The sequence below is a fragment of the Pelecanus crispus genome, chromosome 28 (genome assembly GCF_030463565.1).
Source record: "Pelecanus crispus isolate bPelCri1 chromosome 28, bPelCri1.pri, whole genome shotgun sequence".
Classification (NCBI taxonomy): Eukaryota; Metazoa; Chordata; class Aves; order Pelecaniformes; family Pelecanidae; genus Pelecanus; species Pelecanus crispus.
The window spans coordinates 90,137-160,709 of record NC_134670.1 but is presented as its reverse complement, the minus strand read 5'-3'; positions in this window follow the sequence as shown (position 1 = coordinate 160,709).

Below are 70,573 nucleotides of genomic sequence, written 5' to 3'. Positions count from 1 at the left end.
CTGCGATCTCGCCTATGCCCCGATGTATGAGGCATGCTCGGCGGCGTGTTTTGCCCGAAGCCGGCATGGGGCTTGCCAATGTCGGGGGATTTCTCCCACGCCAAAGGGGCCAGCCCCCAAAGCTGTGCCCAGCACTCTGCCTCCACTGCCGCCGCTTCCACGGCACCACACAGACTGGGGCTGCGAGCTCACCTGTGCTGCCTATGCCTCGACGTATGAGGCACGCTTGACGGCGTTTTTTGCCCGAAGCTGGCACGGGGCTTGCGAACATCCGGGGATTTCTCCAACGCCAAAGGGGACAGCCCCCAAAGCTGCGGCCAGCCCTCGGCCTCCACTGCTGCCGCTTCCACGGCACCACACAGACTGGGGCTGCGAGCTCACCTGTGCTGCATATGCCCCGACGTATGAGGCACGCTCAGCGGCGTTTTTTCCCCGAAGCCGGCATGGGGCTTGCGAACGTCCGGGGATTTCTCCCACGCGAAAGGGGCCAGCCCCCAAAGCTGTGGCCAGCCCTCGGCCTCCACTGCCGCCGCTTCCACGGCACCACAGAGACTGGGGCTGCGAGCTCACCTGTGCTGCCTATGCCTCGACGTATGAGGCACGCTCGACGGTGATTTTTGCCCGAAGCCAGCACGGGGCTTGCGAACGTCCGGGGATTTCTCCCACGCCAAAGGGGCCAGCCCCCAAAGCTGTGGCCAGCCCTCGGCCTCCACTGCCGCCGCTTCCATAGCATCACAGAGACTGGGGCTGCGAGCTCACCTGTGCTGCCTATGCCCCGATGTATGAGGCACGCTCTGCGGCGTTTTTTGCCTGAAGCCGGCACGGGGCTTGCGAACGTCCGGGGATTTCTCCAAGGCCAAAGGGGACAGCCCCCAAAGCTGTGGCCAGCCCTCGGCCTCCACTGCCGCCGCTTCCACAGCACCACAGAGACTGGGGCTGCGAGCTCACCTGTGCTGCCTATGCCTCGACGTATGAGGCACGCTCGACGGTGATTTTTGCCCGAAGCTTGCACGGGGCTTGCGAACGTCCGGGGATTTCTCCCACGCCAAAGGGGCCAGCCCCCAAAGCTGTGGCCAGCCCTCGGCCCCCACTGCCGCTGCTTCCACGGCACCACAGAGACTGGGGCTGCGAGCTCACCTGTGCTGCCTATGGCCCTATGTATGAGGCACGCTCAGCGGCGTTTTTTGCCCGAAGCCGGCATGGGGCTTGCGAACGTCCGGGGATTTGTCCCATGCCAAAGGGGCCAGCCCCCAAAGCTGTGGCCAGCCCTCGGCCTCCACTGCCGTCGCTTTCACGGCACCACACAGACTGGGGCTGCGAGCTCACCTGTGCTGCCTATGCCCGAATATATCAGGCACGCTCAGCGGCGTTTTTTGCCTGAAGCCGGCACGGGGCTTGCGAACGTCCGGGGATTTCTCCAACGCCAAAGGGGCCAGCCCCCAAAGCTGTGGCCAGCCCTCGGCCTCCACTGCCGCCGCTTCCACGGCACCACAGAGACTGGGGCTGCGATATCGCCTATGGCCCGACGTATGACGCATGCTCGGCGGCGTGTTTTGCCCGAAGCCGGCACGGGGCTTGCGAACGTCTGGGGATTTCTCCCACCCCAAATGGACCAGCCCCCAAAGCTGTGGCCAGTCCTCGGCCTCCACTGCCGCCGCTTCCACGGCACCACAGAGACGGAGGCTGCGAGCTCCCCTGTACTGCCTATGCCCCGACGTATGAGGCATGCTCGGCGGCGTTTTTTGCCCGAAGCCGGCACGGGGCTTGCGAACGTCCGGGGATTTCTCCAACGCCAAAGGGGCCAGCCCCCAAAGCTGTGGCCAGCCCTCGGCCTCCTCTGCCGCCGCTTCCACGGCACCACACAGACTGGGGCTGCGAGCTCACCTGTGCTGCCTATGCCTCGACGTATGAGGCACGCTCGACGGTGATTTTTGCCCGAAGCTTGCACGGGGCTTCCGAACGTCCGGGCATTTCTCCCACGCCAAAGGGGCCAGCCCTCAAAGCTGTGGCCAGCACTCGGCCTCCACTGCCGCCGCTTCCACGGCACCACAGAGACTGGGGCTGCGAGCTCACCTGTGCTGCCTATGCCCAAACATATCAGGCACGCTCAGCGGCGTTTTTTGCCCGAAGCCGGCACGGAGCTTGCGAACGTCCGGGGATTTCTCCCACGCCAAAGGGGCCAGCCCCCAAAGCTGTGGCCAGCCCTCGGCCTCCACTGCCGCCGCTTCCACGGCACCACAGAGACTGGGGCTGCGAGCTCACCTGTGCTGCCTATGCCTCGACGTATGAGGCACGCTCGACGGTGATTTTTGCCCGAAGCCAGCACGGGGCTTGCGAACGTCCGGGGATTTCTCCCACGCCAAAGGGGCCAGCCCCCAAATCTTTGGCCAGCCCTCGGGCTCCACTGCCGCCGCTTCCACGGCATCACAGAGACTGGGGCTGCGAGCTCACCTGTGCTGCCTATGCCCCTATGTATGAGCCACGCTCTGCGGCGTTTTTTGCGCGAAGCCGGCACGGGGCTTGCGAACGTCCGGGGATTTCTCCCATGCCAAAGGGGCCAGCCCCCAAAGCTGTGGCCAGCCCTCGGCCTCCACTGCCGTCGCTTTCACGGCACCACACAGACTGGGGCTGCGAGCTCACCTGTGCTGCCTATGCCCGCACATATCAGGCACGCTCGGCGGCGATTTTGCCCGAAGCTTGCACGGGGCTTGCGAACGTCCGGGGATTTCTCCCACGCCAAAGGGGCCAGCCCCCAAAGCTGTGCCCAGCACTCTGCCTCCACTGCCGCCGCTTCCACGGCACCACACAGACTGGGGCTGTGAGCTCACCTGTGCTGCCTATGCCTCGACGTATGAGGCACGCTCGACGGTGATTTTTGCCCGAAGCTTGCACGGGGCTTGCGAACGTCCGGGGATTTCTCCCATGCCAAAGGGGACAGCCCCCAAAGCTGTGGCCAGCCCTCGGCCTCCACTGCCGACGCTTCCACAGCACCACAGAGACTGGGGCTGCGAGCTCACCTGTGCTGCCTATGCCCTGACGTATGAGGCACGCTCAGCGGCGTTTTTTGCCCGAAGCCGGCTGGGGCTTGCGAACATCCGGGGATTTCTCCAACGCCAAAGGGGCCAGCGCCCAAAGCTGTGGCCAGCCCTCGGCCTCCACTGCCGCCGCTTCCACGGCACCACACAGACTGGGGCTGCGATCTCCCCTATGCCCCGACGTATGAAGCATGCTCGGCGGCGTTTTTTGCCCGAAGTCGGCACGGGGCTTGCGAACGTCCGGGGATTTCGCCAACGCCAAATGGACCAGCCCCGAAAGCTGTGGCCAGTCCTCGGCCTCCACTGCCGCCGCTTCCACGGCACCACAGAGACTGGGGCTGCAAGCTCCCCTGTGCTGCCTATGCCTCGACGTATGAGGCACGCTCGGCGGCGTTTTTTGCCCGAAGCCGGCATGGGGCTTGCGAACGTCCGGGGATTTGTCCCATGCCAAAGGGGCCAGCCCCCAAAGCTGTGGCCAGCCCTCGGCCTCCACTGCCGCCGCTTCCACAGCACCACAGAGACTGGGGCTGCGAGCTCACCTGTGCTGCCTATGCCCCGATGTATGAGGCACGCTCGGCAGCGTTTTTTGCGCGAAGCCGGCACGGGGCTTGCGAACGTCTGGGGATTTCTCCCACGCCAAAGGGGCCAGCGCCCAAAGCTGTGGCCAGCACTCGGCCTCCACTGCCGCCGCTTCCACAGCACCACACAGACTGGGGCTGCGATCTCGCCTATGGCCCGACGTATGCGGCATGCTAGGCAGCGTTTTTTGCCCGAAGCCGGCACGGGGCTTGCGAACGTCTCGGGATTTCGCCAACGCCAAATGGACCAGCCCCCAAAGCTGTGGCCAGCCCTCGGCCTCCAGTGCTGACGCTTCCATAGCAACACAGAGACTGGGGCTGCGAGCTCACCTGTGCTGCCTATGCCCTGACGTATGAGGCACGCTCAGCGGCGTTTTTTGCCCGAAGCCGGCATGGGGCTTGCGAACATCCGGGGATTTCTCCAACGCCAAAGGGGCCAGCGCCCAAAGCTGTGGCCAGCCCTCGGCCTCCACTGCCGCCGCTTCCACGGCACCACACAGACTGGGGCTGCGATCTCGCCTATGCCCCGACGTATGAGGCATGCTCGGCGGCGTTTTTTGCCCGAAGCCGGCACGGGGCTTGCGAACGTCCGGGGATTTCTCCAACGCCAAAGGGGCCAGCCCCCAAAGCTGTGGCCAGCCCTCGGCCTCCTCTGCCGCCGCTTCCACGGCACCACAGAGACTGGGGCTGCGAGCTCACCTGTGCTGCCTATGCCTCGACGTATGAGGCACCCTCGGCGGTGATTTTTGCCCGAAGCCGGCACGGGGCTTGTGAACATCCGGGGATTTCTCCCACGCCAAAGGGGCCAGCCCCCAAAGCTGTGGCCAGCCCTCGGCCTCCACTGCCGTCGCTTTCACGGCACCACGCAGACTGGGGCTGCGAGCTCACCTGTGCTGCCTATGCCCGAACATATCAGGCACGCTCGGCGGCAATTTTGCCCGAAGCTTGCACGGGGCTTGCGAACGTCCGGGGATTTCTCCCACGCCAAAGGGGCCAGCCCCCAAAGCTGTGCCCAGCACTCTGCCTCCACTGCCGCCACTTCCACGCCACCACAGAGACTGGGGCTGCGAGCTCACCTGTGCTGCCTATGCCTCGACGTATGAGGCACGCTCAACGGTGATTTTTGCCCGAAGCTTGCACGGGGCTTGCGAACGTCCGGGGATTTCTCCCACTGCAAAGGGGCCAGCCCCCAAAGCAGTGGCCAGCCCTCGGCCTCCACTGCCGACGCTTCCACAGCACCACAGAGACTGGGGCTGCAAGCTCACCTGTGCTGCCTATGCCCTGACGTATGAGGCACGCTCGACGGTGATTTTTGCCCCAAGCTTGCACGGGGCTTGCGAACGTCCGGGGATTTCTCCCACGCCAAAGGGGCCAGCCCCCAAAGCTGTGGCCAGCCCTCGGCCCCCACTGCCGCTGCTTCCACGGCACCACAGAGACTGGGGCTGCGAGCTCACCTGTGCTGCCTATGCCCCGATGTATGAGGCACACTCGGCGGCGTTTTTTGCCCGAAGCCGGCACGGGGCTTGCGAACCTCCACGGATTACTCCCACGCCAAAGGGGCCAGCCCCCAAAGCTGTGGCCAGCACTCTGCCTCCACTGCCGCCGCTTCCACAGCACCACACAGACTGGGGCTGCGAGCTCACCTGTGCTGCCTATGCCCGAACACATCAGGCACGCTCAGCGGCGTTTTTTGCCTGAAGCCGGCACGGGGCTTGCGAACGTCTGGGGATTTCTCCAACGCCAAAAGGGCCAGCCCCCAAAGCTGTGGCCAGCCCTCGGCCTCCAGTGCTGACGCTTCCATAGCAACACAGAGACTGGGGCTGCGAGCTCACCTGTGCTGCCTATGCCCCTATGTATGAGGCACGCTCGGCGGCATTTTTTGCGCGAAGCCGGCATGGGGCTTGCGAACGTCCGGGGATTTCTCCAACACCAAAGGGGACCAGCCCCCAAAGCTGTGGCCAGCCCTCGGCCTCCACTGCCGCCGCTTCCACGGCACCACAGAGACTGGGGCTGCGAGCTCACCTCTGCTGCCTATGCCTCGACGTATGAGGCACGCTCCTCGGTGATTTTTGCCCGAAGCCGGCACGGGGCTTGCGAACGTCTGGGGATTTCTCCCACGCCAAAGGGGCCAGCCCCCAAAGCTGTGGCCAGCACTCGGCCTCCACTGCCGCCGCTTCCACGGCACCACAGAGACTGGGGCTGCGAGCTCACCTGTGCTGCCTATGCCTTGACGTATGAGGCACGCTCGACGGTGATTTTTGCCCGAAGCTTGCACGGGGCTTGCGAACGTCCGGGGATTTCTCCAACGCCAAAGGGGCCAGCCCCCAAAGCTGTGCCCAGCACTCTGCCTCCACTGCCGCCGCTTCCACGGCACCACACAGACTGGGGCTGCGAGCTCACCTGTGCTGCCTATGCCTCGACGTATGAGGCACGCTCGACGGTGATTTTTGCCCCAAGCTTGCACGGGGCTTGCGAACGTCCGGGGATTTCTCCCACGCCAAAGGGGCCAGCCCCCAAAGCTGTGGCCAGCCCTCGGCCTCCACTGCCGACGCTTCCACAGCAACACAGAGACTGGGGCTGCAAGCTCACCTGTGCTGCCTATGCCCTGACGTATGAGGCACGCTCAGCGGCGATTTTTGCCCGAAGCCGGCATGGGGCTTGCGAACATCCGGGGATTTCTCCAACGCCAAAGGGGCCAGCGCCCAAAGCTGTGGCCAGCCCTCGGCCTCCACTGCCGCCGCTTCCACGGCACCACAGGGACTGGGGCTGCGATCTCGCCTATGCCCCGACGTATGAGGCATGCTCGGCGGCGTATTTTGCCCGAAGCCGGCACGGGGCTTGCGAACGTCCGGGGATTTCGCCAACGCCAAATGGACCAGCCCCGAAAGCTGTGGCCAGCCCTCGGCCTCCACTGCCGCCGCTTCCACGGCACCACAGAGACTGGGGCTGCAAGCTCCCCTGTGCTGCCTATGCCCCGACGTATGAGGCACGCTCGGCAGCGTTTTTTGCGCGAAGCCGGCACGGGGCTTGCGAACGTCCGGGGATTTCTCCCACGCCAAAGGGGCCAGCCCCCAAAGCTGTGGCCAGCACTCGGCCTCCACTGCCGCCGCTTCCACAGCACCACACAGACTGGGGCTGCGATCTCGCCTACGGCCCGACGTATGCGGCATGCTAGGCAGCGTTTTTTGCCCGAAGCCGGCACGGGGCTTGCGAATGTCTCGGGATTTCGCCAACGCCAAATGGACCAGCCCCCAAAGCTGTGGCCAGCACTCTGCCTCCACAGCCGCCGCTTCCACGGCACCACACAGACTGAGGCTGCGAGCTCACCTGTGCTGCCTATGCCTCGACGTATGAGGCACGCTCGACGGTGATTTTTGCCCGAAGCTTGCACGGGGCTTGCGAACGTCCGGGGATTTCTCCCACGCCAAAGGGGCCAGCCCTCAAAGCTGTGGCCAGCACTCGGCCTCCACTGCCGCCGCTTCCACGGAACCACACAGACTGGGGCTGCGAGCTCACCTGTGCTGCCTATGCCCGAATATATCAGGAACGCTAAGCGGCGTTTTTTGCCCGAAGCCGGCACGGAGCTTGCGAACGTCTGGGGATTTCTCCCACGCCAAAGGGGCCAGCCCCCAAAGCTGTGGCCAGCCCTCGGCCTCCACTGCCGCCGCTTCCACGGCACCACACAGACTGGGGCTGCGAGCTCACCTGTGCTGCCTATGCCCCTATGTATGAGCCACGCTCTGCGGCGTTTTTTGCGCGAAGCCGGCATGGGGCTTGCGAACGTCCGGGGATTTCTCCCATGCCAAAGGGGACAGCCCCCAAAGCTGTGGCCAGCCCTCGGCCTCCACTGCCGCCGCTTCCACGGCACCACAGAGACTGGGGCTGCGAGCTCACCTGTGCTGCCTATGCCTCGACGTATGAGGCACGCTCGGCGGTGATTTTTGCCCGAAGCCGGCATGGGGCTTGCGAACGTCCGGGGATTTCTCCAACGCCAAAGGGGACAGCCCCCAAAGCTGTGGCCAGCCCTCGGCCTCCACTGCCGCCGCTTCCACGGCACCACACAGACTGGGGCTGCGATCTCGCCCATGCCCTGATGTATGAGGCACGCTCGGCGGCGTTTTTTGCCCGAAGCCGGCACGGGGCTTGCGAACGTCCGGGGATTTCTCCCACGCCAAAGGGGCCAGCCCCCAAAGCTGTGGCCAGCCCTCGGCCTCCACTGCCGACGCTTCCACAGCACCACAGAGACTGAGGCTGTGAGCTCACTTGTGCTGCCTATGCCCCGATGTATGAGGCACGCTCGGAGGCGTTTTTTGCCCGAAGCCGGCACGGGGCTTGCGAACGTCTGGGGATTTCTCCCACGCCAAAGGGGCCAGCCCCCAAAGCTGTGGCCAGCACTCTGCCTCCAGTGCCGCTGCTTCCACGGCACGACACAGACTGGGGCTGCGAGCTCACCTGTGCTGCCTATGCCCGAACATATCAGGCACGCTCAGCGGCGTTTTTTGCCTGAAGCTTGCACGGGGCTTGCGAACGTCCGGGGATTTCTCCCACGCCAAAGGGGCCAGCCCCCAAAGCTGTGGCCAGCCCTCGGCCTCCACTGCCGCCGCTTCCACGGCACCACAGAGACTGGGGCTGCGATCTCGCCTATGGCCCGACGTATGAGGCATGCTCGGCGGCGTTTTTTGCCCGAAGCCGGCACGGGGCTGGCGAACGTCTGGGGATTTCGCCAACGCCAAATGTACCAGCCCCCAAAGCTGTGGCCAGCACTCTGCCTCCACTGCCGCCACTTCCACGGCACCACACAGACTGGAGCTGCGAGCTCCCCTGTGCTGCCTATGCCTCGACGTATGAGGCATGCTCCTCGGTGATTTTTGCCCGAAGCCGGCATGGGGCTTGCGAACGTCCGGGGATTTCTCCCACGCCAAAGGGCACAGCCCCCAAAGCTGTGGCCAGCCCTCGGCCTCCACTGCCGCTGTTTCCACGGCACCACAGAGACTGGGGCTGCGAGCTCACCTGTGCTGCCTATGCCTCGACGTATGAGGCACGCTCAGCGGCGTTTTTTGCCCGAAGCCGGCACGGGGCTTGCGAACGTCTGGGGATTTCTCCCACGCCAAAGGGGCCAGCCCCCAAAGCTGTGGCCAGCCCTCGGCTTCCACTGCCGTCGCTTCCACAGCACCACACAGACTGGGGCTGCGAGCTCACCTGTGCTGCCTATGCTCGAACATATCAGGCACGCTCGGCGGTGATTTTTGCCCGAAGCTTGCACGGGGCTTGCGAACGTCCGGTGATTTCTCCCACGCCAAAGGGGCCAGCCCCCAAAGCTTTGGCCAGCCCTCGGCCTCCACTGCCGACGCTTCCACAGCACCACACAGACTGGGGCTGCGAGCTCACCTGTGCTGCCTATGCCCGAACATATCAGGCACGCTCAGTGGCGTTTTTTGCCCGAAGCCGGCACGGGGCTTGCGAACGTCTGGGGATTTCTCCCACGCCAAAGGGGACAGCCCCCAAAGCTGGGGCCAGCCCTCGGCCTCCACTGCCGTCGCTTTCACGGCACCACAGAGACTGGGGCTGCGAGCTCACCTGTGCTGCCTATGCCCGAACATATCAGGCACGCTCGGCGGTGATTTTGCCCGAAGCTTGCACAGGGCTTGCGAACGTCCGGGGATTTCTCCCACGCCAAAGGGGCCAGCCCCCAAAGCTGTGCCCAGCACTCTGCCTCCACTGCCGCCGCTTCCACGGCACCACAGAGACTGGGGCTGCGAGCTCACCTGTGCTGCCTATGCCTCGACGTATGAGGCACGCTCGACGGTGATTTTTGCCCGAAGCTTGCACGGGGCTTGCAAACGTCTGGGGATTTCTCCCACGCCAAAGGGGCCAGCCCCCAAAGCTGTGGCCAGCCCTCGGCCCCCACTGCCGCCGCTTCCACGGCACCACAGAGACTGGGGCTGCGATCTCGCCTATGCCCCGACGTATGAGGCATGCTCGGGGGCGTTTTTTGCCCGAAGCCGGCACGGGGCTTGCGAACGTCCAGGGATTTCGCCAACGCCAAATGGACCAGCCCCCAAAGCTGTGGCCAGTCCTCGGCCTCCACTGCCGCCGCTTCCACGGCACCACACAGACTGGGGCTGCGAGCTCACCTGTGCTGCCTATGCCCCAATGTATGAGGCACGCTCGGCGGCGTTTTTTGCCCGAAGCCGGCACGGGGCTTGCGAACCTCCACGGATTACTCCCACGCCAAAGGGGCCAGCCCCCAAAGCTGTGGCCAGCACTCTGCCTCCACTGCCGACGCTTCCACGGCACCACACAGACTGGGGCTGCGAGCTCACCTCTGCTGCCTATGCCCGAACATATCGGGCACGCTCAGCCGCGTTTTTTTTGCCCGAAGCCGGCACGGGGCTTGCGAACGTCTGGGGATTTCGCCAACGCCAAATGGACCAGCCCCCAAAGCTGTGGCCAGCACTCTGCCTCCACAGCCGCCGCTTCCACGGCACCACAGAGACTGGGGCTGCGAGCTCACCTGTGCTGCCTATGCCTCGACGTATGAGGCACGCTCCTCGGTGATTTTTGCCCGAAGCTTGCACGAGGCTTGCGAACGTCCGGGGATTTCTCCCACGCCAAAGGGGCCAGCCCTCAAAGCTGTGGCCAGCACTCTGCCTCCACTGCCGCCGCTTCCACAGCACCACACAGACTGGGGCTGCGAGCTCACCTGTGCTGCCTATGCCCAAACATATCAGGCACGCTCAGCCGCGTTTTTTGCCCGAAGCCGGCATGGGGCTTGCGAACGTCTGGGGATTTCTCCCACGCCAAAGGGGGCAGCGCTCAAAGCTGTGGCCAGACCTCGGCCTCCACTGCCGCCGCTTCCACAGCACCACACAGACTGGGGCTGCGATCTCGCCTATGCCCTGACGTATGAGGCACGCTCGGCGGCGTTTTTTGCCCGAAGCCGGCACGGGGCTTGCGAACGTCTGGGGATTTCTCCAGCGCCAAAGGGGCCAGCCCCCAAAGCTGTGGGCAGCACTCTGCCTCCACTGCCGCCGCTTCCACGGCACCACAGAGACTGGGGCTGCGAGCTCACCTGTGCTGCCTATGCCTCGACGCATGAGGCACGCTCGATGGTGATTTTTGCCCCAAGCTTGCACGGGGCTTGCGAACATCCGGGGATTTCTCCCACGCCAAAGGGGCCAGCCCCCAAAGCTGTGCCCAGCCCTCGGCCTCCACTGCCGCCGCTTCCACAGCACCACACAGACTGGGGCTGCGAGCTCACCTGTGCTGCCTATGCCCAAACATATCATGCACGCTCAGCCGCGTTTTTTGCGCGAAGCCGGCAAGGAGCTTGCGAACGTCCAGGGATTTCTCCAACGCCAAAGGGGCCAGCCCCCAAAGTTGTGGCCAGCACTCTGCCTCCACTGCCGTCGCTTTCACGGCACCACACAGACTGGGGCTGCGAGCTCACCTGTGCTGCCTATGCCTCGACGTATGAGGCACGCTCGACGGTGATTTTTGCCCGAAGCTTGCACGGAGCTTGCGAACGTCCGGGGATTTCTCCCGTGCCAAAGGGGCCAGCCCCCAAAGCTGTGGCCAGCCCTCGGCCTCCACTGCCGCTGCTTCCACGGCACCACAGAGACTGGGGCTGCGAGCTCACCTGTGCTGCCTATGCCTCGACATATGAGGCACGCTCGACGGTGATTTTTGCCCGAAGCCGGCATGGGGCTTGCGAACGTCCGGGGATTTCTCCCGTGCCAAAGGGGCCAGCCCCCAAAGCTGTGGCCAGCCCTCGGCCCCCACTGCCGCCGCTTCCACGGCACCACAGAGACTGGGGCTGCGAGCTCACCTGTGCTGCCTATGCCTCTATGTATGAGGCACGCTCAGCGGCGTTTTTTGCCCGAAGCCGGCATGGGGCTTGCGAACGTCCGGGGATTTCTACCATGCCAAAGGGGCCAGCCCCCAAAGCTGTGGCCAGCCCTCGGCCTCCACTGCCGTCGCTTTCACGGCACCACACAGACTGGGGCTGCGAGCTCACCTGTGCTGCCTATGCCCGAACATATCAGGCACGCTCAGCGGCGTTTTTTGCCTGAAGCCGGCACGGGGCTTGCGAACGTCCGGGGATTTCTCCCACGCCAAAGGGGCCAGCCCCCAAAGCTGTGGCCAGCCCTCGGCCCCCACTGCCGCTGCTTCCACGGCACCACAGAGACTGGGGCTGCGAGCTCACCTGTGCTGCCTATGCCCCAATGTATGAGGCACGCTAGGCGGCGTTTTTTGCCCGAAGCCGGCATGGGGCTTGCGAACGTCCGGGGATTTCTCCCACGCCAAAGGGGCCAGCCCCCAAAGCTGTGGCCAGCCCTCGGCCTCCACTGCCGCCGCTTCCACGGCACCACAGAGACTGGGGCTGCGATCTCGCCTATGGCCCGACGTATGACGCATGCTCGGCGGCGTGTTTTGCCCGAAGCCGGCATGGGGCTTGCGAACGTCCGGGGATTTCTCCCACGCCAAATGGACCAGCCCCCAAAGCTGTGGCCAGCCCTCGGCCTCCACTGCCGCCGCTTCCACGGCACCACAGAGACGGAGGCTGCGAGCTCCCCTGTGCTCGCCTATGCCTCGACGTATGACGCATGCTCGGCGGCGTGTTTTGCCCGAAGCCGGAACGGGGCTTGCGAACGTCTGGGGATTTCTCCCACGCCAAAGGGGCCAGCCCCCAAAGCTGTGGCCAGCACTCGGCCTCCACTGCCGCTGCTTCCACGGCACCACAGAGACTGGGGCTGTGAGCTCACCTGTGCTGCCTATGCCTCGACGTATGAGGCACGCTCGACGGTGATTTTTACCCGAAGCTTGCACGGGGCTTGCGAACGTCCGGGGATTTCTCCCACGCCAAAGGGGCCAGCCCCCAAAGCTATGGCCAGCCCTCGGCCCCCACTGCCGCTGCTTCCACGGCACCACAGAGACTGGGGCTGCGAGCTCACCTGTGCTGCCTATGCCCGGATGTATGAGGCACACTCGGCGGCGTTTTTTGCGCGAAGCCGGCACGGGGCTTGCGAACGTCCGGGGATTTCTCCCACGCCAAAGGGGCCAGCCCCCAAAGCTGTGGCCAGCACTCGGCCTCCACTGCCGCCGCTTCCACGGCACCAGAGAGACTGGGGCTGCGAGCTCACCTGTGCTGCCTATGCCCCTATGTATGAGGCACGCTCGGCGGCATTTTTTGCGCGAAGCCGGCATGGGGCTTGCGAACGTCCGGGGATTTCTCCAACACCAAAGGGGACCAGCCCCCAAAGCTGTGGCCAGTCCTCGGCCTCCACTGCCGCCGCTTCCACGGCACCACAGAGACTGGGGCTGCGAGCTCACCTCTGCTGCCTATGCCTCGACGTATGAGGCACGCTCGACGGTGATTTTTGCCCGAAGCTTGCACGGGGCTTGCGAACGTCCGGGGATTTCTCCCACGCCAAAGGGGCCAGCCCTGAAAGCTGTGGCCAGCACTCGGCCTCCACTGCCGCCGCTTCCACGGCACCACAGAGAATGGGGCTGCGAGCTCACCTGTGCTGCCTATGCCTTGACGTATGAGGCACGCTCGACGGTGATTTTTGCCCGAAGCCGGCACGGAGCTTGCGAACGTCTGGGGATTTCTCCCACGCCAAAGGGGCCAGCCCCCAAAGCTGTGGCCAGCCCTCGGCCTCCTCTGCCGCCGCTTCCACGGCACCACAGAGACTGGGGCTGCGAGCTCACCTGTGCTGCCTATGCCCCTATGTATGAGCCACGCTCTGCGACGTTTTTTGCGCGAAGCCGGCATGGGGCTTGCGAACGTCCGGGGATTTCTCCCATGCCAAAGGGGACAGCCCCCAAAGCTGTGGCCAGCCCTCGGCCTCCACTGCCGCCGCTTCCACGGCACCACACAGACTGGGGCTGCGAGCTCACCTGTGCTGCCTATGCCTCGACGTATGAGGCACGCTCGGCGGTGATTTTTGCCCGAGGCCGGCACGGGGCTTGTGAACGTCCGGGGATTTCTCCCACGCCAAATGGGCCAGCCCCCAAAGCTGTGGCCAGCCCTCGGCCTCCACTGCCGTCGCTTTCACGGCACCACGCAGACTGGGGCTGCGAGCTCACCTGTGCTGCCTATGCCCGAACATATCAGGCACGCTCGGCGGCGATTTTGCCCGAAGCTTGCACGGGGCTTGCGAACGTCCGGGGATTTCTCCCATGCCAAAGGGGCCAGCCCCCAAAGCTGTGCCCAGCACTCTGCCTCCACTGCCGCCACTTCCACGGCACCACAGAGACTGGGGCTGCGAGCTCACCTGTGCTGCCTATGCCTCGACGTATGAGGCACGCTCGACGGTGATTTTTGCCCGAAGCTTGCACGGGGCTTGCGAACGTCCGGGGATTTCTCCCACGCCAAAGGGGCCAGCCCCCAAAGCTGTGGCCAGCCCTCGGCCTCCACTGCCGACGCTTCCACAGCAACACAGAGACTGGGGCTGCAAGCTCACCTGTGCTGCCTATGCCCTGACGTATGAGGCACGCTCAGCGGCGTTTTTTGCCCGAAGCCGGCATGGGGCTTGCGAACATCCGGGGATTTCTCCAACGCCAAAGGGGCCAGCGCCCAAAGCTGTGGCCAGCCCTCGGCCTCCACTGCCGTCGCTTCCACGCCACCACAGAGACTGGGGCTGCGAGCTCACCTGTGCTGCCTATGCCTCGACGTATGAGGCACGCTCGACGGTGATTTTTGCCCGAAGCCGGCACGGGGCTTGCGAACGTCTGGGGATTTCTCCCACGCCAAAGGGGCCAGCCCCCAAAGCTGTGGCCAGCACTCTGCCTCCACTGCCGCCGCTTCCACGGCACCACACAGACTGGGGCTGCGAGCTCACCTGTGCTGCCTATGCCTCGACGTATGAGGCACGCTCGACGGTGATTTTAGCCCCAAGCTTGCACGGGGCTTGCGAACGTCTGGGGATTTCTCCCACGCCAAAGGGGCCAGCCCCCAAAGCTGTGGCCAGCCCTCGGCCTCCACTGCCGACGCTTCCACGGCACCACAGAGAATGGGGCTGCGAGCTCACCTGTGCTGCCTATGCCCTGACGTATGAGGCACGCTCAGCGGCGATTTTTGCCCGAAGCCGGCATGGGGCTTGCGAACATCCGGGGATTTCTCCAACGCCAAAGGGGCCAGCGCCCAAAGCTGTGGCCAGCCCTCGGCCCCCACTGCCGCCGCTTCCACGGCACCACAGAGACTGGGGCTGCGAGCTCACCTGTGCTGCCTATGCCTCGACGTATGAGGCACGCTCGACGGTGATTTTTGCCCGAAGCCGGCACGGGGCTTGCGAACGTCTGGGGATTTCTCCCACGCCAAAGGGGCCAGCCCCCAAAGCTGTGCCCAGCACTCTGCCTCCACTGCCGCCGCTTCCACGGCACCACACAGACTGGGGCTGCGAGCTCACCTGTGCTGCCTATGCCTCGACGTATGAGGCACGCTCGACGGTGATTTTAGCCCCAAGCTTGCACGGGGCTTGCGAACGTCCGGGGATTTCTCCCACGCCAAAGGGGCCAGCCCCCAAAGCTGTGCCCAGCACTCTGCTTCCACTGCCGCCGCTTCCACGGCACCACAGAGACTGGGGCTGCGAGCTCACCTGTGCTGCCTATGCCTCGACGTATGAGGCACGCTCGACGGTGATTTTTGCCCGAAGCTTGCACGGGGCTTGCGAACGTCCGGGGATTTCTCCCACGCCAAAGGGGCCAGCCCCCAAAGCTGTGGCCAGCCCTCGGCCTCCACTGCCGACGCTTCCACAGCAACACAGAGACTGGGGCTGCAAGCTCACCTGTGCTGCCTATGCCCTGACGTATGAGGCACGCTCAGCGGCGTTTTTTGCCCGAAGCCGGCATGGGGCTTGCGAACATCCGGGGATTTCTCCAACGCCAAAGGGGCCAGCCCCCAAAGCTGTGGCCAGCCCTCGGCCTCCACTGCCGCCGCTTCCACGGCACCACACAGACTGGGGCTGCGATCTCGCCTATGCCCCGACGTATGAGGCATGCTCGGCGGCGTTTTTTGCCCGAAGCCGGCACGGGGCTTGCGAACGTCCGGGGATTTCGCCAACGCGAAATGGACCAGCCCCGAAAGCTGTGGCCAGTCCTCGGCCTCCACTGCCGCCGCTTCCACGGCACCACAGAGACTGGGGCTCCAAGCTCCCCTGTGCTGCCTATGCCCCGACGTATGAGGCACGCTCGGCGGCGTTTTTTGCCCGAAGCCGGCATGGGGCTTGCGAACGTCCGGGGATTTCTCTCATGCCAAAGGGGCCAGCCCCCAAAGCTGTGGCCAGCCCTCGGCCCCCACTGCCGCCGCTTCCACAGCACCACAGAGACTGGGGCTGCGAGCTCACCTGTGCTGCCTATGCCCCGATGTATGAGGCACGCTCGGCAGCGTTTTTTGCGCGAAGCCGGCACGGGGCTTGCGAACGTCCGGGGATTTCTCCCACGCCAAAGGGGCCAGCCCCCAAAGCTGTGGCCAGCACTCGGCCTCCACTGCCGCCGCTTCCACAGCACCACACAGACTGGGGCTGCGATCTCGCCTATGGCCCGACGTATGCGGCATGCTAGGCAGCGTTTTTTGCCCGAAGCCGGCACGGGGCTTGCGAACGTCTCGGGATTTCGCCAACGCCAAATGGACCAGCCCCCAAAGCTGTGGCCAGCACTCTGCCTCCACAGCCGCCGATTCCACGGCACCACAGAGACTGAGGCTGCGAGCTCACCTGTGCTGCCTATGCCCAAACATATCAGGCACGCTCAGCGGCGTTTTTTGCCCGAAGCCGGCACGGAGCTTGCGAACGTCCGGGGATTTCTCCCACGCCAAAGGGGCCAGCCCCCAAAGCTGTGGCCAGCCCTCGGCCTCCACTGCCGTCGCTTTCACGGCACCACAGAGACTGGGGCTGCGAGCTCACCTGTGCTGCCTATGCCCGAACATATCAGGCACGCTCGGCGGCGATTTTGCCCGAAGCTTGCACGGGGCTTGCGAACGTCCGGGGATTTCTCCCACGCCAAAGGGGCCAGCCCCCAAAGCTGTGCCCAGCACTCTGCCTCCACTGCTGCCGCTTCCACGGCACCACACAGACTGGGGCTGCGAGCTCACCTGTGCTGCCTATGCCTCGACGTATGAGGCACGCTCGACGGTGATTTTTGCCCGAAGCCGGCACGGGGCTTGCGAACGTCCGGGGATTTCTCCCACGCCAAAGGGGCCAGCCCCCAAAGCTGTGCCCAGCACTCTGCCTCCACTGCTGCCGCTTCCACGGCACCACACAGACTGGGGCTGCGAGCTCACCTGTGCTGCCTATGCCTCGACGTATGAGGCACGCTCGACGGTGATTTTTGCCCGAAGCCGGCACGGGGCTTGCGAACGTCTGGGGATTTCTCCCACGCCAAAGGGGCCAGCCCCCAAAGCTGTGCCCAGCACTCTGCCTCCACTGCCGCCGCTTCCACGGCACCACACAGACTGGGGCTGCGAGCTCACCTGTGCTGCCTATGCCTCGACGTATGAGGCACGCTCGACGGTGATTTTTGCCCGAAGCTTGCACGGGGCTTGCGAACGTCCGGGGATTTCTCCCACGCCAAAGGGGCCAGCCCCCAAAGCTGTGCCCAGCACTCTGCCTCCACTGCCGCCGCTTCCACGGCACCACAGAGACTGGGGCTGCGAGCTCACCTGTGCTGCCTATGCCTCGACGTATGAGGCACGCTCGACGGTGATTTTTGCCCGAAGCTTGCACGGGGCTTGCGAACGTCCGGGGATTTCTCCCACGCCAAAGGGGCCAGCCCCCAAAGCTGTGGCCAGCCCTCGGCCTCCACTGCCGACGCTTCCACAGCAACACAGAGACTGGGGCTGCAAGCTCACCTGTGCTGCCTATGCCCTGACGTATGAGGCACGCTCAGCGGCGTTTTTTGCCCGAAGCCGGCATGGGGCTTGCGAACATCCGGGGATTTCTCCAACGCCAAAGGGGCCAGCCCCCAAAGCTGTGGCCAGCCCTCGGCCTCCACTGCCGCCGCTTCCACGGCACCACACAGACTGGGGCTGCGATCTCGCCTATGCCCCGACGTATGAGGCATGCTCGGCGGCGTTTTTTGCCCGAAGCCGGCACGGAGCTTGCGAACGTCCGGGGATTTCGCCAACGCGAAATGGACCAGCCCCGAAAGCTGTGGCCAGTCCTCGGCCTCCACTGCCGCCGCTTCCACGGCACCACACAGACTGGGGCTCCAAGCTCCCCTGTGCTGCCTATGCCCCGACGTATGAGGCACGCTCGGCGGCGTTTTTTGCCCGAAGCCGGCATGGGGCTTGCGAACGTCCGGGGATTTCTCTCATGCCAAAGGGGCCAGCCCCCAAAGCTGTGGCCAGCCCTCGGCCCCCACTGCCGCCGCTTCCACAGCACCACAGAGACTGGGGCTGCGAGCTCACCTGTGCTGCCTATGCCCCGATGTATGAGGCACGCTCGGCAGCGTTTTTTGCGCGAAGCCGGCACGGGGCTTGCGAACGTCCGGGGATTTCTCCCACGCCAAAGGGGCCAGCGCCCAAAGCTGTGGCCAGCACTCGGCCTCCACTGCCGCCGCTTCCACAGCACCACACAGACTGGGGCTGCGATCTCGCCTATGGCCCGACGTATGCGGCATGCTAGGCAGCGTTTTTTGCCCGAAGCCGGCACGGGGCTTGCGAACGTCTCGGGATTTCGCCAACGCCAAATGGACCAGCCCCCAAAGCTGTGGCCAGCACTCTGCCTCCACAGCCGCCGATTCCACGGCACCACAGAGACTGAGGCTGCGAGCTCACCTGTGCTGCCTATGCCCAAACATATCAGGCACGCTCAGCGGCGTTTTTTGCCCGAAGCCGGCACGGAGCTTGCGAACGTCCGGGGATTTCTCCCACGCCAAAGGGGCCAGCCCCCAAAGCTGTGGCCAGCCCTCGGCCTCCACTGCCGTCGCTTTCACGGCACCACAGAGACTGGGGCAGCGAGCTCACCTGTGCTGCCTATGCCCGAACATATCAGGCACGCTCGGCGGCGATTTTGCCCGAAGCTTGCACGGGGCTTGCGAACGTCCGGGGATTTCTCCCACGCCAAAGGGGCCAGCCCCCAAAGCTGTGCCCAGCACTCTGCCTCCACTGCTGCCGCTTCCACGGCACCACACAGACTGGGGCTGCGAGCTCACCTGTGCTGCCTATGCCTCGACGTATGAGGCACGCTCGACGGTGATTTTAGCCCCAAGCTTGCACGGGGCTTGCGAACGTCCGGGGATTTCTCCCACGCCAAAGGGGCCAGCCCCCAAAGCTGTGCCCAGCACTCTGCCTCCACTGCCGCCGCTTCCACGGCACCACACAGACTGGGGCTGCGAGCTCACCTGTGCTGCCTATGCCTCGACGTATGAGGCACGCTCGACGGTGATTTTTGCCCGAAGCTTGCACGGGGCTTGCGAACGTCCGGGGATTTCTCCCACGCCAAAGGGGCCAGCCCCCAAAGCTGTGGCCAGCCCTCGGCCTCCACTGCCGACGCTTCCACAGCACCACAGAGACTGGGGCTGCAAGCTCACCTGTGCTGCCTATGCCCTGACATATGAGGCACGCTCAGCGGCGTTTTTTGCCTGAAGCCGGCATGGGGCTTGCGAACATCCGGGGATTTCTCCAACGCCAAAGGGGCCAGCGCCCAAAGCTGTGGCCAGCCCTCGGCCTCCACTGCCGCCGCTTCCACGGCACCACACAGACTGGGGCTGCGATCTCGCCTATGCCCTGACGTATGAGGCACGCTCGGCGTCGTTTTTTGCCCGAAGCCGGCACGGGGCTTGCGAACGTCCGGGGATTTCTCCCACGCCAAAGGGGCCAGCCCCCAAAGCTGTGGCCAGCCCTCGGCCTCCACTGCCGCCGCTTCCACGGCACCACACAGACTGGGGCTGCGAGCTCACTTGTGCTGCCTATGCCCCGATGTATGAGGCACGTTCGGCGGCGTTTTTTGCCCGAAGCCGGCACGGGGCTTGCGAACGTCCGGGGATGTCTCTCACTCCAAAGGGGACAGCCCCCAAAGCTGTGGCCAGTCCTCGGCCTCCACTGCCGCCGCTTCCACGGCACCACAGAGACTGGGGCTGCGATCTCGCCTATGGCCCGACGTATGAGGCATGCTCGGCGGCGTGTTTTGCTCGAAGCCGGCATGGGGCTTGCGAACGTCTGGGGATTTCTCCCACGCCAAAGGGGCCAGCCCCCAAAGCTGTGGCCAGCACTCTGCCTCCACAGCCGCCGCTTCCACGGCACCACAGAGACTGGGGCTGCGATCTCGCCTATGCCCTGACGTATGAAGCACGCTCGGCGGCGTTTTTTGCCCGAAGGCGGCATGGGGCTTACCAATGTCGGGGGATTTCTCCCACGCCAAAGGGTGGGGCCCTCAAAGGTGTGGCCAGCCCTCGGCCGCCAGTGCCGCCGCTTCCATGGCACCACAGAGACTGGGGCTGCGAGCTCACCTGTGCTGCCTATGCCCCAATGTATGAGGCACGCTCAGCGGCGTTTTTTGCCCGAACCTTGCACGGGGCTTGCGAACGTCCGGGGATTTCTCCCACGCCAAAGGGGCCACCCCCAAAGCTGTGGCCAGCACTCTGCCTCCACTGCCGCCGCTTCCACGGCACCACAGAGACTGGGGCTGCGAGCTCACCTGTGCTGCCTATGCCCGAACATATCAGGCACGCTCGGCGGTGATTTTTGCCCCAAGCTTGCACGGGGTTTGCGAACGTCTGGGGATTTCTCCAACGCCAAAGGGGCCAGCCCCCAAAGCTGTGGCCAGCCCTCGGCCTCCACTGCCGCCGCTTCCACGGCACCACAGAGACTGGGGCTGCGATCTCGCCTATGGCCCGACGTATGAGGCATGCTCGGCGGCGTGTTTTGCCCGAGGGCGGCACGGGGCTTGCCAATGTCGGGGGATTTCTCCCACGCCAAAGGGTGGGGCCCTCAAAGCTGTGGCCAGCCCTCGGCCTCCACTGCCGCCGCTTCCACGGCACCACAGAGAATGGGGCTGCAAGCTCACCTGTGCTGCCTATGCCTCGACGTATGAGGCACGCTCGACGGTGATTTTTGCCCGAAGCTTGCACGGGGCTTGCGAACGTCTGGGGATTTCTCCCACGCCAAAGGGGCCAGCCCCCAAAGCTGTGGCCGGCCCTCGGCCCCCACTGCCGCTGCTTCCACGGCACCACAGAGACTGGGGCTGCGAGCTCACCTGTGCTGCCTATGCCCGAACATATCAGGCATGCTCAGCGGCGTTTTTTGCCCGAAGCCGGCATGGGGCTTGCGAACATCTGGGGATTTCTCCCACGCCAAAGGGGCCAGCCCCCAAAGCTGTGGCCAGCACTCGGCCTCCACTGCCGCCGCTTCCACGGCACCACAGAGACTGGGGCTGCGAGCTCACCTGTGCTGCCTATGCCTCGACGTATGAGGCACGCTCGACGGTGATTTTTGCCCGAAGCCAGCACGGAGCTTGCGAACGTCTGGGGATTTCGCCAACGCCAAATGGACCAGCCCCCAAAGCTGTGGCCAGCCCTCTGCCTCCAGTGCCGCCACTTCCACGGCACCACACAGACTGGGGCTGCGAGCTCCCCTGTGCTGCCTATGCCTCGACGTATGAGGCACGCTCCTCGGTCATTTTTGCCCGAAGCCGGCATGGGGCTTGCGAACGTCCGGGGATTTCTCCCACTCCAAAGGGGACAGCCCCCAAAGCTGTGGCCAGCCCTCGGCCCCCACTGCCACTGTTTCCACGGCACCACAGAGACTGGGGCTGCGAGCTCACCTGTGCTGCCTATGCCTCGACGTATGAGGCACGCTCGGCGGCATTTTTTGCCCGAAGCTTGCACAGGGCTTGCGAACGTCCGGGGATTTCTCCAACGCCAAAGGGGACAGCCCCCAAAGCTGGGGCCAGCCCTCGGCCTCCACTGCCGCCGCTTCCACGGCACCACACAGACTGGGGCTGCGAGCTCACCTGTGCTGCCTATGCCCGAACATATCAGGCACGCTCAGCGGCGTTTTTTGCCCGAAGCCGGCACGGGGCTTGCGAACGTCTGGGGATTTCTCCCACGCCAAAGGGGCAAGCCCCCAAAGCTGTGGCCAGCCCTCGGCCTCCACTGCCGCCGCTTCCACGGCACCACAGAGACTGGGGCTGCGATCTCGCCTATGCCCCGACGTATGAGGCATGCTCGGCGGCGTTTTTTGCCCGAAGCCGGCACGGGGCTTGCGAACGTCTGGGGATTTCTCCAACGCCAAAGGGGCCAGCGCCCAAAGCTGTGGCCAGCCCTCGGCCTCCACTGCCGCCGCTTCCACGGCACCACAGAGACTGGGGCTGCAAGCTCACCTGTGCTGCCTATGCCCCGATGTATGAGGCACGCTCAGCGGCGTTTTTTGCCCGAAGCCAGCACGGGGCTTGCGAACGTCTGGGGATTTCTCCAACGCCAAAGGGGCCAGCGCCCAAAGCTGTGGCCAGTCCTCGGCCTCCACTGCCGCCGCTTCCACGGCACCACACAGACTGGGGCTGCGATCTCGCCTATGGCCCGACGTATGAGGCATGCTCTGCGGCGCGTTTTGCCCGAAGCCGGCACGGGGCTTGCGAACGTCTGGGGATTTCGCCAACGCCAAATGGACCAGCCACCAAAGCTGTGGCCAGCACTCGGCCTCCAGTGCCGCCGCTTCCACGGCACCACACAGACTGGGGCTGCGAGCTCACCTGTGCTGCCTATGCCCCGATGTATGAGGCACGCTCGACGGTGATTTTTGCCCGAAGCTTGCACGGGGCTTGCGAACGTCCGCGGATTTCTCCCACGCCAAAGGGGCCAGCCCCCAAAGCTGTGGCCAGCCCTCGGCCTCCACTGCCGCCGCTTCCACGGCACCACAGAGACTGGGGCTGCGAGCTCACCTGTGCTGCCTATGCCTCGACGTATGAGGCACGCTCCTCGGTGATTTTTGCCCGAAGCCGGCACGGGGCTTGCGAACGTCCGGGGATTTCTCCAACGCCAAAGGGGACAGCCCCAAAAGCTGTGGCCAGCCCTCGGCCTCCACTGCCGACGCTTCCACGGCACCACACAGACTGGGGCTGCGATCTCGCCCATGCCCTGATGTATGAGGCACGCTCGGCGTCGTTTTTTGCCCGAAGCCGGCACGGGGCTTGCGAACGTCCGGGGATTTCTCCCACGCCAAAGGGGCCAGCCCCCAAAGCTGTGGCCAGCACTCGGCCTCCACTGCCGCCGCTTCCACGGCACCACAGAGACTGGGGCTGCGATCTCACCTATGGCCCGACGTATGAGGCATGCTCGGCGGCGTTTTTTGCCCGAAGCCGGCACGGGGCTTGCGAACCTCTGGGGATTTCGCCAACGCCAAATGTACCAGCCCCCAAAGCTGTGGCCAGCACTCTGCCTCCACTGCCGCCACTTCCACGGCACCACAGAGACTGGGGCTGCGAGCTCACCTCTGCTGCCTATGCCTCGACGTATGAGGCATGCTCCTCGGTGATTTTTGCCCGAAGCCAGCATGGGGCTTGCGAACGTCCGGGGATTTCTCCCACGCCAAAGGGCACAGCCCCCAAAGCTGTGGCCAGCACTCTGCCTCCACTGCCGCTGTTTCCACGGCACCACAGAGACTGGGGCTGCGAGCTCACCTGTGCTGCCTATGCCTCGACGTATGAGGCACGCTCAGCGGCGTTTTTTGCCCGAAGCCGGCACGGGGCTTGCGAACGTCTGGGGATTTCTCCCACGCCAAAGGGGCCAGCCCCCAAACCTGTGGCCAGCACTCGGCCTCCACTGCCGCCGCTTCCACGGCACCACACAGACTGGGGCTGCGATCTCGCCTATGGCCCGACGTATGAGGCATGCTCGGCGGCGTTTTTTGCCCGAAGCCGGCACGGGGCTTGCGAACGTCTGGGGATTTCTCCCACGCCAAAGGGGCCAGCGCCCAAAGCTGTGGCCAGCCCTCGGCCTCCACTGCCGACGCTTCCACGGCACCACAGAGACTGGGGCTGCGAGCTCACCTGTGCTGCCTATGCCCCGATGTATGAGGCACGCTCGGCGGCGTTTTTTGCCCGAAGCCAGCACGGGGCTTGCGAACGTCCGGGGATTTCTCCCACGCCAAAGGGGCCAGCCCCCAAAGCTGTGGCCAGCACTCTGCCTCCACTGCCGCCGCTTCCACGGCACCACAGAGACTGGGGCTGCGATCTCGCCTATGCCCTGACGTATGAAGCACGCTCGGCGGCGTTTTTTGCCCGAAGGCGGCATGGGGCTTACCAATGTCGGGGGATTTCGCCCACGCCAAAGGGTGTGGCCCTCAAAGCTGTGGCCAGCCCTCGGCCGCCAGTGCCGCCGCTTCCATGGCACCACAGAGACTGGGGCTGCGAGCTCACCTGTGCTGCCTATGCCCCGATGTATGAGGCACGCTCAGCGGCATTTTTTGCCCGAAGCTTACACGGGGCTTGCGAACGTCTGGGGATTTCGCCAACGCCAAAGGGGCCACCCCCAAAGCTGTGGCCAGCACTCTGCCTCCACTGCCGCCGCTTCCACGGCACCACAGAGACTGGGGCTGCGAGCTCACCTGTGCTGCCTATGCCCAAACATATCAGGCACGCTCGGCGGTGATTTATGCCCCAAGCTTGTACGGGGCTTGCGAACGTCCGGGGATTTCTCCCACGCCAAAGGGGCCAGCCCCCAAAGCTGTGGCCGGCCCTCGGCCCCCACTGCCGCTGCTTCCACGGCACCACAGAGACTGGGGCTGCGAGCTCACCTGTGCTGCCTATGCCCGAACATATCAGGCACGCTCAGCGGCGTTTTTTCCCCGAAGCCGGCATGGGGCTTGTGAACCTCCGGGGATTTCTCCCACGCCAAAGGGGCCAGCCCCCAAAGCTGTGGCCAGCCCTCGGCCTCCACTGCCGCCGCTTCCACAGCACCACACAGACTGGGGCTGCGAGCTCACCTGTGCTGCCTATGCCTCGACGTATGAGGCACGCTCGACGGTGATTTTTGCGCGAAGCCGGCACGGGGCTTGCGAACGTCCGGGGATGTCTCTCACTCCAAAGGGGCCAGCCCCCAAAGCTGTGGCCAGCCCTCGGCCTCCACTGCCGCCGCTTCCACAGCACCACACAGACTGGGGCTGCGAGCTCACCTGTGCTGCCTATGCCCCTATGTATGAGCCACGCTCTGCGGCGTTTTTTGCGCGAAGCCGGCATGGGGCTTGCGAACGTCCGGGGATTTCTCCAACGCCAAAGGGGACAGCCCCCAAAGCTGGGGCCAGCCCTCGGCCTTCACTGCCGCCGCTTCCACGGCACCACACAGACTGGGGCTGCGAGCTCACCTGTGCTGCCTATGCCCGAACATATCAGGCACGCTCGGCGGCGATTTTGCCCGAAGCTTGCAAGGGGCTTGCGAACGTCCGGGGATTTCTCCCACGCCAAAGGGGCCAGCCCCCAAAGCTGTGCCCAGCACTCTGCCTCCACTGCCGCCGCTTCCACGGCACCACAGAGACTGGGGCTGCGAGCTCACCTGTGCTGCCTATGCCCGAACATATCAGGCACGCTCAGTGGCGTTTTTTGCCCGAAGCCGGCACGGGGCTTGCGAACGTCTGGGGATTTCTCCCACGCCAAAGGGGCCAGCCCCCAAAGCTGTGGCCAGCCCTCGGCCTCCACTGCCGTCGCTTTCACGGCACCACAGAGACTGGGGCTGCGAGCTCACCTGTGCTGCCTATGCCCGAACATATCAGGCACGCTCGGCGGTGATTTTGCCCGAAGCTTGCACAGGGCTTGCGAACGTCCGGGGATTTCTCCCACGCCAAAGGGGCCAGCCCCCAAAGCTGTGCCCAGCACTCTGCCTCCACTGCCGCTGCTTCCACGGCACCACAGAGACTGGGGCTGCGAGCTCACCTGTGCTGCCTATGCCTCGACGTATGAGGCACGCTCGACGGTGATTTTTGCCCGAAGCCGGCACGGGGCTTGCAAAAGTCTGGGGATTTCTCCCACGCCAAAGGGGCCAGCCCCCAAAGCTGTGGCCAGCCCTCGGCCCCCACTGCCGCCGCTTCCACAGCACCACAGAGACTGGGGCTGCGAGCTCACCTGTGCTGCCTATGCCCCGATGTATGAGGCACGCTCGGCAGCGTTTTTTGCGCGAAGCCGGCACGGGGCTTGCGAACGTCCGGGGATTTCTCCCACGCCAAAGGGGCCAGCGCCCAAAGCTGTGGCCAGCACTCGGCCTCCACTGCCGCCACTTCCACAGCACCACACAGACTGGGGCTGCGATCTCGCCTATGGCCCGACGTATGCGGCATGCTAGGCAGCGTTTTTTGCCCGAAGCCGGCACGGGGCTTGCGAACGTCTCGGGATTTCGCCAACGCCAAATGGACCAGCCCCCAAAGCTGTGGCCAGCACTCTGCCTCCACAGCCGCCGCTTCCACGGCACCACACAGACTGAGGCTGCGAGCTCACCTGTGCTGCCTATGCCCAAACATATCAGGCACGCTCAGCGGCGTTTTTTGCCCGAAGCCGGCACGGAGCTTGCGAACGTCCGGGGATTTCTCCCACGCCAAAGGGGCCAGCCCCCAAAGCTGTGGCCAGCCCTCGGCCTCCACTGCCGTCGCTTTCACGGCACCACAAAGACTGGGGCTGCGAGCTCACCTGTGCTGCCTATGCCCGAACATATCAGGCACGCTCGGCGGCGATTTTGCCCGAAGCTTGCACAGGGCTTGCGAACGTCCGGGGATTTCTCCCACGCCAAAGGGGCCAGCCCCCAAAGCTGTGGCCAGCCCTCGGCCTCCACTGCCGACGCTTCCACAGCACCACAGAGACTGGGGCTGCAAGCTCACCTGTGCTGCCTATGCCCTGACGTATGAGGCACGCTCAGCGGCGTTTTTTGCCTGAAGCCGGCATGGGGCTTGCGAACATCCGGGGATTTCTCCAACGCCAAAGGGGCCAGCGCCCAAAGCTGTGGCCAGCCCTCGGCCTCCACTGCCGCCGCTTCCACGGCACCACACAGACTGGGGCTGCGATCTCGCCTATGCCCTGACGTATGAGGCATGCTCGGCGGCGTGTTTTGCTCGAAGCCGGCATGGGGCTTGCGAACGTCCGGGGATTTCTCCCACGCCAAAGGGGCCAGCCCCCAAAGCTGTGGCCAGCACTCTGCCTCCACAGCCGCCGCTTCCACGGCACCACAGAGACTGGGGCTGCGATCTCGCCTATGCCCTGACGTATGAAGCACGCTCGGCGGCGTTTTTTGCCCGAAGGCGGCATGGGGCTTACCAATGTCGGGGGATTTCTCCCACGCCAAAGGGTCGGGCCCTCAAAGCTGTGGCCAGCCCTCGGCCGCCAGTGCCGCCGCTTCCATGGCACCACAGAGACTGGGGCTGCGAGCTCACCTGTGCTGCCTATGCCCCGATGTATGAGGCACGCTCAGCGGCGTTTTTTGCCCGAAGCTTGCACGGGGCTTGCGAACGTCCGGGGATTTCTCCCACGCCAAAGGGGCCACCCCCAAAGCTGTGGCCAGCACTCTGCCTCCACTGCCGCCGCTTCCACGGCACCACAGAGACTGGGGCTGCGAGCTCACCTGTGCTGCCTATGCCCGAACATATCAGGCACGCTCGGCGGTGATTTTTGCCCCAAGCTTGCACGGGGTTTGCGAACGTCCGGGGATTTCTCCAACGCCAAAGGGGCCAGCCCCCAAAGCTGGGGCCAGTCCTCGGCCTCCACTGCCGCCGCTTCCACGGCACCACAGAGACTGGGGCTGCGATCTCGCCTATGGCCCGACGTATGAGGCATGCTCGGCGGCGTGTTTTGCCCGAGGGCGGCACGGGGCTTGCCAATGTCGGGGGATTTCTCCCACGCCAAAGGGTGGGGCCCTCAAAGCTGTGGCCAGCCCTCGGCCTCCACTGCCGCCGCTTCCACGGCACCACAGAGAATGGGGCTGCAAGCTCACCTGTGCTGCCTATGCCTCGACGTATGAGGCACGGTCGACGGTGATTTTTGCCCGAAGCTTGCACGGGGCTTGCGAACGTCCGGGGATTTCTCCCACGCCAAAGGGGCCAGCCCCCAAAGCTGTGGCCGGCCCTCGGCCCCCACTGCCGCTGCTTCCACGGCACCACAGAGACTGGGGCTGCGAGCTCACCTGTGCTGCCTATGCCCGAACATATCAGGCACGCTCGGCGGCGTTTTTTGCCCGAAGCCGGCATGGGGCTTGCGAACATCTGGGGATTTCTCCCACGCCAAAGGGGCCAGCCCCCAAAGCTGTGGCCAGCACTCGGCCTCCACTGCCGCCGCTTCCACGGCACCACAGAGACTGGGGCTGCGAGCTCACCTGTGCTGCCTATGCCTCGACGTATGAGGCACGCTCGACGGTGATTTTTGCCCGAAGCCAGCACGGAGCTTGCGAACGTCTGGGGATTTCGCCAACGCCAAATGGACCAGCCCCCAAAGCTGTGGCCAGCCCTCTGCCTCCAGTGCCGCCACTTCCACGGCACCACACAGACTGGGGCTGCGAGCTCCCCTGTGCTGCCTATGCCTCGACGTATGAGGCACGCTCCTCGGTCATTTTTGCCCGAAGCCGGCATGGGGCTTGCGAACGTCCGGGGATTTCTCCCACTCCAAAGGGGACAGCCCCCAAAGCTGTGGCCAGCCCTCGGCCCCCACTGCCGCTGTTTCCACGGCACCACAGAGACTGGGGCTGCAAGCTCACCTGTGCTGCCTATGCCTCGACGTATGAGGCACGCTCGGCGGCGTTTTTTGCCCGAAGCCGGCATGGGACTTGCGAACGTCCGGGGATTTCTCCAACGCCAAATGGGACAGGCCCTAAAGCTGGGGCCAGCCCTCGGCCTCCACTGCCGCCGCTTCCACGGCACCACAGAGACTGGGGCTGCGATCTCGCCTATGCCCCGACGTATGAGGCATGCTCGGCGGCGTGTTTTGCTCGAAGCCGGCATGGGGCTTGCGAACGTCTGGGGATTTCTCCAACGCCAAAGGGGCCAGCCCCCAAAGCTGTGGCCAGCCCTCGGCCTCCACTGCCGCCGCTTCCACGGCACCACAGAGACTGAGGCTGCGAGCTCACCTGTGCTGCCTATGCCCCGATGTATGAGGCACGCTCGGCGGCGTTTTTTGCCCGAAGCTTGCACGGGGCTTGCGAACGTCCGGGGATTTCTCCAGCGCCAAAGGGGACAGCCCCCAAAGCTGGGGCCAGCCCTCGGCCTCCACTGCCGCCGCTTCCACGGCACCACACAGACTGGGGCTGCGAGCTCACCTGTGCTGCCTATGCCCGAACATATCAGGCACGCTCAGCGGCGTTTTTTGCCCGAAGCCGGCACGGGGCTTGCCAATGTCGGGGGATTTCTCCCACGCCAAAGGGGCCAGCCCCCAAAGCTGTGGCCAGCCCTCGGCCTCCACTGCCGACGCTTCCACGGCACCACACAGACTGGGGCTGCGATCTCGCCTATGCCCCGACGTATGAGGCATGCTCGGCGGCGTTTTTTGCGCGAAGCCGGCACGGGGCTTGCGAACGTCTGGGGATTTCTCCAACGCCAAAGGGGCCAGCCCCCAAAGCTGTGGCCAGCCCTCGGCCTCCACTGCCGCCGCTTCCACGGCACCACACAGACTGGGGCTGCAAGCTCACCTGTGCTGCCTATGCCCCGATGTATGAGGCACGCTCAGCGGCGTTTTTTGCCCGAAGCCAGCACGGGGCTTGCGAACGTCTGGGGATTTCTCCAACGCCAAAGGGGCCAGCGCCCAAAGCTGTGGCCAGTCCTCGGCCTCCACTGCCGCCGCTTCCACGGCACCACACAGACTGGGGCTGCGATCTCGCCTATGGCCCGACGTATGAGGCATGCTCGGCGGCGTGTTTTGCCCGAAGCCGGCACGGGGCTTGCGAACGTCTGGGGATTTCGCCAACGCCAAATGGACCAGCCACCAAAGCTGTGGCCAGCACTCGGCCTCCAGTGCCGCCACTTCCACGGCACCACACAGACTGGGGCTGCGAGCTCACCTGTGCTGCCTATGCCCCGATGTATGAGGCACGCTGCTCGGTGATTTTTGCCCGAAGCTTGCACGGGGCTTGCGAACGCCCGGGGATTTCTCCCACGCCAAAGGGGCCAGCCCCCAAAGCTGTGGCCAGCCCTCGGCCTCCAGTGCCGCCGCTTCCACGGCACCACAGAGACTGGGGCTGCGAGCTCACCTGTGCTGCCTATGCCTCGACGTATGAGGCACGCTCCTCGGTGATTTTTGCCCGAAGCCGGCATGGGGCTTGCGAACCTCCGGGGATTTCTCCCACGCCAAAGGGGCCAGCCCCCAAAGCTGTGGCCATCCCTCGGCCTCCACTGCCGCCGCTTCCACAGCACCACACAGACTGGGGCTGCGAGCTCACCTGTGCTGCCTATGCCCGAACATATCAGGCACGCTCGGCGGCGTTTTTTGCCCGAAGCCGGCATGGGGCTTGCGAACATCTGGGGATTTCTCCCACGCCAAAGGGGCCAGCCCCCAAAGCTGTGGCCAGCCCTCGGCCTCCAGTGCTGACGCTTCCATAGCATCACAGAGACTGGGGCTGCGAGCTCACCTGTGCTGCCTATGCCCCTATGTATGAGCCACGCTCTGCGGCGTTTTTTGCGCGAAGCCGGCATGGGGCTTGCGAACGTCCGGGGATTTCTCCAACGCCAAAGGGGCCAGCCCCCAAAGCTGTGCCCAGCACTCTGCCTCCACTGCCGCCGCTTCCACGGCACCACAGAGACTGGGGCTGCGAGCTCACCTGTGCTGCCTATGCCCGAACATATCAGGCACGCTCGGCGGCGATTTTTCCCGAAGCTTGCACGGGGCTTGCGAACGTCCGGGGATTTCTCCCACGCCAAAGGGGCCAGCCCCCAAAGCTGTGGCCAGCCCTCGGCCTCCACTGCCGCCGCTTCCACGGCACCACAGAGACTGGGGCTGCGAGCTCACCTGTGCTGCCTATGCCTCGACGTATGAGGCACGCTCGACGGTGATTTTTGCCCGAAGCTTGCACGGGGCTTGCGAACGTCCGGGGATTTCTCCCACGCCAAAGGGGCCAGCCCCCAAAGCTGTGGCCAGCCCTCGGCCTCCACTGCCGACGCTTCCACAGCACCACACAGACTGGGGCTGCGAGCTCACCTGTGCTGCCTATGCCCGAACATATCAGGCACGCTCAGTGGCGTTTTTTGCCCGAAGCCGGCACGGGGCTTGCGAACGTCTGGGGATTTCTCCAACGCCAAAGGGGCCAGCCCCCAAAGCTGTGGCCAGCCCTCGGCCTCCACTGCCGTCGCTTTCACGGCACCACACAGACTGGGGCTGCGAGCTCACCTGTGCTGCCTATGCCCGAACATATCAGGCACGCTCGGCGGCGATTTTGCCCGAAGCTTGCACGGGGCTTGCGAACGTCCGGGGATTTCTCCCACGCCAAAGGGGCCAGCCCCCAAAGCTGTGCCCAGCACTCTGCCTCCACTGCCGCCGCTTCCACGGCACCACACAGACTGGGGCTGCGAGCTCACCTGTGCTGCCTATGCCTCGACGTATGAGGCACGCTCGACGGTGATTTTTGCCCGAAGCTTGCACGGGGCTTGCGAACGTCCGGGGATTTCTCCCATGCCAAAGGGGCCAGCCCCCAAAGCTGTGGCCAGCCCTCGGCCTCCACTGCCGACGCTTCCACAGCACCACAGAGACTGGGGCTGCAAGCTCACCTGTGCTGCCTATGCCCTGACGTATGAGGCACGCTCAGCGGCGTTTTTTGCCTGAAGCCGGCATGGGGCTTGCGAACATCCGGGGATTTCTCCAACGCCAAAGGGGCCAGCGCCCAAAGCTGTGGCCAGCCCTCGGCCTCCACTGCCGCCGCTTCCACGGCACCACACAGACTGGGGCTGCGATCTCGCCTATGCCCTGACGTATGAGGCACGCTCGGCGGCGTTTTTTGCCCGAAGCCGGCACGGGGCTTGCGAACGTCCGGGGATTTCTCCCACGCCAAAGGGGCCAGCCCCCAAAGCTGTGGCCAGCCCTCGGCCTCCACTGCCGCCGCTTCCACGGCACCACACAGACTGGGGCTGCGAGCTCACCTGTGCTGCCTATGCCCCGATGTATGAGGCACGTTCGGCGGCGTTTTTTGCCCGAAGCTTGCACGGGGCTTGCGAACGTCCGGGGATGTCTCTCACTCCAAAGGGGACAGCCCCCAAAGCTGTGGCCAGCCCTCGTCCCCCACTGCCGCTGTTTCCACGGCACCACAGAGACTGGGGCTGCGAGCTCACCTGTGCTGCCTATGCCTCGACGTATGAGGCACGCTTGGCGGCGTTTTTTGCCCGAAGCCGGCATGGGACTTGCGAACGTCCGGGGATTTCTCCAACGCCAAATGGGACAGCCCCCAAAGCTGTGGCCAGTCCTCGGCCTCCACTGCCGCCGCTTCCACGGCACCACAGAGACTGGGGCTGCGATCTCGCCTATGGCCCGACGTATGAGGCATGCTCGGCGGCGTGTTTTGCTCGAAGCCGGCATGGGGCTTGCGAACGTCCGGGGATTTCTCCCACGCCAAAGGGGCCAGCCCCCAAAGCTGTGGCCAGCACTCTGCCTCCACAGCCGCCGCTTCCACGGCACCACAGAGACTGGGGCTGCGATCTCGCCTATGCCCTGACGTATGAAGCACGCTCGGCGGCGTTTTTTGCCCGAAGGCGGCATGGGGCTTACCAATGTCGGGGGATTTCTCCCACGCCAAAGGGTGGGGCCCTCAAAGCTGTGGCCAGCCCTCGGCCGCCAGTGCCGCCGCTTCCATGGCACCACAGAGACTGGGGCTGCGAGCTCACCTGTGCTGCCTATGCCCCGATGTATGAGGCACGCTCAGCGGCGTTTTTTGCCCGAAGCTTGCACGGGGCTTGCGAACGTCCGGGGATTTCTCCCACGCCAAAGGGGCCACCCCCAAAGCTGTGGCCAGCACTCTGCCTCCACTGCCGCCGCTTCCACGGCACCACAGAGACTGGGGCTGCGAGCTCACCTGTGCTGCCTATGCCCGAACATATCAGGCACGCTCGGCGGTGATTTTTGCCCCAAGCTTGCACGGGGTTTGCGAACGTCTGGGGATTTCTCCAACGCCAAAGGGGCCAGCCCCCAAAGCTGTGGCCAGTCCTCGGCCTCCACTGCCGCCGCTTCCACGGCACCACAGAGACTGGGGCTGCGATCTCGCCTATGGCCCGACGTATGAGGCATGCTCGGCGGCGTGTTTTGCCCGAGGGCGGCACGGGGCTTGCCAATGTCGGGGGATTTCTCCCACGCCAAAGGGTGGGGCCCTCAAAGCTGTGGCCAGCCCTCGGCCTCCACTGCCGCCGCTTCCACGGCACCACAGAGAATGGGGCTGCAAGCTCACCTGTGCTGCCTATGCCTCGACGTATGAGGCACGCTCGACGGTGATTTTTGCCCGAAGCTTGCACGGGGCTTGCGAACGTCCGGGGATTTCTCCCACGCCAAAGGGGCCAGCCCCCAAAGCTGTGGCCGGCCCTCGGCCCCCACTGCCGCTGCTTCCACGGCACCACAGAGACTGGGGCTGCGAGCTCACCTGTGCTGCCTATGCCCGAACATATCAGGCACGCTCGGCGGCGTTTTTTGCCCGAAGCCGGCATGGGGCTTGCGAACATCTGGGGATTTCTCCCACGCCAAAGGGGCCAGCCCCCAAAGCTGTGGCCAGCACTCGGCCTCCACTGCCGCCGCTTCCACGGCACCACAGAGACTGGGGCTGCGAGCTCACCTGTGCTGCCTATGCCTCGACGTATGAGGCACGCTCGACGGTGATTTTTGCCCGAAGCCAGCACGGAGCTTGCGAACGTCTGGGGATTTCGCCAACGCCAAATGGACCAGCCCCCAAAGCTGTGGCCAGCCCTCTGCCTCCAGTGCCGCCACTTCCACGGCACCACACAGACTGGGGCTGCGAGCTCCCCTGTGCTGCCTATGCCTCGACGTATGAGGCACGCTCCTCGGTCATTTTTGCCCGAAGCCGGCATGGGGCTTGCGAACGTCCGGGGATTTCTCCCACTCCAAAGGGGACAGCCCCCAAAGCTGTGGCCAGCCCTCGGCCCCCACTGCCGCTGTTTCCACGGCACCACAGAGACTGGGGCTGCAAGCTCACCTGTGCTGCCTATGCCTCGACGTATGAGGCACGCTCGGCGGCGTTTTTTGCCCGAAGCCGGCATGGGACTTGCGAACGTCCGGGGATTTCTCCAACGCCAAATGGGACAGGCCCTAAAGCTGGGGCCAGCCCTCGGCCTCCACTGCCGCCGCTTCCACGGCACCACAGAGACTGGGGCTGCGATCTCGCCTATGCCCCGACGTATGAGGCATGCTCGGCGGCGTGTTTTGCTCGAAGCCGGCATGGGGCTTGCGAACGTCTGGGGATTTCTCCAACGCCAAAGGGGCCAGCCCCCAAAGCTGTGGCCAGCCCTCGGCCTCCACTGCCGACGCTTCCACGGCACCACAGAGACTGGGGCTGCGAGCTCACCTGTGCTGCCTATGCCCCGATGTATGAGGCACGCTCGGCGGCGTTTTTTGCCCGAAACTTGCACAGGGCTTGCGAACGTCCGGGGATTTCTCCAACGCCAAAGGGGACAGCCCCCAAAGCTGGGGCCAGCCCTCGGCCTCCACTGCCGCCGCTTCCACGGCACCACACAGACTGGGGCTGCGAGCTCACCTGTGCTGCCTATGCCCGAACATATCAGGCACGCTCAGCGGCGTTTTTTGCCCGAAGCCGGCACGGGGCTTGCGAACGTCTGGGGATTTCTCCCACGCCAAAGGGGCAAGCCCCCAAAGCTGTGGCCAGCCCTCGGCCTCCACTGCCGACGCTTCCACGGCACCACACAGACTGGGGCTGCGATCTCGCCTATGCCCCGACGTATGAGGCATGCTCGGCGGCGTTTTTTGCCCGAAGCCGGCACGGGGCTTGCGAACGTCTGGGGATTTCTCCAACGCCAAAGGGGCCAGCCCCCAAAGCTGTGGCCAGCCCTCGGCCTCCACTGCCGCCGCTTCCACGGCACCACACAGACTGGGGCTGCAAGCTCACCTGTGCTGCCTATGCCCCGATGTATGAGGCACGCTCAGCGGCGTTTTTTGCCCGAAGCCAGCACGGGGCTTGCGAACGTCTGGGGATTTCTCCAACGCCAAAGGGGCCAGCGCCCAAAGCTGTGGCCAGTCCTCGGCCTCCACTGCCGCCGCTTCCACGGCACCACACAGACTGGGGCTGCGATCTCGCCTATGGCCCGACGTATGAGGCATGCTCGGCGGCGTGTTTTGCCCGAAGCCGGCACGGGGCTTGCGAACGTCTGGGGATTTCGCCAACGCCAAATGGACCAGCCACCAAAGCTGTGGCCAGCACTCGGCCTCCAGTGCCGCCACTTCCACGGCACCACACAGACTGGGGCTGCGACCTCACCTGTGCTGCCTATGCCCCTATGTATGAGCCACGCTCTGCGGCGTTTTTTGCGCGAAGCCGGCATGGGGCTTGCGAACGTCCGGGGATTTCTCCAACGCCAAAGGGGCCAGCCCCCAAAGCTGTGCCCAGCACTCTGCCTCCACTGCCGCCGCTTCCACGGCACCACACAGACTGGGGCTGCGAGCTCACCTGTGCTGCCTATGCCCGAACATATCAGGCACGCTCGGCGGCGATTTTGCCCGAAGCTTGCACGGGGCTTGCGAACGTCCGGGGATTTCTCCCACGCCAAAGGGGCCAGCCCCCAAAGCTGTGCCCAGCACTCTGCCTCCACTGCCGCCGCTTCCACGGCACCACAGAGACTGGGGCTGCGAGCTCACCTGTGCTGCCTATGCCTCGACATATGAGGCACGCTCGACGGTGATTTTTGCCCGAAGCTTGCACGGGGCTTGCGAACGTCCGGGGATTTCTCCCACGCCAAAGGGGCCAGCCCCCAAAGCTGTGGCCAGCCCTCGGCCTCCACTGCCGACGCTTCCACAGCACCACACAGACTGGGGCTGCGAGCTCACCTGTGCTGCCTATGCCCGAACATATCAGGCACGCTCAGTGGCGTTTTTTGCCCGAAGCCGGCACGGGGCTTGCGAACGTCTGGGGATTTCTCCAACGCCAAAGGGGCCAGCCCCCAAAGCTGTGGCCAGCCCTCGGCCTCCACTGCCGTCGCTTTCACGGCACCACAGAGACTGGGGCTGCGAGCTCACCTGTGCTGCCTATGCCCGAACATATCAGGCACGCTCGGCGGTGATTTTGCCCGAAGCTTGCACAGGGCTTGCGAACGTCCGGGGATTTCTCCCACGCCAAAGGGGCCAGCCCCCAAAGCTGTGCCCAGCACTCTGCCTCCACTGCCGCCGCTTCCACGGCACCACAGAGACTGGGGCTGCGAGCTCACCTGTGCTGCCTATGCCTCGACGTATGAGGCACGCTCGACGGTGATTTTTGCCCGAAGCTTGCACGGGGCTTGCAAACGTCTGGGGATTTCTCCCACGCCAAAGGGGCCAGCCCCCAAAGCTGTGGCCAGCCCTCGGCCTCCACTGCCGCCGCTTCCACGGCACCACAGAGACTGGGGCTGCGATCTCGCCTATGGCCCGACGTATGAGGCATGCTCGGGGGCGTTTTTTGCCCGAAGCCGGCACGGGGCTTGCGAACGTCCAGGGATTTCGCCAACGCCAAATGGACCAGCCCCCAAAGCTGTGGCCAGTCCTCGGCCTCCACTGCCGCCGCTTCCACGGCACCACACAGACTGGGGCTGCGAGCTCACCTGTGCTGCCTATGCCCCAATGTATGAGGCACGCTCGGCGGCGTTTTTTGCCCGAAGCCGGCACGGGGCTTGCGAACCTCCACGGATTACTCCCACGCCAAAGGGGCCAGCCCCCAAAGCTGTGGCCAGCCCTCGGCCTCCACTGCCGACGCTTCCACGGCACCACACAGACTGGGGCTGCGAGCTCACCTGTGCTGCCTATGCCCGAACATATCGGGCACGCTCAGCCGCGTTTTTTTGCCCGAAGCCGGCACGGGGCTTGCGAACGTCTGGGGATTTCGCCAACGCCAAATGGACCAGCCCCCAAAGCTGTGCCCAGCACTCTGCCTCCACAGCCGCCGCTTCCACGGCACCACACAGACTGGGGCTGCGAGCTCACCTGTGCTGCCTATGCCTTGACGTATGAGGCACGCTCCTCGGTGATTTTTGCCAGAAGCTTGCACGAGGCTTGCGAACGTCCGGGGATTTCTCCCACGCCAAAGGGGCCAGCCCTCAAAGCTGTGCCCAGCACTCTGCCTCCACTGCCGCCGCTTCCACAGCACCACACAGACTGGGGCTGCGAGCTCACCTGTGCTGCCTATGCACAAACATATCAGGCACGCTCAGCCGCGTTTTTTGCGCGAAGCCGGCATGGGGCTTGCGAACGTCTGGGGATTTCTCCCACGCCAAAGGGGGCAGCGCCCAAAGCTGTGGCCAGCCCTCGGCCTCCACTGCCGCCGCTTCCACAGCACCACACAGACTGGGGCTGCGATCTCGCCTATGCCCTGACGTATGAGGCACGCTCGGCGGCGTTTTTTGCCCGAAGCCGGCACGGGGCTTGCGAACGTCTGGGGATTTCTCCAACGCCAAAGGGGCCAGCCCCCAAAGCTGTGGCCAGCACTCTGCCTCCACTGCCGTCGCTTTCACGGCACCACACAGACTGGGGCTGCGAGCTCCCCTGTGCTGCCTATGCCTCGACGTATGAGGCACGCTCGACGGTGATTTTTGCCCGAAGCTTGCACGGGGCTTGCGAACGTCCGGGGATTTCTCCCGTGCCAAAGGGGCCAGCCCCCAAAGCTGTGGCCAGCCCTCGGCCTCCACTGCCGCTGCTTCCACGGCACCACAGAGACTGGGGCTGCGAGCTCACCTGTGCTGCCTATGCCTCGACGTATGAGGCACGCTCGACGGTGATTTTTGCCCGAAGCCGGCATGGGGCTTGCGAACGTCCGGGGATTTCTACCATGCCAAAGGGGCCAGCCCCCAAAGCTGTGGCCAGCACTCGGCCTCCACTGCCGTCGCTTTCACGGCACCACACAGACTGGGGCTGCGAGCTCACCTGTGCTGCCTATGCCCCAATGTATGAGGCACGCTAGGCGGCGTTTTTTGCCCGAAGCCAGCATGGGGCTTGCGAACGTCCGGGGATTTCTCCAACGCCAAAGGGGCCAGCCCCCAAAGCTGTGGCCAGCCCTCGGCCTCCACTGCCGCCGCTTCCACGGCACCACAGAGACTGGGGCTGCGATCTCGCCTATGGCCCGACGTATGACGCATGCTCGGCGGCGTGTTTTGCCCGAAGCCGGCATGGGGCTTGCGAACGTCCGGGGATTTGTCCCACGCCAAAGGGGCCAGCCCCCAAAGCTGTGGCCAGCCCTCGGCCTCCACTGCCGCCGCTTCCACGGCACCACAGAGACGGAGGCTGCGAGCTCCCCTGTGCTGCCTATGCCCCGATGTATGAGGCACGCTCGGCGGTGATTTTTGCCCGAAGCCGGAACGGGGCTTGCGAACGTCTGGGGATTTCTCCCACGCCAAAGGGGCCAGCCCCCAAAGCTGGGGCCAGCACTCTGCCTCCACTGCCGTCGCTTTCACGGCACCACACAGACTGGGGCTGCGATCTCGCCTATGGCCCGACGTATGAGGCATGCTCGGCGGCGTTTTTTGCCCGAAGCCGGCACGGGGCTTGCGAACGTCTGGGGATTTCGCCAACGCCAAATGGACGAGCCCCCAAAGCTGTGGCCAGCACTCGGCCTCCACTGCCGACGCTTCCACGGCACCACAGAGACTGGGGCTGTGAGCTCACCTGTGCTGCCTATGCCTCGACGTATGAGGCACGCTCGACGGTGATTTTTGCCCCAAGCTTGCACGGGGCTTGCGAACGTCCGGGGATTTCTCCCACACCAAAGGGGCCAGCCCCCAAAGCTGTGGCCAGCCCTCGGCCTCCAGTGCCGCTGCTTCCACGGCACCACAGAGACTGGGGCTGCGAGCTCACCTGTGCTGCCTATGCCCCGATGTATGAGGCACACTCGGCGGCGTTTTTTGCCCGAAGCCGGCACGGGGCTTGCGAACGTCCGGGGATTTCTCCCACGCCAAAGGGGCCAGCCCCCAAAGCTGTGGCCAGCACTCTGCCTCCACTGCCGCCGCTTCCACGGCACCACAGAGACTGGGGCTGCGAGCTCACCTGTGCTGCCTGTGCCCCTATGTATGAGGCACGCTCGGCGGCATTTTTTGCGCGAAGCCGGCATGGGGCTTGCGAACGTCCGGGGATTTCTCCAACACCAAAGGGGACCAGCCCCCAAAGCTGTGGCCAGTCCTCGGCCTCCACTGCCGCCGCTTCCACGGCACCACACAGACTGGGGCTGCGAGCTCACCTCTGCTGCCTATGCCTCGACGTATGAGGCACGCTCGGCGGCGTTTTTTGCCCGAAGCTTGCACGGGGCTTGCGAACGTCCGGGGATTTCTCCCACGCCAAAGGGGCCAGCCCCCAAAGCTGTGGCCAGCACTCGGCCTCCACTGCCGCCGCTTCCACGGCACCACACAGACTGAGGCTGCGAGCTCACCTGTGCTGCCTATGCCTCGACGTATGAGGCACGCTCGACGGTGATTTTTGCCCGAAGCTTGCACGGGGCTTGCGAACGTCCGGGGATTTCTCCCACGCCAAAGGGGCCAGCCCTCAAAGCTGTGGCCAGCACTCGGCCTCCACTGCCGCCGCTTCCACGGCACCACAGAGACTGGGGCTGCGAGCTCACCTGTGCTGCCTATGCCCTGACGTATGAGGCACGCTCAGCGGCGTTTTTTGCCCGAAGCCGGCACGGAGCTTGCGAACGTCTGGGGATTTCTCCCACGCCAAAGGGGCCAGCCCCCAAAGCTGTGGCCAGCCCTCGGCCTCCTCTGCCGCCGCTTCCACGGCACCACAGAGACTGGGGCTGCGAGCTCACCTGTGCTGCCTATGCCTCGACGTATGAGGCACGCTCGGCGGTGATTTTTGCCCGAAGCCGGCACGGGGCTTATGAACGTCCGGGGATTTCGCCCACGCCAAATGGGCCAGCCCCCAAAGCTGTGGCCAGCCCTCGGCCTCCACTGCCGTCGCTTTCACGGCACCACGCAGACTGGGGCTGCGAGCTCACCTGTGCTGCCTATGCCTGAACATATCAGGCACGCTCGGCGGCGATTTTGCCCGAAGCTTGCACGGGGCTTGCGAACGTCCGGGGATTTCTCCCACGCCAAAGGGGCCAGCCCCCAAAGCTGTGCCCAGCACTCTGCCTCCACTGCCGCCACTTCCACGGCACCACAGAGACTGGGGCTGCGAGCTCACCTGTGCTGCCTATGCCTCGACGTATGAGGCACGCTCGACGGTGATTTTTGCCCGAAGCTTGCACGGGGCTTGCGAACGTCCGGGGATTTCTCCCACGCCAAAGGGGCCAGCCCCCAAAGCTGTGGCCAGCCCTCGGCCTCCACTGCCGACGCTTCCACAGCACCACAGAGAGTGGGGCTGCAAGCTCACCTGTGCTGCCTATGCCCTGACGTATGAGGCACGCTCAGCGGCGTTTTTTGCCCGAAGCCGGCATGGGGCTTGCGAACATCCGGGGATATCTCCAACGCCAAAGGGGCCAGCGCCCAAAGCTGTGGCCAGCCCTCGGCCCCCACTGCCGCCGCTTCCACGGCACCACACAGACTGGGGCTGCGAGCTCACCTGTGCTGCCTATGCCTCGACGTATGAGGCACGCTCGACGGTGATTTTTGCCCGAAGCCGGCACGGGGCTTGCGAACGTCTGGGGATTTCTCCCACGCCAAAGGGGCCAGCCCCCAAAGCTGTGGCCAGCACTCTGCCTCCACTGCCGCCGCTTCCACGGCACCACACAGACTGGGGCTGCGAGCTCACCTGTGCTGCCTATGCCTCGACGTATGAGGCACGCTCGACGGTGATTTTAGCCCCAAGCTTGCACGGGGCTTGCGAACGTCCGGGGATTTCTCCCACGCCAAAGGGGCCAGCCCCCAAAGCTGTGGCCAGCACTCTGCCTCCACTGCCGCCGCTTCCACAGCACCACAGAGACTGGGGCTGCGAGCTCACCTGTGCTGCCTATGCCTCGACGTATGAGGCACGCTCGACGGTGATTTTTGCCCCAAGCTTGCACGGGGCTTGCGAACGTCCGGGGATTTCTCCCACGCCAAAGGGGCCAGCCCCCAAAGCTGTGGCCAGCCCTCGGCCTCCACTGCCGACGCTTCCACAGCACCACAGAGACTGGGGCTGCAAGCTCACCTGTGCTGCCTATGCCCTGACGTATGATGCACCTCAGCGGCGTTTTTTGCCCGAAGCCGGCATGGGGCTTGCGAACATCCGGGGATTTCTCCAACGCCAAAGGGGCCAGCCCCCAAAGCTGTGGCCAGCCCTCGGCCTCCACTGCCGCCGCTTCCACGGCACCACACAGACTGGGGCTGCGATCTCGCCTATGCCCCGACGTATGAGGCATGCTCAGCGGCGTTTTTTGCCCGAAGCCGGCACGGGGCTTGCGAACGTCCGGGGATTTCGCCAACGCCAAATGGACCAGCCCCGAAAGCTGTGGCCAGCCCTCGGCCTCCACTGCCGCCGCTTCCACGGCACCACAGAGACTGGGGCTGCAAGCTCCCCTGTGCTGCCTATGCCTCGACGTATGAGGCACGCTCGGCGGCGTTTTTTGCCCGAAGCTTGCACGGGGCTTGCGAACGTCCGGGGATTTCTCCCACGCCAAAGGGGCCAGCCCCCAAAGCTGTGGCCAGCACTCGGCCTCCACTGCCGCCGCTTCCACGGCACCACACAGACTGAGGCTGCGAGCTCACCTGTGCTGCCTATGCCTCGACGTATGAGGCACGCTCGACGGTGATTTTTGCCCGAAGCTTGCACGGGGCTTGCGAACGTCTGGGGATTTCTCCCACGCCAAAGGGGCCAGCCCTCAAAGCTGTGGCCAGCACTCGGCCTCCACTGCCGCCGCTTCCACGGCACCACAGAGACTGGGGCTGCGAGCTCACCTGTGCTGCCTATGCCCTGACGAATGAGGCACGCTCAGCGGCGTTTTTTGCCCGAAGCCGGCACGGACCTTGCGAACGTCTGGGGATTTCTCCCACGCCAAAGGGGCCAGCCCCCAAAGCTGTGGCCAGCCCTCGGCCTCCTCTGCCGCCGCTTCCACGGCACCACAGAGACTGGGGCTGCGAGCTCACCTGTGCTGCCTATGCCTCGACGTATGAGGCACGCTCGGCGGTGATTTTTGCCCGAAGCCGGCACGGGGCTTATGAACGTCCGGGGATTTCGCCCACGCCAAATGGGCCAGCCCCCAAAGCTGTGGCCAGCCCTCGGCCTCCACTGCCGTCGCTTTCACGGCACCACGCAGACTGGGGCTGCGAGCTCACCTGTGCTGCCTATGCCCGAACATATCAGGCACGCTCGGCGGCGATTTTGCCCGAAGCTTGCACGGGGCTTGCGAACGTCCGGGGATTTCTCCCACGCCAAAGGGGCCAGCCCCCAAAGCTGTGCCCAGCACTCTGCCTCCACTGCCGCCACTTCCACGGCACCACAGAGACTGGGGCTGCGAGCTCACCTGTGCTGCCTATGCCTCGACGTATGAGGCACGCTCGACGGTGATTTTTGCCCGAAGCTTGCACGGGGCTTGCGAACATCCGGGGATTTCTCCCACGCCAAAGGGGCCAGCCCCCAAAGCTGTGGCCAGCCCTCGGCCTCCACTGCCGACGCTTCCACGGCACCACAGAGACTGGGGCTGCGAGCTCACCTGTGCTGCCTATGCCCCGATGTATGAGGCACGCTCGGCGGCGTTTTTTGCCCGAAGCCGGCACGGGGCTTGCGAACGTCCGGGGATGTCTCTCACTCCAAAGGGGACAGGCCCCAAAGCTGTGGCCAGCCCTCGTCCCCCACTGCCGCTGTTTCCACGGCACCACAGAGACTGGGGCTGCGAGCTCACCTGTGCTGCCTATGCCCTGACGTATGAGGCACGCTCGACGGTGATTTTTGCCCGAAGCTTGCACGGGGCTTGCGAACGTCCGGGGATTTCTCCCACGCCAAAGGGGCCAGCCCCCAAAGCTGTGGCCAGTTCTCGGCCTCCACTGCCGTCGCTTTCACGGCACCACAGAGACTGGGGCTGCGAGCTCACCTGTGCTGCCTATGCCCGAACATATCAGGCACGCTCAGCGGCGTTTTTTGCCCGAAGCCGGCACGGAGCTTGCGAACGTCCGGGGATTTCTCCCACGCCAAAGGGGCCAGCCCCCAAAGCTGTGGCCAGCCCTCGGCCTCCACTGCCGCCGCTTCCACGGCACCACACAGACTGGGGCTGCGATCTCGCCTATGCCCTGACGTATGAGGCACGCTCGGCGTCGTTTTTTGCCCGAAGCCGGCACGGGGCTTGCGAACGTCCGGGGATTTCTCCCACGCCAAAGGGGCCAGCCCCCAAAGCTGTGGCCAGCCCTCGGCCTCCACTGCCGCCGCTTCCACGGCACCACAGAGACTGGGGCTGCGAGCTCACCTGTGCTGCCTATGCCCCGATGTATGAGGCACGTTCGGCGGCGTTTTTTGCCCGAAGCCGGCACGGGGCTTGCGATCGTCCGGGGATGTCTCTCACTCCAAAGGGGACAGCCCCCAAAGCTGTGGCCAGCCCTCGTCCCCCACTGCCACTGTTTCCACGGCACCACAGAGACTGGGGCTGCGAGCTCACCTGTGCTGCCTATGCCTCGACGTATGAGGCACGCTCGGCGGCGTTTTTTGCCCGAAGCCGGCATGGGACTTGCGAACGTCCGGGGATTTCTCCAACGCCAAATGGGACAGCCCCCAAAGCTGTGGCCAGTCCTCGGCCTCCACTGCCGCCGCTTCCACGGCACCACAGAGACTGGGGCTGCGATCTCGCCTATGGCCCGACGTATGAGGCATGCTCGGCGGCGTGTTTTGCTCGAAGCCGGCATGGGGCTTGCGAACGTCCGGGGATTTCTCCAACGCCAAAGGGGCCAGCCCCCAAAGCTGTGGCCAGCACTCTGCCTCCACAGCCGCCGCTTCCACGGCACCACAGAGACTGGGGCTGCGATCTCGCCTATGCCCTGACGTATGAAGCACGCTCGGCGGAGTTTTTTGCCCGAAGGCGGCATGGGGCTTACCAATGTCGGGGGATTTCTCCCACGCCAAAGGGTGGGGCCCTCAAAGCTGTGGCCAGCCCTCGGCCGCCAGTGCCGCCGCTTCCATGGCACCACAGAGACTGGGGCTGCGAGCTCACCTGTGCTGCCTATGCCCCGATGTATGAGGCACGCTCAGCGGCGTTTTTTACCCGAAGCTTGCACGGGGCTTGCGAACGTCCGGGGATTTCTACCACGCCAAAGGGGCCACCCCCAAAGCTGTGGCCAGCACTCTGCCTCCACTGCCACCGCTTCCACGGCACCACAGAGACTGGGGCTGCGAGCTCACCTGTGCTGCCTATGCCCGAACATATCAGGCACGCTCGGCGGTGATCTTTGCCCCAAGCGTGCACGGGGTTTGCGAACGTCCGGGGATTTCTCCAACGCCAAAGGGGCCAGCCCCCAAAGCTGGGGCCAGTCCTCGGCCTCCACTGCCGCCGCTTCCACGGCACCACACAGACTGGGGCTGCGATCTCGCCTATGGCCCGACGTATGAGGCATGCTCGGCGGCGTGTTTTGCCCGAAGCTTGCACGGGGCTTGGCCAATGTCGGGGGATTTCTCCCACGCCAAAGGGTGGGGCCCCCAAAGCTGTGGCCAGCCCTCGGCCTCCACTGCCGACGCTTCCACAGCACCACAGAGACTGGGGCTGCGAGCTCACCTGTGCTGCCTATGCCCTGACGTATGAGGCACGCTCAGCGGCATTTTTTGCCCGAAGCCGGCATGGGGCTTGCCAACATCCGGGGATTTCTCCAACGCCAAAGGGGCCAGCGCCCAAAGCTGTGGCCAGCCCTCGGCCCCCACTGCCGCCGCTTCCACGGCACCACAGAGACTGGGGCTGCGAGCTCACCTGTGCTGCCTATGCCTCGACGTATGAGGCACGCTCGACGGTGATTTTTGCCCAAAGCCGGCACGGGGCTTGCGAACGTCTGGGGATTTCTCCCACGCCAAAGGGGCCAGCCCCCAAAGCTGTGGCCAGCACTCTGCCTCCACTGCCGCCGCTTCCACGGCACCACACAGACTGGGGCTGCGAGCTCACCTGTGCTGCCTATGCCTCGACGTATGAGGCACGCTCGACGGTGATTTTAGCCCCAAGCTTGCACGGGGCTTGCGAACGTCCGGGGATTTCTCCCACGCCAAAGGGGCCAGCCCCCAAAGCTGTGGCCAGCACTCTGCCTCCACTGCCGCCGCTTCCACAGCACCACAGAGACTGGGGCTGCGAGCTCACCTGTGCTGCCTATGCCCCGATGTATGAGGCACGCTCGGCAGCGTTTTTTGCGCGAAGCCGGCACGGGGCTTGCGAACGTCCGGGGATTTCTCCCACGCCAAAGGGGCCAGCCCCCAAAGCTGTGGCCAGCCCTCGGCCTCCACTGCCGCCGCTTCCACAGCACCACACAGACTGGGGCTGCGATCTCGCCTATGGCCCGACGTATGCGGCATGCTAGGCAACGTTTTTTGCCCGAAGCTTGCACGGGGCTTGCGAACGTCTCGGGATTTCGCCAACGCCAAATGGACAAGCCCCCAAAGCTGTGGCCAGCACTCTGCCTCCACAGCCGCCGCTTCCACGGCACCACAGAGACTGAGGCTGCGAGCTCACCTGTGCTGCCTATGCCCAAACATATCAGGCACGCTCAGCGGCGTTTTTTGCCCGAAGCCGGCACGGAGCTTGCGAACGTCCGGGGATTTCTCCCACGCCAAAGGGGCCAGCCCCCAAAGCTGTGCCCAGCACTCTGCCTCCACTGCCGCCGCTTCCACGGCACCACACAGACTGGGGCTGCGAGCTCACCTGTGCTGCCTATGCCTCGACGTATGAGGCACGCTCGACGGTGATTTTTGCCCGAGGCTTGCACGGGGCTTGCGAACGTCCGGGGATTTCTCCCACGCCAAAGGGGCCAGCCCCCAAAGCTGTGGCCAGCCCTCGGCCTCCACTGCCGACGCTTCCACAGCACCACAGAGACTGGGGCTGCAAGCTCACCTGTGCTGCCTATGCCCTGACGTATGAGGCACGCTCAGCGGCGTTTTTTGCCTGAAGCCGGCATGGGGCTTGCGAACATCCGGGGATTTCTCCAACGCCAAAGGGGCCAGCGCCCAAAGCTGTGGCCAGCCCTCGGCCTCCACTGCCGCCGCTTCCACGGCACCACACAGACTGGGGCTGCGATCTCGCCTATGCCCTGACGTATGAGGCACGCTCGGCGTCGTTTTTTGCCCGAAGCCGGCACGGGGCTTGCGAACGTCCGGGGATTTCTCCCACGCCAAAGGGGCCAGCCCCCAAAGCTGTGGCCAGCCCTCGGCCTCCACTGCCGACGCTTCCACGGCACCACACAGACTGGGGCTGCGAGCTCACTTGTGCTGCCTATGCCCCGATGTATGAGGCACGCTCGGCGGCGTTTTTTGCCCGAAGCCGGCACGGGGCTTGCGAACGTCCGGGGATGTCTCTCACTCCAAAGGGGACAGCCCCCAAAGCTGTGGCCAGCCCTCGTCCCCCACTGCCGCTGTTTCCACGGCACCACAGAGACTGGGGCTGCGAGCTCACCTGTGCTGCCTATGCCCTGACGTATGAGGCACGCTCGACGGTGATTTTTGCCCGAAGCTTGCACGGGGCTTGCGAACGTCCGGGGATTTCTCCCACGCCAAAGGGGCCAGCCCCCAAAGCTGTGGCCAGCCCTCGGCCTCCACTGCCGCCGCTTCCACAGCACCACAGAGACTGGGGCTGCAAGCTCACCTGTGCTGCCTATGCCCTGATGTATGAGGCACGCTCAGCGGCGTTTTTTGCCCGAAGCCGGCATGGGGCTTGCGAACATCCGGGGATTTCTCCAACGCCAAAGGGGCCAGCCCCCAAAGCTGTGCCCAGCCCTCGGCCCCCACTGCCGCCGCTTCCACAGCACCACAGAGACTGGGGCTGCGAGCTCACCTGTGCTGCCTATGCCCCGATGTATGAGGCACGCTCGGCAGCGTTTTTTGCGCGAAGCCGGCACGGGGCTTGCGAACGTCCGGGGATTTCTCCCACGCCAAAGAGGCCAGCGCCCAAAGCCGTGGCCAGCACTCGGCCTCCACTGCCGCCGCTTCCACAGCACCACAGAGACTGGGGCTGCTATCTCGCCTATGGCCCGACGTATGCGGCATGCTAGGCAGCGTTTTTTGCCCGAAGCCGGCACGGGGCTTGCGAACGTCTCGGGATTTCGCCAACGCCAAATGGACCAGCCCCCAAAGCTGTGGCCAGCACTCTGCCTCCACAGCCGCCGCTTCCACGGCACCACAGAGACTGAGGCTGCGAGCTCACCTGTGCTGCCTATGCCCAAACATATCAGGCATGCTCAGCGGCGTTTTTTGCCCGAAGCCGGCACGGAGCTTGCGAACGTCCGGGGATTTCTCCCACGCCAAAGGGGCCAGCCCCCAAAGCTGTGGCCAGCCCTCGGCCTCCACTGCCGTCGCTTTCACGGCACCACAGAGACTGGGGCTGCGAGCTCACCTGTGCTGCCTATGCCCGAACATATCAGGCACGCTCGGCGGCGATTTTGCCCGAAGCTTGCACGGGGCTTGCGAACGTCCGGGGATTTCTCCCACGCCAAAGGGGCCAGCCCCCAAAGCTGTGCCCAGCACTCTGCCTCCACTGCCGCCGCTTCCACGGCACCACACAGACTGGGGCTGCGAGCTCACCTGTGCTGCCTATGCCTCGACGTATGAGGCACGCTCGACAGTGATTTTTGCCCGAAGCTTGCACGGGGCTTGCGAACGTCCGGGGATTTCTCCCACGCCAAAGGGGCCAGCCCCCAAAGCTGTGGCCAGCCCTCGGCCTCCACTGCCGACGCTTCCACAGCACCACAGAGACTGGGGCTGCAAGCTCACCTGTGCTGCCTATGCCCTGACGTATGAGGCACGCTCAGCGGCGTTTTTTGCCTGAAGCCGGCATGGGGCTTGCGAACATCCGGGGATTTCTCCAACGCCAAAGGGGCCAGCGCCCAAAGCTGTGGCCAGCCCTCGGCCTCCACTGCCGCCGCTTCCACGGCACCACACAGACTGGGGCTGCGATCTCGCCTATGCCCTGACGTATGAGGCACGCTCGGCGTCGTTTTTTGCCCGAAGCCGGCACGGGGCTTGCGAACGTCCGGGGATTTCTCCCACGCCAAAGGGGCCAGCCCCCAAAGCTGTGGCCAGCCCTCGGCCTCCAGTGCCGACGCTTCCACGGCACCACACAGACTGGGGCTGCGAGCTCACTTGTGCTGCCTATGCCCCGATGTATGAGGCACGCTCGGCGGCGTTTTTTGCGCGAAGCCGGCACGGGGCTTGCGAACGTCCGGGGATGTCTCTCACTCCAAAGGGGACAGCCCCCAAAGCTGTGGCCAGCCCTCGGCCCCCACTGCCGCTGTTTCCACGGCACCACAGAGACTGGGGCTGCGAGCTCACCTGTGCTGCCTATGCCTCGACGTATGAGGCACGCTCGACTGTGATTTTTGCCCGAAGCTTGCACGGGGCTTGCGAACGTCCGGGGATTTCTCCCACGCCAAAGGGGCCAGCCCCCAAAGCTGTGGCCAGCCCTCGGCCTCCACTGCCGCCGCTTCCACAGCACCACAGAGACTGGGGCTGCAAGCTCACCTGTGCTGCCTATGCCCTGACGTATGAGGCACGCTCAGCGGCGTTTTTTGCCCGAAGCCGGCATGGGGCTTGCGAACATCCGGGGATTTCTCCAACGCCAAAGGGGCCAGCGCCCAAAGCTGTGGCCAGCCCTCGGCCCCCACTGCCGCCGCTTCCACGGCACCACAGAGACTGGGGCTGCGAGCTCACCTGTGCTGCCTATGCCTCGACGTATGAGGCACGCTCGACGGTGATTTTTGCCCGAAGCCGGCACGGGGCTTGCGAACGTCCGGGGATTTCTCTCATGCCAAAGGGGCCAGCCCCCAAAGCTGTGGCCAGCCCTCGGCCCCCACTGCCGCCGCTTCCACAGCACCACAGAGACTGGGGCTGCGAGCTCACCTGTGCTGCCTATGCCCCGATGTATGAGGCACGCTCGGCAGCGTTTTTTGCGCGAAGCCGGCACGGGGCTTGCGAACGTCCGGGGATTTCTCCCACGCCAAAGGGGCCAGCGCCCAAAGCCGTGGCCAGCACTCGGCCTCCACTGCCGCCGCTTCCACAGCACCACAGAGACTGGGGCTGCTATCTCGCCTATGGCCCGACGTATGCGGCATGCTAGGCAGCGTTTTTTGCCCGAAGCCGGCACGGGGCTTGCGAACGTCCGGGGATTTCGCCAACGCCAAATGGACCAGCCCCGAAAGCTGTGGCCAGTCCTCGGCCTCCACTGCCGCCGCTTCCACGGCACCACAGAGACTGGGGCTGCAAGCTCCCCTGTGCTGCCTATGCCCCGACGTATGAGGCACGCTCGGCGGCGTTTTTTGCCCGAAGCCGGCATGGGGCTTGCGAACGTCCGGGGATTTCTCTCATGCCAAAGGGGCCAGCCCCCAAAGCTGTGGCCAGCCCTCGGCCCCCACTGCCGCCGCTTCCACAGCACCACAGAGACTGGGGCTGCGAGCTCACCTGTGCTGCCTATGCCCCGATGTATGAGGCACGCTAGGCAGCGTTTTTTGCGCGAAGCCGGCACGGGGCTTGCGAACGTCCGGGGATTTCTCCCACGCCAAAGGGGCCAGCCCCCAAAGCTGTGGCCAGCCCTCGGCCTCCACTGCCGACGCTTCCACAGCACCACAGAGACTGGGGCTGCAAGCTCACCTGTGCTGCCTATGCCCTGACGTATGAGGCACGCTCAGCGGCGTTTTTTGCCTGAAGCCGGCATGGGGCTTGCGAACATCCGGGGATTTCTCCAACGCCAAAGGGGCCAGCGCCCAAAGCTGTGGCCAGCACTCTGCCTCCACAGCCGCCGCTTCCACGGCACCACAGAGACTGAGGCTGCGAGCTCACCTGTGCTGCCTATGCCCAAACATATCAGGCACGCTCAGCGGCGTTTTTTGCCCGAAGCCGGCACGGAGCTTGCGAACGTCCGGGGATTTCTCCCACGCCAAAGGGGCCAGCCCCCAAAGCTGTGCCCAGCACTCTGCCTCCACTGCCGCCGCTTCCACGGCACCACACAGACTGGGGCTGCGAGCTCACCTGTGCTGCCTATGCCTCGACGTATGAGGCACGCTCGACGGTGATTTTTGCCCGAAGCTTGCACGGGGCTTGCGAACGTCCGGGGATTTCTCCCACGCCAAAGGGGCCAGCCCCCAAAGCTGTGGCCAGCCCTCGGCCTCCACTGCCGACGCTTCCACAGCACCACAGAGACTGGGGCTGCAAGCTCACCTGTGCTGCCTATGCCCTGACGTATGAGGCACGCTCAGCGGCGTTTTTTGCCTGAAGCCGGCATGGGGCTTGCGAACATCCGGGGATTTCTCCAACGCCAAAGGGGCCAGCGCCCAAAGCTGTGGCCAGCCCTCGGCCTCCACTGCCGCCGCTTCCACGGCACCACACAGACTGGGGCTGCGATCTCGCCTATGCCCTGACGTATGAGGCACGCTCGGCGTCGTTTTTTGCCCGAAGCCGGCACGGGGCTTGCGAACGTCCGGGGATTTCTCCCACGCCAAAGGGGCCAGCCCCCAAAGCTGTGGCCAGCCCTCGGCCTCCACTGCCGACGCTTCCACGGCACCACACAGACTGGGGCTGCGAGCTCACTTGTGCTGCCTATGCCCCGATGTATGAGGCACGCTCAGCGGCGTTTTTTGCCCGAAGCCGGCACGGGGCTTGCGAACGTCCGGGGATGTCTCTCACTCCAAAGGGGACAGCCCCCAAAGCTGTGGCCAGCCCTCGTCCCCCACTGCCGCTGTTTCCACGGCACCACAGAGACTGGGGCTGCGAGCTCACCTGTGCTGCCTATGCCCTGACATATGAGGCACGCTCGACGCTGATTTTTGCCCGAAGCTTGCACGGGGCTTGCGAACGTCCGGGGATTTCTCCCACGCCAAAGGGGCCAGCCCCCAAAGCTGTGGCCAGCCCTCGGCCTCCACTGCCGCCGCTTCCACAGCACCACAGAGACTGGGGCTGCAAGCTCACCTGTGCTGCCTATGCCCTGACGTATGAGGCACGCTCAGCGGCGTTTTTTGCCCGAAGCCGGCATGGGGCTTGCGAACATCCGGGGATTTCTCCAACGACAAAGGGGCCAGCGCCCAAAGCTGTGGCCAGCCCTCGGCCCCCACTGCCGCCGCTTCCACGGCACCACAGAGACTGGGGCTGCGAGCTCACCTGTGCTGCCTATGCCTCGACGTATGAGGCACGCTCGACGGTGATTTTTGCCCGAAGCCGGCACGGGGCTTGCGAACGTCCGGGGATTTCTCTCATGCCAAAGGGGCCAGCCCCCAAAGCTGGGGCCAGCCCTCGGCCCCCACTGCCGCCGCTTCCACAGCACCACAGAGACTGGGGCTGCGAGCTCACCTGTGCTGCCTATGCCCCGATGTATGAGGCACGCTCGGCAGCGTTTTTTGCGCGAAGCCGGCACGGGGCTTGCGAACGTCCGGGGATTTCTCCCACGCCAAAGGGGCCAGCGCCCAAAGCCGTGGCCAGCACTCGGCCTCCACTGCCGCCGCTTCCACAGCACCACAGAGACTGGGGCTGCTATCTCGCCTATGGCCCGACGTCTGCGGCATGCTAGGCAGCGTTTTTTGCCCGAAGCCGGCACGGGGCTTGCGAACGTCTGGGGATTTCGCCAACGCCAAATGGACCAGCCCCCAAAGCTGTGGCCAGCACTCTGCCTCCACAGCCGCCGCTTCCACGGCACCACAGAGACTGAGGCTGCGAGCTCACCTGTGCTGCCTATGCCCAAACATATCAGGCATGCTCAGCGGCGTTTTTTGCCCGAAGCCGGCACGGAGCTTGCGAACGTCCGGGGATTTCTCCCACGCCAAAGGGGCCAGCCCCCAAAGCTGTGGCCAGCACTCGGCCTCCACTGCCGTCGCTTTCACGGCACCACAGAGACTGGGGCTGCGAGCTCACCTGTGCTGCCTATGCCCGAACATATCAGGCACGCTCGGCGGCGATTTTGCCCGAAGCCGGCATGGGGCTTGCGAACGTCCGGGGATTTCTCCCACGCCAAAGGGGCCAGCCCCCAAAGCTGTGGCCAGCACTCTGCCTCCACTGCCGCCGCTTCCACGGCACCACACAGACTGGGGCTGCGAGCTCACCTGTGCTGCCTATGCCTCGACGTATGAGGCACGCTCGACAGTGATTTTTGCCCGAAGCTTGCACGGGGCTTGCGAACGTCCGGGGATTTCTCCCACGCCAAAGGGGCCAGCCCCCAAAGCTGTGGCCAGCCCTCGGCCTCCACTGCCGACGCTTCCACAGCACCACAGAGACTGGGGCTGCAAGCTCACCTGTGCTGCCTATGCCCTGACGTATGAGGCACGCTCAGCGGCGTTTTTTGCCTGAAGCCGGCATGGGGCTTGCGAACATCCGGGGATTTCTCCAACGCCAAAGGGGCCAGCGCCCAAAGCTGTGGCCAGCCCTCGGCCTCCACTGCCGCCGCTTCCACGGCACCACACAGACTGGGGCTGCGATCTCGCCTATGCCCTGACGTATGAGGCACGCTCGGCGTCGTTTTTTGCCCGAAGCCGGCACGGGGCTTGCGAACGTCTGGGGATTTCTCCAACGCCAAAGGGGCCAGCGCCCAAAGCTGTGGCCAGCCCTCGGCCTCCACTGCCGCCGCTTCCACGGCACCACAGAGACTGGGGCTGCGAGCTCACCTGTGCTGCCTATGCCTCGACGTATGAGGCACGCTCGACGGTGATTTTTGCCCGAAGCCGGCACGGGGCTTGCGAACGTCCGGGGATTTCTCTCATGCCAAAGGGGCCAGCCCCCAAAGCTGTGGCCAGCCCTCGGCCCCCACTGCCGCCGCTTCCACAGCACCACAGAGACTGGGGCTGCGAGCTCACCTGTGCTGCCTATGCCCCGATGTATGAGGCACGCTCGGCAGCGTTTTTTGCGCGAAGCCGGCACGGGGCTTGCGAACGTCCGGGGATTTCTCCCACGCCAAAGGGGCCAGCGCCCAAAGCCGTGGCCAGCACTCGGCCTCCACTGCCACCGCTTCCACAGCACCACAGAGACTGGGGCTGCTATCTCGCCTATGGCCCGACGTATGCGGCATGCTAGGCAGCGTTTTTTGCCCGAAGCCGGCACGGGGCTTGCGAACGTCTCGGGATTTCACCAACGCCAAATGGACCAGCCCACAAAGCTGTGGCCAGCACTCTGCCTCCACAGCCGCCGCTTCCACGGCACCACAGAGACTGAGGCTGCGAGCTCACCTGTGCTGCCTATGCCCAAACATATCAGGCACGCTCAGCGGCGTTTTTTGCCCGAAGCCGGCACGGAGCTTGCGAACGTCCGGGGATTTCTCCCACGCCAAAGGGGCCAGCCCCCAAAGCTGTGGCCAGCCCTCGGCCTCCACTGCCGTCGCTTTCACGGCACCACACAGACTGGGGCTGCGAGCTCACCTGTGCTGCCTATGCCCGAACATATCAGGCACGCTCGGCGGCGATTTTGCCCGAAGCTTGCACGGGGCTTGCGAACGTCCGGGGATTTCTCCCACGCCAAAGGGGCCAGCCCCCAAAGCTGTGGCCAGCACTCTGCCTCCACTGCCGCCGCTTCCACGGCACCACACAGACTGGGGCTGCGAGCTCACCTGTGCTGCCTATGCCTCGACGTATGAGGCACGCTCAGCGGCTTTTTTTGCCTGAAGCCGGCATGGGGCTTGCGAACATCCGGGGATTTCTCCAACGCCAAAGGGGCCAGCGCCCAAAGCTGTGGCCAGCCCTCGGCCTCCACTGCCGCCGCTTCCACGGCACCACACAGACTGGGGCTGCGATCTCGCCTATGCCCTGACGTATGAGGCACGCTCGGCGTCGTTTTTTGCCCGAAGCCGGCACGGGGCTTGCGAACGTCCGGGGATTTCTCCAACGCCAAATGGGACAGCCCCCAAAGCTGTGGCCAGTCCTCGGCCTCCACTGCCGCCGCTTCCACGGCACCACAGAGACTGGGGCTGCGATCTCGCCTATGGCCCTACGTATGAGGCATGCTCGGCGGCGTGTTTTGCTCGAAGCCGGCATGGGGCTTGCGAACGTCCGGGGATTTCTCCAACGCCAAAGGGGCCAGCCCCCAAAGCTGTGGCCAGCACTCTGCCTCCACAGCCGCCGCTTCCACGGCACCACAGAGACTGGGGCTGCGATCTCGCCTATGCCCTGACGTATGAAGCACGCTCGGCGGCATTTTTTGCCCGAAGGCGGCATGGGGCTTACCAATGTCGGGGGATTTCTCCCACGCCAAAGGGTGGGGCCCTCAAAGCTGTGGCCAGCCCTCGGCCGCCAGTGCCGCCGCTTCCATGGCACCACAGAGACTGGGGCTGCGAGCTCACCTGTGCTGCCTATGCCCCGATGTATGAGGCACGCTCAGCGGCGTTTTTTGCCCGAAGCTTGCACGGGGCTTGCGAACGTCCGGGGATTTCTCCCACGCCAAAGGGGCCACCCCCAAAGCTGTGGCCAGCACTCTGCCTCCACTGCCACCGCTTCCACGGCACCACACAGACTGGGGCTGCGAGCTCACCTGTGCTGCCTATGCCCGAACATATCAGGCACGCTCGGCGGTGATTTTTGCCCCAAGCGTGCACGGGGTTTGCGAACGTCCGGGGATTTCTCCAACGCCAAAGGGGCCAGCCCCCAAAGCTGGGGCCAGTCCTCGGCCTCCACTGCCGCCGCTTCCACGGCACCACAGAGACTGGGGCTGCGATCTCGCCTATGGCCCGACGTATGAGGCATGCTCGGCGGCGTGTTTTGCCCGAGGGCGGCACGGGGCTTGCCAATGTCGGGGGATTTCTCCCACGCCAAAGGGTGGGGCCCTCAAAGCTGTGGCCAGCCCTCGGCCTCCACTGCCGCCGCTTCCACGGCACCACAGAGAATGGGGCTGCAAGCTCACCTGTGCTGCCTATGCCTCGACGTATGAGGCACGCTCGACGGTGATTTTTGCCCGAAGCTTGCACGGGGCTTGCGAACGTCCGGGGATTTCTCCCACGCCAAAGGGGCCAGCCCCCAAAGCTGTGGCCGGCCCTCGGCCCCCACTGCCGCTGCTTCCACGGCACCACAGAGACTGGGGCTGCGAGCTCACCTGTGCTGCCTATGCCCGAACATATCAGGCACGCTCAGCGGCGTTTTTTCCCCGAAGCCGGCATGGGGCTTGCGAACATCTGGGGATTTCTCCCACGCCAAAGGGGCCAGCCCCCAAAGCTGTGGCCAGCCCTCGGCCTCCACTGCCGCCGCTTCCACGGCACCACACAGACTGGGGCTGCAAGCTCACCTGTGCTGCCTATGCCTCGACGTATGAGGCACGCTCGACGGTGATTTTTGCCCGAAGCCAGCACGGAGCTTGCGAACGTCTGGGGATTTCGCCAACGCCAAATGGACCAGCCCCCAAAGCTGTGGCCAGCACTCGGCCTCCACTGCCGCCACTTCCACGGCACCACACAGACTGGGGCTGCGAGCTCCCCTGTGCTGCCTATGCCTCGACGTATGAGGCACGCTCCTCGGTCATTTTTGCCCGAAGCCGGCATGGGGCTTGCGAACGTCCGGGGATTTCTCCCACTCCAAAGGGGACAGCCCCCAAAGCTGTGGCCAGCCCTCGGCCCCCACTGCCGCTGTTTCCACGGCACCACAGAGACTGGGGCTGCGAGCTCACCTGTGCTGCCTATGCCTCGACGTATGAGGCACGCTCGGCGGCGTTTTTTGCCCGAAGCCGGCATGGGACTTGCGAACGTCCGGGGATTTCTCCAACGCCAAATGGGACAGGCCCCAAAGCTGGGGCCAGCCCTCGGCCTCCACTGCCGCCGCTTCCACGGCACCACAGAGACTGGGGCTGCGATCTCGCCTATGCCCCGACGTATGAGGCATGCTCGGCGGCGTGTTTTGCTCGAAGCCGGCATGGGGCTTGCGAACGTCCGGGGATTTCTCTCATGCCAAAGGGGCCAGCCCCCAAAGCTGTGGCCAGCCCTCGGCCCCCACTGCCGCCGCTTCCACAGCACCACAGAGACTGGGGCTGCGAGCTCACCTGTGCTGCCTATGCCCCGATGTATGAGGCACGCTCGGCAGCGTTTTTTGCGCGAAGCCGGCACGGGGCTTGCGAACGTCCGGGGATTTCTCCCACGCCAAAGGGGCCAGCGCCCAAAGCCGTGGCCAGCACTCGGCCTCCACTGCCGCCGCTTCCACAGCACCACAGAGACTGGGGCTGCTATCTCGCCTATGGCCCGACGTATGCGGCATGCTAGGCAGCGTTTTTTGCCCGAAGCCGGCACGGGGCTTGCGAACGTCTCGGGATTTCGCCAACGCCAAATGGACCAGCCCCCAAAGCTGTGGCCAGCACTCTGCCTCCACAGCCGCCGCTTCCACGGCACCACAGAGACTGAGGCTGCGAGCTCACCTGTGCTGCCTATGCCCAAACATATCAGGCACGCTCAGCGGCGTTTTTTGCCCGAAGCCGGCACGGAGCTTGCGAACGTCCGGGGATTTCTCCCACGCCAAAGGGGCCAGCCCCCAAAGCTGTGGCCAGCCCTCGGCCTCCACTGCCGCCGCTTCCACGGCACCACACAGACTGGGGCTGCGATCTCGCCTATGCCCCGACGTATGAGGCATGCTCGGCGGCGTTTTTTGCCCGAAGCCGGCACGGGGCTTGCGAACGTCCGGGGATTTCGCCAACGCCAAATGGACCAGCCCCGAAAGCTGTGGCCAGTCCTCGGCCTCCACTGCCGCCGCTTCCACGGCACCACAGAGACTGGGGCTGCAAGCTCCCCTGTGCTGCCTATGCCCCGACGTATGAGGCACGCTCGGCGGCGTTTTTTACCCGAAGCCGGCATGGGGCTTGCGAACGTCCGGGGATTTCTCTCATGCCAAAGGGGCCAGCCCCCAAAGCTGTGGCCAGCCCTCGGCCCCCACTGCCGCCGCTTCCACAGCACCACAGAGACTGGGGCTGCGAGCTCACCTGTGCTGCCTATGCCCCGATGTATGAGGCACGCTAGGCAGCGTTTTTTGCGCGAAGCCGGCACGGGGCTTGCGAACGTCCGGGGATTTCTCCCACGCCAAAGGGGCCAGCCCCCAAAGCTGTGGCCAGCCCTCGGCCTCCACTGCCGCCGCTTCCACAGCACCACACAGACTGGGGCTGCGATCTCGCCTATGGCCCGACGTATGCAGCATGCTAGGCAGCGTTTTTTGCCCGAAGCTTGCACGGGGCTTGCGAACGTCTCGGGATTTCGCCAACGCCAAATGGACAAGCCCCCAAAGCTGTGGCCAGCACTCTGCCTCCACAGCCGCCGCTTCCACGGCACCACAGAGACTGAGGCTGCGAGCTCACCTGTGCTGCCTATGCCCAAACATATCAGGCACGCTCAGCGGCGTTTTTTGCCCGAAGCCGGCACGGAGCTTTCGAACGTCCGGGGATTTCTCCCACGCCAAAGGGGCCAGCCCCCAAAGCTGTGCCCAGCACTCTGCCTCCACTGCCGCCGCTTCCACGGCACCACACAGACTGGGGCTGCGAGCTCACCTGTGCTGCCTATGCCTCGACGTATGAGGCACGCTCGACGGTGATTTTTGCCCGAAGCTTGCACGGGGCTTGCGAACGTCCGGGGATTTCTCCCACGCCAAAGGGGCCAGCCCCCAAAGCTGTGGCCAGCCCTCGGCCTCCACTGCCGACGCTTCCACAGCACCACAGAGACTGGGGCTGCAAGCTCACCTGTGCTGCCTATGCCCTGACGTATGAGGCACGCTCAGCGGCGTTTTTTGCCTGAAGCCGGCATGGGGCTTGCGAACATCCGGGGATTTCTCCAACGCCAAAGGGGCCAGCGCCCAAAGCTGTGGCCAGCCCTCGGCCTCCACTGCCGCCGCTTCCACGGCACCACACAGACTGGGGCTGCGATCTCGCCTATGCCTCGACGTATTAGACACGCTCGGCGTCGTTTTTTGCCCGAAGCCGGCACGGGGCTTGCGAACGTCTCGGGATTTCTCCCACGCCAAAGGGGCCAGCCCCCAAAGCTGTGGCCAGCCCTCGGCCTCCACTGCCGACGCTTCCACGGCACCACACAGACTGGGGCTGCGAGCTCACTTGTGCTGCCTATGCCCCGATGTATGAGGCACGCTCAGCGGCGTTTTTTGCCCGAAGCCGGCACGGGGCTTGCGAACGTCCGGGGATGTCTCTCACTCCAAAGGGGACAGCCCCCAAAGCTGTGGCCAGCCCTCGTCCCCCACTGCCGCTGTTTCCACGGCACCACAGAGACTGGGGCTGCGAGCTCACCTGTGCTGCCTATGCCCTGACATATGAGGCACGCTCGACGCTGATTTTTGCCCGAAGCTTGCACGGGGCTTGCGAACGTCCGGGGATTTCTCCCACGCCAAAGGGGCCAGCCCCCAAAGCTGTGGCCAGCCCTCGGCCTCCACTGCCGCCGCTTCCACAGCACCACAGAGACTGGGGCTGCAAGCTCACCTGTGCTGCCTATGCCCTGACGTATGAGGCACGCTCAGCGGCGTTTTTTGCCCGAAGCCGGCATGGGGCTTGCGAACATCCGGGGATTTCTCCAACGCCAAAGGGGCCAGCGCCCAAAGCTGTGGCCAGCCCTCGGCCCCCACTGCCGCCGCTTCCACGGCACCACAGAGACTGGGGCTGCGAGCTCACCTGTGCTGCCTATGCCTCGACGTATGAGGCACGCTCGACGGTGATTTTTGCCCGAAGCCGGCATGGGGCTTGCGAACGTCCGGGGATTTCTCTCATGCCAAAGGGGCCAGCCCCCAAAGCTGGGGCCAGCCCTCGGCCCCCACTGCCGCCGCTTCCACAGCACCACAGAGACTGGGGCTGCGAGCTCACCTGTGCTGCCTATGCCCCGATGTATGAGGCACGCTCGGCAGCGTTTTTTGCGCGAAGCCGGCACGGGGCTTGCGAACGTCCGGGGATTTCTCCCACGCCAAAGGGGCCAGCGCCCAAAGCCGTGGCCAGCACTCGGCCTCCACTGCCGCCGCTTCCACAGCACCACAGAGACTGGGGCTGCTATCTCGCCTATGGCCCGACGTCTGCGGCATGCTAGGCAGCGTTTTTTGCCCGAAGCCGGCACGGGGCTTGCGAACGTCTGGGGATTTCGCCAACGCCAAATGGACCAGCCCACAAAGCTGTGGCCAGCACTCTGCCTCCACAGCCGCCGCTTCCACGGCACCACAGAGACTGAGGCTGCGAGCTCACCTGTGCTGCCTATGCCCAAACATATCAGGCATGCTCAGCGGCGTTTTTTGCCCGAAGCCGGCACGGAGCTTGCGAACGTCCGGGGATTTCTCCCACGCCAAAGGGGCCAGCCCCCAAAGCTGTGGCCAGCACTCGGCCTCCACTGCCGTCGCTTTCACGGCACCACACAGACTGGGGCTGCGAGCTCACCTGTGCTGCCTATGCCCGAACATATCAGGCACGCTCGGCGGCGATTTTGCCCGAAGCTTGCACGGGGCTTGCGAACGTCCGGGGATTTCTCCCACGCCAAAGGGGCCAGCCCCCAAAGCTGTGCCCAGCACTCTGCCTCCACTGCCGCCGCTTCCACGGCACCACAGAGACTGGGGCTGCGAGCTCACCTGTGCTGCCTATGCCCTGACGTATGAGGCACGCTCGACAGTGATTTTTGCCCGAAGCTTGCACGGGGCTTGCGAACGTCCGGGGATTTCTCCCACGCCAAAGGGGCCAGCCCCCAAAGCTGTGGCCAGCCCTCGGCCTCCACTGCCGACGCTTCCACAGCACCACACAGACTGGGGCTGCAAGCTCACCTGTGCTGCCTATGCCCTGACGTATGAGGCACGCTCAGCGGCGTTTTTTGCCTGAAGCCGGCATGGGGCTTGCGAACATCCGGGGATTTCTCCAACGCCAAAGGGGCCAGCGCCCAAAGCTGTGGCCAGCCCTCGGCCTCCACTGCCGCCGCTTCCACGGCACCACACAGACTGGGGCTGCGATCTCGCCTATGCCCTGACGTATGAGGCACGCTCGGCGTCGTTTTTTGCCCGAAGCCGGCACGGGGCTTGCGAACGTCTGGGGATTTCTCCAACGCCAAAGGGGCCAGCGCCCAAAGCTGTGGCCAGCCCTCGGCCCCCACTGCCGCCGCTTCCACGGCACCACAGAGACTGGGGCTGCGAGCTCACCTGTGCTGCCTATGCCTCGACGTATGAGGCACGCTCGACGGTGATTTTTGCCCGAAGCCGGCACGGGGCTTGCGAACGTCCGGGGATTTCTCTCATGCCAAAGGGGCCAGCCACCAAAGCTGTGGCCAGCCCTCGGCCCCCACTGCCGCCGCTTCCACAGCACCACAGAGACTGGGGCTGCGAGCTCACCTGTGCTGCCTATGCCCCGATGTATGAGGCACGCTCGGCAGCGTTTTTTGCGCGAAGCCGGCACGGGGCTTGCGAACGTCCGGGGATTTCTCCCACGCCAAAGGGGCCAGCGCCCAAAGCCGTGGCCAGCACTCGGCCTCCACTGCCACCGCTTCCACAGCACCACACAGACTGGGGCTGCTATCTCGCCTATGGCCCGACGTATGCGGCATGCTAGGCAGCGTTTTTTGCCCGAAGCCGGCACGGGGCTTGCGAACGTCTCGGGATTTCGCCAACGCCAAATGGACCAGCCCACAAAGCTGTGGCCAGCACTCTGCCTCCACAGCCGCCGCTTCCACGGCACCACAGAGACTGAGGCTGCGAGCTCACCTGTGCTGCCTATGCCCAAACATATCAGGCACGCTCAGCGGCGTTTTTTGCCCGAAGCCGGCACGGAGCTTGCGAACGTCCGGGGATTTCTCCCACGCCAAAGGGGCCAGCCCCCAAAGCTGTGGCCAGCACTCGGCCTCCACTGCCGTCGCTTTCACGGCACCACACAGACTGGGGCTGCGAGCTCACCTGTGCTGCCTATGCCCGAACATATCAGGCACGCTCGGCGGCGATTTTGCCCGAAGCTTGCACGGGGCTTGCGAACGTCCGGGGATTTCTCCCACGCCAAAGGGGCCAGCCCCCAAAGCTGTGGCCAGCACTCTGCCTCCACTGCCGCCGCTTCCACGGCACCACACAGACTGGGGCTGCGAGCTCACCTGTGCTGCCTATGCCTCGACGTATGAGGCACGCTCGACAGTGATTTTTGCCCGAAGCTTGCACGGGGCTTGCGAACGTCCGGGGATTTCTCCCACGCCAAAGGGGCCAGCCCCCAAAGCTGTGGCCAGCCCTCGGCCTCCACTGCCGACGCTTCCACAGCACCACAGAGACTGGGGCTGCAAGCTCACCTCTGCTGCCTATGCCCTGACGTATGAGGCACGCTCAGCGGCTTTTTTTGCCTGAAGCCGGCATGGGGCTTGCGAACATCCGGGGATTTCTCCAACGCCAAAGGGGCCAGCGCCCAAAGCTGTGGCCAGCCCTCGGCCTCCACTGCCGCCGCTTCCACGGCACCACACAGACTGGGGCTGCGATCTCGCCTATGCCCTGACGTATGAGGCACGCTCGGCGTCGTTTTTTGCCCGAAGCCGGCACGGGGCTTGCGAACGTCCGGGGATTTCTCCCACGCCAAAGGGGCCAGCCCCCAAAGCTGTGGCCAGCCCTCGGCCTCCACTGCCGCCGCTTCCACGGCACCACAGAGACTGGGGCTGCGAGCTCACTTGTGCTGCCTATGCCCCGATGTATGAGGCACGTTCGGCGGCGTTTTTTGCCCGAAGCCGGCACGGGGCTTGCGATCGTCCGGGGATGTCTCTCACTCCAAAGGGGACAGCCCCCAAAGCTGTGGCCAGCCCTCGTCCCCCACTGCCGCTGTTTCCACGGCACCACAGAGACTGGGGCTGCGAGCTCACCTGTGCTGCCTATGCCTCGACGTATGAGGCACGCTCGGCGGCGTTTTTTGCCCGAAGCCGGCATGGGACTTGCGAACGTCCGGGGATTTCTCCAACGCCAAATGGGACAGCCCCCAAAGCTGTGGCCAGTCCTCGGCCTCCACTGCCGCCGCTTCCACAGCACCACAGAGACTGGGGCTGCGATCTCGCCTATGGCCCGACGTATGAGGCATGCTCGGCGGCGTGTTTTGCTCGAAGCCGGCATGGGGCTTGCGAACGTCCGGGGATTTCTCCAACGCCAAAGGGGCCAGCCCCCAAAGCTGTGGCCAGCACTCTGCCTCCACAGCCGCCGCTTCCACGGCACCACAGAGACTGGGGCTGCGATCTCGCCTATGCCCTGACGTATGAAGCACGCTCGGCGGCATTTTTTGCCCGAAGGCGGCATGGGGCTTACCAATGTCGGGGGATTTCTCCCACGCCAAAGGGTGGGGCCCTCAAAGCTGTGGCCAGCCCTCGGCCGCCAGTGCCGCCGCTTCCATGGCACCACAGAGACTGGGGCTGCGAGCTCACCTGTGCTGCCTATGCCCCGATGTATGAGGCACGCTCAGCGGCGTTTTTTGCCCGAAGCTTGCACGGGGCTTGCGAACGTCCGGGGATTTCTCCCACGCCAAAGGGGCCACCCCCAAAGCTGTGGCCAGCACTCTGCCTCCACTGCCACCGCTTCCACGGCACCACACAGACTGGGGCTGCGAGCTCACCTGTGCTGCCTATGCCCGAACATATCAGGCACGCTCGGCGGTGATTTTTGCCCCAAGCGTGCACAGGGTTTGCGAACGTCCGGGGATTTCTCCAACGCCAAAGGGGCCAGCCCCCAAAGCTGGGGCCAGTCCTCGGCCTCCACTGCCGCCGCTTCCACGGCACCACAGAGACTGGGGCTGCGATCTCGCCTATGGCCCGACGTATGAGGCATGCTCGGCGGCGTGTTTTGCCCGAGGGCGGCACGGGGCTTGCCAATGTCGGGGGATTTCTCCCACGCCAAAGGGTGGGGCCCTCAAAGCTGTGGCCAGCCCTCGGCCTCCACTGCCGCCGCTTCCACGGCACCACAGAGAATGGGGCTGCAAGCTCACCTGTGCTGCCTATGCCTCGACGTATGAGGCACGCTCGACGGTGATTTTTGCCCGAAGCTTGCACGGGGCTTGCGAACGTCCGGGGATTTCTCCCACGCCAAAGGGGCCAGCCCCCAAAGCTGTGGCCGGCCCTCGGCCCCCACTGCCGCTGCTTCCACGGCACCACAGAGACTGGGGCTGCGAGCTCACCTGTGCTGCCTATGCCCGAACATATCAGGCACGCTCAGCGGCGTTTTTTCCCCGAAGCCGGCATGGGGCTTGCGAACATCTGGGGATTTCTCCCACGCCAAAGGGGCCAGCCCCCAAAGCTGTGGCCAGCCCTCGGCCTCCACTGCCGCCGCTTCCACGGCACCACACAGACTGGGGCTGCAAGCTCACCTGTGCTGCCTATGCCTCGACGTATGAGGCACGCTCGACGGTGATTTTTGCCCGAAGCCAGCACGGAGCTTGCGAACGTCTGGGGATTTCGCCAACGCCAAATGGACCAGCCCCCAAAGCTGTGGCCAGCACTCGGCCTCCACTGCCGCCACTTCCACGGCACCACACAGACTGGGGCTGCGAGCTCCCCTGTGCTGCCTATGCCTCGACGTATGAGGCACGCTCCTCGGTCATTTTTGCCCGAAGCCGGCATGGGGCTTGCGAACGTCCGGGGATTTCTCCCACTCCAAAGGGGACAGCCCCCAAAGCTGTGGCCAGCCCTCGGCCCCCACTGCCGCTGTTTCCACGGCACCACAGAGACTGGGGCTGCGAGCTCACCTGTGCTGCCTATGCCTCGACGTATGAGGCACGCTCGGCGGCGTTTTTTGCCCGAAGCCGGCATGGGACTTGCGAACGTCCGGGGATTTCTCCAACGCCAAATGGGACAGGCCCCAAAGCTGGGGCCAGCCCTCGGCCTCCACTGCCGCCGCTTCCACGGCACCACAGAGACTGGGGCTGCGATCTCGCCTATGCCCCGACGTATGAGGCATGCTCGGCGGTGTGTTTTGCTCGAAGCCGGCATGGGGCTTGCTAACGTCCGGGGATTTCTCCAACGCCAAAGGGGCCAGCCCCCAAAGCTGTGGCCAGCCCTCGGCCTCCACTGCCGCCGCTTCCACGGCACCACAGAGACTGAGGCTGCGAGCTCACCTGTGCTGCCTATGCCCCGATGTATGAGGCACGCTCGGCGGCGTTTTTTGCCCGAAGCTTGCACAGGGCTTGCGAACGTCCGGGGATTTCTCCCACGCCAAAGGGGCCAGCCCCCAAAGCTGTGGCCAGCCCTCGGCCTCCACTGCCGCCGCTTCCACGGCACCACACAGACTGGGGCTGCGAGCTCACCTGTGCTGCCTATGCCCGAACATATCAGGCACGCTCAGCGGCGTTTTTTGCCCGAAGCCGGCACGGGGCTTGCGAACGTCTGGGGATTTCTCCCACGCCAAAGGGGCAAGCCCCCAAAGCTGTGGCCAGCCCTCGGCCTCCACTGCCGCCGCTTCCACGGCACCACACAGACTGGGGCTGCGATCTCGCCTATGCCCCGACGTATGAGGCATGCTCGGCGGCGTTTTTTGCCCGAACCCGGCACGGGGCTTGCGAACGTCTGGGGATTTCTCCAACGCCAAAGGGGCCAGCGCCCAAAGCTGTGGCCAGCCCTCGGCCTCCACTGCCGCCGCTTCCATGGCACCACAGAGACTGGGGCTGCAAGCTCACCTGTGCTGCCTATGCCCCGATGTATGAGGCACGCTCAGCGGCGTTTTTTGCCTGAAGCCAGCACGGGGCTTGCGAACGTCTGGGGATTTCTCCAACGCCAAAGGGGCCAGCCCCCAAAGCTGTGGCCAGCCCTCGGCCTCCACTGCCGCCGCTTCCACGGCACCACACAGACTGGGGCTGCGATCTCGCCTATGGCCCGACGTATGAGGCATGCTCGGCGGCGTGTTTTGCCCGAAGCCGGCACGGGGCTTGCGAACGTCCGGGGATTTCGCCAACGCCAAATGGACCAGCCACCAAAGCTGTGGCCAGCATTCGGCCTCCAGTGCCGCCGCTTCCACGGCACCACACAGACTGGGGCTGCGAGCTCACCTGTGCTGCCTATGCCCTGATGTATGAGGCACGCTGCTCGGTGATTTTTGCCCGAAGCTTGCACGGGGCTTGCGAACGCCCGGGGATTTCTCCCACGCCAAAGGGGCCAGCCCCCAAAGCTGTGGCCAGCCCTCGGCCTCCACTGCCGCCGCTTCCACGGCACCACAGAGACTGGGGCTGCGATCTCACCTATGGCCCGACGTATGAGGCATGCTCGGCGGCGTTTTTTGCCCGAAGCCGGCACGGGGCTTGCGAACGTCTGGGGATTTCGCCAACGCCAAATGTACCAGCCCCCAAAGCTGTGGCCAGCACTCGGCCTCCACTGCCGCCACTTCCACGGCACCACACAGACTGGAGCTGCGAGCTCCCCTGTGCTGCCTATGCCTCGACGTATGAGGCATGCTCCTCGGTGTTTTTTGCCCGAAGCCAGCATGGGGCTTGCGAACGTCCGGGGATTTCTCCCACGCCAAAGGGCACAGCCCCCAAAGCTGTGGCCAGCCCTCGGCCCCCACTGCCGCTGTTTCCACGGCACCACAGAGACTGGGGCTGCGAGCTCACCTGTGCTGCCTATGCCTCGACGTATGAGGCACGCTCAGCGGCGTTTTTTGCCCGAAGCCGGCACGGGGCTTGCGAACGTCTGGGGATTTCTCCCACGCCAAAGGGGCCAGCCCCCAAAGCTGTGGCCAGCCCTCGGCCTCCACTGCCGCCGCTTCCATGGCACCACACAGACTGGGGCTGCGATCTCGCCTATGCCCCGATGTATGAGGCACGCTCGGCGGCGTTTTTTGCCCGAAGCCGGCACGGGGCTTGCGAACGTCTGGGGATTTCTCCCACGCCAAAGGGGCCAGCGCCCAAAGCTGTGGCCAGCCCTCGGCCTCCACTGCCGCCGCTTCCACGGCACCACAGAGACTGGGGCTGCGAGCTCACCTGTGCTGCCTATGCCCCTATGTATGAGGCACGCTCAGCGGCGTTTTTTGCCCGAAGCTTGCACGGGGCTTGCGAACGTCTGGGGATTTCGCCAACGCCAAAGGGGCCACCCCCAAAGCTGTGGCCAGCACTCTGCCTCCACTGCCGCCGCTTCCACGGCACCACAGAGACTGGGGCTGCGAGCTCACCTGTGCTGCCTATGCCCGAACATATCAGGCACGCTCGGCGGTGATTTTTGCCCCAAGCTTGCACGGGGCTTGCGAACGTCCGGGGATTTCTCCCACGCCAAAGGGGCCAGCCCCCAAAGCTGTGGCCGGCCCTCGGCCCCCACTGCCGCTGCTTCCACGGCACCACAGAGACTGGGGCTGCGAGCTCACCTGTGCTGCCTATGCCCGAACATATCAGGCACGCTCAGCGGCGTTTTTTCCCCGAAGCCGGCATGGGGCTTGCGAACATCTGGGGATTTCTCCCACGCCAAAGGGGCCAGCCCCCAAAGCTGTGGCCATCCCTCGGCCTCCACTGCCGCCGCTTCCACGGCACCACAGAGACTGGGGCTGCGAGCTCACCTGTGCTGCCTATGCCTCGACGTATGAGGCACGCTCAGCGGCGTTTTTTGCCCGAAGCTTGCACGGGGCTTGCGAACGTCTGGGGATTTCTCCCACGCCAAAGGGGCCAGCCCCCAAAGCTGTGGCCAGCCCTCGGCCTCCAGTGCTGATGCTTCCATAGCATCACAGAGACTGGGGCTGCGAGCTCACCTGTGCTGCCTATGCCCGAACATATCAGGCACGCTCAGTGGCGTTTTTTGCCCGAAGCCGGCATGGGGCTTGCGAACGTCTGGGGATTTCTCCCACGCCAAAGGGGCCAGCCCTCAAAGCTGTGGCCAGCCCTCGGCCCCCACTGCCGCCGCTTCCACAGCACCACACAGACTGGGGCTGCGAGCTCACCTGTGCTGCCTATGCCCGAACATATCAGGCACGCTCGGCGGTGATTTTTGCCCGAAGCTTGCACGGGGCTTGCGAACGTCCGGTGATTTCTCCCACGCCAAAGGGGCCAGCCCCCAAAGCTGTGCCCAGCCCTCGGCCTCCACTGCCGCCGCTTCCACAGCACCACACAGACTGGGGCTGCGAGCTCACCTCTGCTGCCTATGCCCAAACATATCAGGCACGCTCAGTGGCGTTTTTTGCCCGAAGCCGGCATGGGGCTTGCGAACGTCTGGGCATTTCTCCCACGCCAAACGGGCCAGCCCCCAAAGCTGTGGCCAGCCCTCGGCCTCCACAGCCGTCGCTTTCACGGCACCACAGAGACTGGGGCTGCGAGCTCACCTGTGCTGCCTATGCCTCGACGTATGAGGCACGCTCGACGGTGATTTTTGCCCGAAGCTTGCACGGGGCTTGCGAACGTCCGGGGATTTCTCCCACGCCAAAGGGGCCAGCCCCCAAAGCTGTGGCCAGCCCTCGGCCTCCACTGCCGCCGCTTCCACGGCACCACACAGACTGGGGCTGCGATCTCACCTATGGCCCGACGTATGAGGCATGCTCGGCGGCGTTTTTTGCCCGAAGCCGGCACGGGGCTTGCGAACGTCTGGGGATTTCGCCAACGCCAAATGGACCAGCCCCAAAGCTGTGGCCAGCCCTCGGCCTCCACTGCCGCCGCTTCCACGGCACCACAGAGACTGGGGCTGCGAGCTCACTGTGCTGCCTATGCCTCGACGTATGAGGCACGCTCGGCGGTGATTTTTGCCCGAAGCTTGAACGGGGTTTGCGAACGTCTGGGGATTTCTCCCACGCCAAAGGGGCCAGCCCCCAAAGCTGTGGCCAGTCCTCGGCCTCCACTGCCGCCGCTTCCACGGCACCACACAGACTGGGGCTGCGAGCTCACCTGTGCTGCCTATGCCCCAATGTATGAGGCACGCTCGGCGGCGTTTTTTGCCCGAAGCCGGCACGGGGCTTGCGAACCTCCACGGATTACTCCCACGCCAAAGGGGCCAGCCCCCAAAGCTGTGGCCAGCACTCTGCCTCCACTGCCGCCGCTTCCACGGCACCACAGAGACTGGGGCTGCGAGCTCACCTGTGCTGCCTATGCCCGAACATATCGGGCACGCTCAGCCGCGTTTTTTTGCCCGAAGCCGGCACGGGGCTTGCGAACGTCTGGGTATTTCGCCAACGCCAAATGGACCAGCCCCCAAAGCTGTGGCCAGCACTCTGCCTCCACAGCCGCCGCTTCCACGGCACCACAGAGACTGGGGCTGCGAGCTCACCTGTGCTGCCTATGCCTCGACGTATGAGGCACGCTCCTCGGTGATTTTTGCCCGAAGCTTGCACGAGGCTTGCGAACGTCCGGGGATTTCTCCCACGCCAAAGGGGCCAGCCCTCAAAGCTGTGGCCAGCACTCTGCCTCCACTGCCGCCGCTTCCACAGCACCACACAGACTGGGGCTGCGAGCTCACCTGTGCTGCCTATGCCCAAACATATCAGGCACGCTCAGCCGCGTTTTTTGCGCGAAGCCGGCATGGGGCTTGCGAACGTCTGGCGATTTCTCCAACGCCAAACGGGGCAGCGCCCAAAGCTGTGGCCAGACCTCGGCCTCCACTGCCGCCGCTTCCACAGCACCACACAGACTGGGGCTGCGATCTCGCCTATGCCCTGACGTATGAGGCACGCTCGGCGGCGTTTTTTGCCCGAAGCCGGCATGGGGCTTGCGAACGTCTGGGGATTTCTCCCACGCAAAAGGGGCCAGCCCCCAAAGCTGTGGCCAGCCCTCGGCCTCCACTGCCGTCGCTTTCACGGCACCACACAGACTGGGGCTGCGAGCTCACCTGTGCTGCCTATGCCCGAACATATCAGGCACGCTCGGCGGCGATTTTGCCCGAAGCTTGCACGGGGCTTGCGAACGTCCGGGGATTTCTCCCACGCCAAAGGGGCCAGCCCCCAAAGCTGTGCCCAGCACTCTGCCTCCACTGCCGCCGCTTCCACGGCACCACACAGACTGGGGCTGCGAGCTCACCTGTGCTGCCTATGCCTCGACGTATGAGGCACGCTCGACAGTGATTTTTGCCCGAAGCTTGCACGGGGCTTGCGAACGTCCGGGGATTTCTCCCACGCCAAAGGGGCCAGCCCCCAAAGCTGTGGCCAGCCCTCGGCCTCCACTGCCGACGCTTCCACAGCACCACAGAGACTGGGGCTGCAAGCTCACCTGTGCTGCCTATGCCCTGACGTATGAGGCACGCTCAGCGGCGTTTTTTGCCTGAAGCCGGCATGGGGCTTGCGAACATCCGGGGATTTCTCCAACGCCAAAGGGGCCAGCGCCCAAAGCTGTGGCCAGCCCTCGGCCTCCACTGCCGCCGCTTCCACGGCACCACACAGACTGGGGCTGCGATCTCGCCTATGCCCTGACGTATGAGGCACGCTCGGCGTCGTTTTTTGCCCGAAGCCGGCACGGGGCTTGCGAACGTCCGGGGATTTCTCCCACGCCAAAGGGGCCAGCCCCCAAAGCTGTGGCCAGCCCTCGGCCTCCAGTGCCGACGCTTCCACGGCACCACACAGACTGGGGCTGCGAGCTCACTTGTGCTGCCTATGCCCCGATGTATGAGGCACGCTCGGCGGCGTTTTTTTGCGCGAAGCCGGCACGGGGCTTGCGAACGTCCGGGGATGTCTCTCACTCCAAAGGGGACAGCCCCCAAAGCTGTGGCCAGCCCTCGTCCCCCACTGCCGCTGTTTCCACGGCACCACAGAGACTGGGGCTGCGAGCTCACCTGTGCTGCCTATGCCTCGACGTATGAGGCACGCTCGACTGTGATTTTTGCCCGAAGCTTGCACGGGGCTTGCGAACGTCCGGGGATTTCTCCCACGCCAAAGGGGCCAGCCCCCAAAGCTGTGCCCAGCCCTCGGCCTCCACTGCCGCCGCTTCCACAGCACCACAGAGACTGGGGCTGCAAGCTCACCTGTGCTGCCTATGCGCTGACGTATGAGGCACGCTCAGCGGCGTTTTTTGCCCGAAGCTTGCACGGGGCTTGCGAACGTCTGGGGATTTCTCCCACGCCAAAGGGGCCAGCCCCCAAAGCTGTGGCCAGCCCTCGGCCTCCAGTGCTGATGCTTCCATAGCATCACAGAGACTGGGGCTGCGAGCTCACCTGTGCTGCCTATGCCCGAACATATCAGGCACGCTCAGTGGCGTTTTTTGCCCGAAGGCGGCATGGGGCTTGCGAACGTCTGGGGATTTCTCCCACGCCAAAGGGGCCAGCCCTCAAAGCTGTGGCCAGCCCTCGGCCCCCACTGCCGCCGCTTCCACAGCACCACACAGACTGGGGCTGCGAGCTCACCTGTGCTGCCTATGCCCGAACATATCAGGCACGCTCGGCGGTGATTTTTGCCCGAAGCTTGCACGGGGCTTGCGAACGTCCGGTGATTTCTCCCACGCCAAAGGGGCCAGCCCCCAAAGCTGTGCCCAGCCCTCGGCCTCCACTGCCGCCGCTTCCACAGCACCACACAGACTGGGGCTGCGAGCTCACCTGTGCTGCCTATGCCCAAACATATCAGGCACGCTCAGTGGCGTTTTTTGCCCGAAGCCGGCACGGGGCTTGCGAACGTCTGGGCATTTCTCCCACGCCAAACGGGCCAGCCCCCAAAGCTGTGGCCAGCCCTCGGCCTCCACAGCCGTCGCTTTCACGGCACCACAGAGACTGGGGCTGCGAGCTCACCTGTGCTGCCTATGCCTCGACGTATGAGGCACGCTCGACGGTGATTTTTGCCCGAAGCTTGCACGGGGCTTGCGAACGTCTGGGGATTTCTCCCACGCCAAAGGGGCCAGCCCCCAAAGCTGTGGCCAGCCCTCGGCCTCCACTGCCGCCGCTTCCACGGCACCACACAGACTGGGGCTGCGATCTCACCTATGGCCCGACGTATGAGGCATGCTCGGCGGCGTTTTTTGCGCGAAGCCGGCACGGGGCTTGCGAACG